The sequence below is a fragment of the Ylistrum balloti genome, unplaced genomic scaffold (assembly GCF_031769215.1).
Source record: "Ylistrum balloti isolate Yb309-2 unplaced genomic scaffold, AGI_CSIRO_Ybal_v1 Utg370962, whole genome shotgun sequence".
Lineage (NCBI taxonomy): Eukaryota > Metazoa > Mollusca > Bivalvia > Pectinida > Pectinidae > Ylistrum > Ylistrum balloti.
Window position 1 is genome coordinate 1 of NW_026782541.1, and position 61,478 is coordinate 61,478.

The 61,478-nt window shown below is 38.2% G+C and overlaps 2 protein-coding genes across 2 annotated transcripts; both read right to left on the reverse strand.

Moving 5' to 3' along the window:
- Positions 1–9,294: 9,294 nt before the first annotated feature.
- LOC132559742 (ATP-dependent RNA helicase TDRD9-like) lies at positions 9,295–38,009 on the reverse strand (the record flags this gene model as incomplete). The annotated part of the gene is made up of 23 exons (XM_060224367.1): positions 37,825–38,009; positions 36,517–36,604; positions 34,475–34,654; positions 34,034–34,255; positions 31,851–31,973; positions 31,301–31,540; positions 30,253–30,356; positions 29,978–30,033; positions 29,531–29,588; positions 29,142–29,226; positions 28,543–28,600; positions 28,154–28,258; positions 24,827–24,924; positions 22,324–22,455; positions 20,285–20,447; positions 19,789–19,916; positions 16,574–16,675; positions 16,264–16,383; positions 15,985–16,092; positions 15,500–15,603; positions 14,190–14,267; positions 12,748–12,861; positions 9,295–9,382 (listed from the first exon to the last, which is right to left on the reverse strand). Coding segments are annotated over exons 1-23 (2,739 nt in total), but the record flags the coding sequence as incomplete, so codon positions are not given.
- A 12,745-nt stretch (positions 38,010–50,754) lies between these two features.
- Positions 50,755–58,250, reverse strand: LOC132559738 (putative OPA3-like protein CG13603). Its single transcript, XM_060224364.1, has 2 exons — positions 58,111–58,250; positions 50,755–51,396 (listed from the first exon to the last, which is right to left on the reverse strand). The coding sequence occupies exons 1-2, from the start codon at positions 58,244–58,246 to the stop codon at positions 50,987–50,989; spliced, it is 546 nt and encodes a 181-aa protein (XP_060080347.1). The 5' UTR covers positions 58,247–58,250; the 3' UTR covers positions 50,755–50,986.
- Between the last annotated feature and the right edge of the window lie 3,228 nt (positions 58,251–61,478).

Consider the following 61,478-nt stretch of genomic DNA (forward strand, 5'->3'; position numbering starts at 1 on the left):
TGTAACATTAACTGTGTAGGTGTGGAGAACAAGGTGTTCAGTGTAATAGATTCAGTGGTCTGTAACTGTGTATGTGTGGAGAACAAGGTGTTCAGTGTAATAGATTCAGTGGTCTGTAACTGTGTAGGTGTGGAGAACAAGGTGTTCAGTGTAATAGATTCAGTGGTCTGTAACATTAACTGTGTAGGTGTGGAGAACAAGGTGTTCAGTGTAATAGATTCAGTGGTCTGTAACATTAACTGTGTAGGTGTGGAGAACAAGGTGTTCAGTGTAATAGATTCAGTGGTCTGTAACAGGTGTAACTGTAGTAGTGGTCTGTAACATTAACTGTGTAGGTGGAGAACAAGGTGTTCAGTGTAATAGATTCAGTGGTCTGTAACATTAACTGTGTAGGTGTGGAGAACAAGGTGTTCAGTGTAATAGATTCAGTGGTCTGTAACATTAACTGTGTAGGTGTGGAGAACAAGGTGTTCAGTGTAATAGATTCAGTGGTCTGTAACATTAACTGTGTATGTGTGGAGAACAAGGTGTTCAGTGTAATAATTCATTAACTGTGTAGGTGTGGAGAACAAGGTGTTCAGTGTAATAGATTAACTGTGTATGTGTGGTCTGTAACATTAACTGTGTATGTGTGGAGAACAAGGTGTTCAGTGTAATAGATTCAGTGGTCTGTAACATTAACTGTGTAGGTGTGGAGAACAAGGTGTTCAGTGTAATAGATTCAGTGGTCTGTAACTGTGTAGGTGTGGAGAACAAGGTGTTCAGTGTAATAGATTCAGTGGTCTGTAACTGTGTAGGTGTGGAGAACAAGGTGTTCAGTGTAATAGATTCAGTGGTCTGTAACTGTGTAGGTGTGGAGAACAAGGTGTTCAGTGTAATAGATTCAGTGGTCTGTAACTGTGTAGGTGTGGAGAACAAGGTGTTCAGTGTAATAGATTCAGTTGGCACTAACACTGTATGTGAGGTGAACAAGGTGTTCAGTGTAATAGATACAGTGTTCAGTGTAATAGATTCAGTGGTCTGTAACATTAACTGTGTATGTGTGGAGAACAAGGTGTTCAGTGTAATAGATTCAGTGGTCTGTAACTGTGTAGGTGTGGAGAACAAGGTGTTCAGTGTAATAGATTCAGTGGTCTGTAACATTAACTGTGTATGTGTGGAGAACAAGGTGTTCAGTGTAATAGATTCAGTGGTCTGTAACATTAACTGTGTATGTGTGGAGAACAAGGTGTTCAGTGTAATAGATTCAGTGGTCTGTAACATTAACTGTGTAGGTGTGGAGAACAAGGTGTTCAGTGTAATAGATTCAGTGGTCTGTAACATTAACTGTGTATGTGTGGAGAACAAGGTGTTCAGTGTAATAGATTCAGTGGTCTGTAACATTAACTGTGTAGGTGTGGAGAACAAGGTGTTCAGTGTAATAGATTCAGTGGTCTGTAACATTAACACAAGGTGTTCAGTGTAATAGATTCAGTGGGTAACTGTAACTGTGTAGGTGTGGAGAACAAGGTGTTCAGTGTAATAGATTCAGTGGTCTGTAACTGTGTAGGTGTGGAGAACAAGGTGTTCAGTGTAATAGATTCAGTGGTCTGTAACATTAACTGTGTAGGTGTGGAGAACAAGGTGTTCAGTGTAATAGATTCAGTGGTCTGTAACTGTGTAGGTGTGGAGAACAAGGTGTTCAGTGTAATAGATTCAGTGGTCTGTAACTGTGTAGGTGTGGAGAACAAGGTGTTCAGTGTAATAGATTCAGTGGTCTGTAACTGTGTAGGTGTGGAGAACAAGGTGTTCAGTGTAATAGATTCAGTGGTCTGTAACATTAACTGTGTAGGTGTGGAGAACAAGGTGTTCAGTGTAATAGATTCAGTGGTCTGTAACTGTGTAGGTGTGGAGAACAAGGTGTTCAGTGTAATAGATTCAGTGGTCACTGTGTGGTGTGAACAACATTAACTGTGTACTGGTGTGGAGAACAAGGTGTTCAGTGTAATAGATTCAGTGGTCTGTAACTGTGTAGGTGTGGAGAACAATTAACTGTGTAGGTGTGGTGTGGAGAACAAGGTGTTCAGTGTAATAGATTCAGTGGTCTGTAACTGTGTAGGTGTGGAGAACAAGGTGTTCAGTGTAATAGATTCAGTGGTCTGTAACATTAACTGTGTAGGTGTGGAGAACAAGGTGTTCAGTGTAATAGATTCAGTGGTCTGTAACATTAACTGTGTAGGTGTGGAGAACAAGGTGTTCAGTGTAATAGATTCAGTGGTCTGTAACTGTGTATGTGTGGAGAACAAGGTGTTCAGTGTAATAGATTCAGTGGTCTGTAACATTAACTGTGTAGGTGTGGAGAACAAGGTGTTCAGTGTAATAGATTCAGTGGTCTGTAACATTAACTGTGTAGGTGTGGAGAACAAGGTGTTCAGTGTAATAGATTCAGTGGTCTGTAACTGTGTAGGTGTGGAGAACAAGGTGTTCAGTGTAATAGATTCAGTGGTCTGTAACTGTGTAGGTGTGGAGAACAAGGTGTTCAGTGTAATAGATTCAGTGGTCTGTAACTGTGTATTAACTGTGTATGTGTGGAGAACAAGGTGTTCAGTGTAATAGATTCAGGTGTGGAGAACAAGGTGTTCAGTGTAATAGATTCAGTGGTCTGTAACTGTGTAGGTGTGGAGAACAAGGTGTTCAGTGTAATAGATTCAGTGGTCTGTAACATTAACTGTGTAGGTGTGGAGAACAAGGTGTTCAGTGTAAGGTGTAGATTCAGTGTAATAGTCAGTGGTCTGTAACAGGTGTTAACTGTGTAACTGTGTAGGTGTGGAGAACAAGGTGTTCAGTGTAATAGATTCAGTGGTCTGTAACATTAACTGTGTAGGTGTGGAGAACAAGGTGTTCAGTGTAATAGATTCAGTGGTCTGTAACTGTGTAGGTGTGGAGAACAAGGTGTTCAGTGTAATAGATTCAGTGGTCTGTAACTGTGTAGGTGTGGAGAACAAGGTGTTCAGTGTAATAGATTCAGTGGTCTGTAACTGTGTAGGTGTGGAGAACAAGGTGTTCAGTGTAATAGATTCAGTGGTCTGTAACATTAACTGTGTAGGTGTGGAGAACAAGGTGTTCAGTGTAATAGATTCAGTGGTCTGTAACTGTGTAGGTGTGGAGAACAAGGTGTTCAGTGTAATAGATTCAGTGGTCTGTAACTGTGTAGGTGTGGAGAACAAGGTGTTCAGTGTAATAGATTAACATTAACTGTGTAGGTGTGGAGAACAAGGTGTTCAGTGTAATAGATTCAGTGGTCTGTAACTGTGTATGTGTGGAGAACAAGGTGTTCAGTGTAATAGATTCAGTGGTCTGTAACTGTGTAGGTGTGGAGAACAAGGTGTTCAGTGTAATAGATTCAGTGGTCTGTAACATTAACTGTGTAGGTGTGGAGAACAAGGTGTTCAGTGTAATAGATTCAGTGGTCTGTAACTGTGTAGGTGTGGAGAACAAGGTGTTCAGTGTAATAGATTCAGTGGTCTGTAACATTAACTGTGTAGGTGTGGAGAACAAGGTGTTCAGTGTAATAGATTCAGTGGTCTGTAACATTAACTGTGTAGGTGTGGAGAACAAGGTGTTCAGTGTAATAGATTCAGTGGTCTGTAACTGTGTAGGTGTGGAGAACAAGGTGTTCAGTGTAATAGATTCAGTGGTCTGTAACATTAACTGTGTAGGTGTGGAGAACAAGGTGTTCAGTGTAATAGATTCAGTGGTCTGTAACATTAACTGTGTAGGTGTGGAGAACAAGGTGTTCAGTGTAATAGATTCAGTGGTCTGTAACTGTGTAGGTGTGGAGAACAAGGTGTTCAGTGTAATAGATTCAGTGGTCTGTAACTGTGTAGGTGTGGAGAACAAGGTGTTCAGTGTAATAGATTCAGTGGTCTGTAACTGTGTAGGTGTGGAGAACAAGGTGTTCAGTGTAATAGATTCAGTGGTCTGTAACTGTGTAGGTGTGGAGAACAAGGTGTTCAGTGTAATAGATTCAGTGGTCTGTGTGTAGGTGTGGAGAACAACATAATCAGTGGTCTGTAACTGTGTAGGTGTGGAGAACAAGGTGTTCAGTGTAATAGATTCAGTGGTCTGTAACTGTGTAGGTGTGGAGAACAAGGTGTTCAGTGTAATAGATTCAGTGGTCTGTAACATTAACTGTGTATGTGTGGAGAACAAGGTGTTCAGTGTAATAGATTCAGTGGTCTGTAACTGTGTAGGTGTGGAGAACAAGGTGTTCAGTGTAATAGATTCAGTGGTCTGTAACATTGTCTGTGTTGGTTTCAACAAGCTGTTTTTCATTGTAATAGTTTCAGTGTTCTGTAACTGTGTAGGTGTGGAGAACAAGGTGTTCAGTGTAATAGATTCATTAACTGTGTAGGTGTGGAGAACAAGGTGTTCAGTAATAGATTCAGTGGTCTGTAACATTAACTGTGTAGGTGTGGAGAACAAGGTGTTCAGTGTAATAGATTCAGTGGTCTGTAACTGTGTAGGTGTGGAGAACAAGGTGTTCAGTGTAATAGATTCAGTGGTCTGTAACATTAACTGTGTAGTTGTGGAGAACAAGGTGTTCAGTGTAATAGATTCAGTGGTCTGTAACTGTGTAGGTGTGGAGAACAAGGTGTTCAGTGTAATAGATTCAGTGGTCTGTAACTGTGTAGGTGTGGAGAACAAGGTGTTCAGTGTAATAGATTCAGTGGTCTGTAACTGTGTAGGTGTGGAGAACAAGGTGTTCAGTGTAATAGATTCAGTGGTCTGTAACTGTGTAGGTGTGGAGAACAAGGTGTTCAGTGTAATAGATTCAGTGGTCTGTAACTGTGTAGGTGTGGAGAACAAGGTGTTCAGTGTAATAGATTCAGTGGTCTGTAACTGTGTATGTGTGGAGAACAAGGTGTTCAGTGTAATAGATTCAGTGGTCTGTAACATTAACTGTGTAGTGTGTGGAGTGAACAAGGTGTTCAGTGTAATAGATTCAGTGGTCTGTAACTGTGTAGGTGTGGAGAACAAGGTGTTCAGTGTAATAGATTCAGTGGTCTGTAACATTAACTGTGTAGGTGTGGAGAACAAGGTGTTCAGTGTAATAGATTCAGTGGTCTGTAACTGTGTAGGTGTGGAGAACAAGGTGTTCAGTGTAATAGATTCAGTGGTCTGTAACATTAACTGTGTAGGTGTGGAGAACAAGGTGTTCAGTGTAATAGATTCAGTGGTCTGTAACATTAACTGTGTAGGTGTGGAGAACAAGGTGTTCAGTGTAATAGATTCAGTGGTCTGTAACTGTGTAGGTGTGGAGAACAAGGTGTTCAGTGTAATAGATTCAGTGGTCTGTAACTGTGTAGGTGTGGAGAACAAGGTGTTCAGTGTAATAGATTCAGTGGTCTGTAACATTAACTGTGTAGGTGTGGAGAACAAGGTGTTCAGTGTAATAGATTCAGTGGTCTGTAACTGTGTAGGTGTGGAGAACAAGGTGTTCAGTGTGTAGTGGTGTGGAGAACAAGGTGTTCAGTGTAATAGATTCAGTGGTCTGTAACATTAACTGTGTATGTGTGGAGAACAAGGTGTTCAGTGTAATAGATTCAGTGGTCTGTAACTGTGTAGGTGTGGAGAACAAGGTGTTCAGTGTAATAGATTCAGTGGTCTGTAACATTAACTGTGTAGGTGTGGAGAACAAGGTGTTCAGTGTAATAGATTCAGTGGTCTGTAACTGTGTAGGTGTGGAGAACAAGGTGTTCAGTGTAATAGATTCAGTGGTCTGTAACTGTGTAGGTGTGGAGAACAAGGTGTTCAGTGTAATAGATTCAGTGGTCTGTAACTGTGTATGTGTGGAGAACAAGGTGTTCAGTGTAATAGATTCAGTGGTCTGTAACATTAACTGTGTAGGTGTGGAGAACAAGGTGTTCAGTGTAATAGATTCAGTGGTCTGTAACTGTGTACTGTGTAGGTGTGGAGAACAACTGTGTGTTCAAGGTGTTCAGTGTAATAGATTCAGTGGAGAACAAGGTGTTCAGTGTAATAGATTCAGTGGTCTGTAACTGTGTAGGTGTGGAGAACAAGGTGTTCAGTGTAATAGATTCAGTGGTCTGTAACATTAACTGTGTAGGTGTGGAGAACAAGGTGTTCAGTGTAATAGATTCAGTGGTCTGTAACTGTGTAGGTGTGGAGAACAAGGTGTTCAGTGTAGTTCATAGAACAAGGTGTTCAGTGTAATAGATTGGTCTGTAACTGTGTAGGTGTGGAGAACAAGGTGTTCAGTGTAATAGATTCAGTGGTCTGTAACATTAACTGTGTAGGTGTGGAGAACAAGGTGTTCAGTGTAATAGATTCAGTGGTCTGTAACTGTGTAGGTGTGGAGAACAAGGTGTTCAGTGTAATAGATTCAGTGGTCTGTAACATTAACTGTGTAGGTGTGGAGAACAAGGTGTTCAGTGTAATAGATTCAGTGGTCTGTAACATTAACTGTGTAGGTGTGGAGAACAAGGTGTTCAGTGTAATAGATTCAGTGGTCTGTAACTGTGTAGGTGTGGAGAACAAGGTGTTCAGTGTAATAGATTCAGTGGTCTGTAACTGTGTAGGTGTGGAGAACAAGGTGTTCAGTGTAATAGATTCAGTGGTCTGTAACATTAACTGTGTAGGTGTGGAGAACAAGGTGTTCAGTGTAATAGATTCAGTGGTAACTGTGTAGGTGTAACTGTGTAGGTGTGGAGAACAAGGTGTTCAGTGTAATAGATTCAGTGGTCTGTAACTGTGTAGGTGTGGAGAACAAGGTGTTCAGTGTAATAGATTCAGTGGTCTGTAACTGTGTAGGTGTGGAGAACAAGGTGTTCAGTGTAATAGATTCAGTGGTCTGTAACTGTGTAGGTGTGGAGAACAAGGTGTTCAGTGTAATAGATTCAGTGGTCTGTAACATTAACTGTGTATGTGTGGAGAACAAGGTGTTCAGTGTAATAGATTCAGTGGTCTGATTAACTGTGTAGGTGTGGAGAACAAGGTGTTCAGTGTAATAGATTCAGTGGTCTGTAACTGTGTAGGTGTGGAGAACAAGGTGTTCAGTGTAATAGATTCAGTGGTCTGTAACATTAACTGTGTAGGTGTGGAGAACAAGGTGTTCAGTGTAATAGATTCAGTGGTCTGTAACTGTGTAGGTGTGGAGAACAAGGTGTTCAGTGTAATAGATTCAGTGGTCTGTAACTGTGTAGGTGTGGAGAACAAGGTGTTCAGTGTAATAGATTCAGTGGTCTGTAACATTAACTGTGTAGGTGTGGAGAACAAGGTGTTCAGTGTAATAGATTCAGTGGTCTGTAACATTAACTGTGTAGGTGTGGAGAACAAGGTGTTCAGTGTAATAGATTCAGTGGTCTGTAACTGTGTAGGTGTGGAGAACAAGGTGTTCAGTGTAATAGATTCAGTGGTCTGTAACATTAACTGTGTAGGTGTGGAGAACAAGGTGTTCAGTGTAATAGATTCAGTGGTCTGTAACATTAACTGTGTAGGTGTGGAGAACAAGGTGTTCAGTGTAATAGATTCAGTGGTCTGTAACTGTGTAGGTGTGGAGAACAAGGTGTTCAGTGTAATAGATTCAGTGGTCTGTAACTGTGTAGGTGTGGAGAACAAGGTGTTCAGTGTAATAGATTCAGTGGTCTGTAACTGTGTAGGTGTGGAGAACAAGGTGTTCAGTGTAATAGATTCAGTGGTCTGTAACTGTGTAGGTGTGGAGAACAAGGTGTTCAGTGTAATAGATTCAGTGGTCTGTAACTGTGTATGTGTGGAGAACAAGGTGTTCAGTGTAATAGATTCAGTGGTCTGTAACTGTGTAGGTGTGGAGAACAAGGTGTTCAGTGTAATAGATTCAGTGGTCTGTAACATTAACTGTGTAGGTGTGGAGAACAAGGTGTTCAGTGTAATAGATTCAGTGGTCTGTAACTGTGTAGGTGTGGAGAACAAGGTGTTCAGTGTAATAGATTCAGTGGTCTGTAACATTAACTGTGTATGTGTGGAGAACAAGGTGTTCAGTGTAATAGATTCAGTGGTCTGTAACATTAACTGTGTAGGTGTGGAGAACAAGGTGTTCAGTGTAATAGATTCAGTGGTCTGTAACTGTGTAGGTGTGGAGAACAAGGTGTTCAGTGTAATAGATTCAGTGGTCTGTAACATTAACTGTGTATGTGTGGAGAACAAGGTGTTCAGTGTAATAGATTCAGTGGTCTGTAACATTAACTGTGTAGGTGTGGAGAACAAGGTGTTCAGTGTAATAGATTCAGTGGTCTGTAACATTAACTGTGTAGGTGTGGAGAACAAGGTGTTCAGTGTAATAGATTCAGTGGTCTGTAACTGTGTAGGTGTGGAGAACAAGGTGTTCAGTGTAATAGATTCAGTGGTCTGTAACTGTGTAGGTGTGGAGAACAAGGTGTTCAGTGTAATAGATTCAGTGGTCTGTAACTGTGTAGGTGTGGAGAACAAGGTGTTCAGTGTAATAGATTCAGTGGTCTGTAACTGTATTAACTGTGTATGTGTGGAGTAATAGACAGTGGTCTGTAACATTAACTGTGTATGTGTGGAGAACAAGGTGTTCAGTGTAATAGATTCAGTGGTCTGTAACTGTGTAGGTGTGGAGAACAAGGTGTTCAGTGTAATAGATTCAGTGGTCTGTAACTGTGTAGGTGTGGAGAACAAGGTATTCAGTGTAATAGATTCAGTGGTCTGTAGCATCAACTGTGTAGGTGTTGAGAAGAAGGTGTTCAGTGTAAAAGATTCAGAGTATAAAGACATGATGCAGACATGTTTGTACACTCAACTAGATTCTGAGAGCTAAATATGAACGAATATGAAGATGAAATATTTGACCCGTGACCTTAATCTGTATTTACAGACTTTCTTAATGTGAATGTAAGAAACTACAATATTCAATGCGACAGCTGAAATTAGAAGTTCAAACTTTGACCTTTTGTAATGATATTCCTTTGGGAGATGAGATGCAGAAAATAAAACTTTGACCTCTGTCTACTGACATTCCTTCAGCTACTAAAATTGAAATGTTGACCTTCACCCTATGTTCACAGATGTTCTTAGTGTAACTGAGATACAGGAGTTTAAAGTTTAAAACATTTACTGCAAAATGCATGAAACAATATTTTCGGATATGATAACCTATGTTTGTTGAAGAAATTTTACAGCTTGGTTTGTATGAATAGCATTCGTGGTGAAAATTGCTTGGCTTAAAGCTTGCAGACATTGATTTCAATGTGAATATAATTAACTTGAAAGGCACATTGGTTTGAGAAATGTTACCTCAGTAACACACAGCTGGACAGATGAGGAAGAGGGTGGAGGCAACATGTACTTTTGGATGTCCTGGGGCTGATTGGACACAGTGATCCTGAAAAAGATAAACAAAAATGTTTGTGAGTTCAGATCCACTAGTGTCACACTAAGAGGAAAGAGAGTTTGTGAGTTCAGATCCACTAGTGTCATATTAAGAGGAAAGAGAGTTTGTGAGTTCAGATCCACTAGTGTCACATTAAGAGGAAAGAGAGTTTGTGAGTTCAGATCCACTAGCATCACATTAAGAGGAAAGAGAGTTTGTGAGTTCAGATCCACTAGTGTCACATTAAGAGGAAAGAGAGTTTGTGAGTTCAGATCCACTAGTGTCACATTAAGAGGAAAGAGAGTTTGTGAGTTCAGATCCACTAGTGTCACATTAAGAGGAAAGAAAGTATCATTTTAAAATAATAAAATTTTTAGTGGCCATCTACAGCTAATCAAAATGTTGCAGGCCAAACTGACAAATTCTGAACTTACTACTGTAGTGTTAAGATCTCTAGAGTAGGTTTTTTTGGAGGTAAATGGATAGCCATTCAAAAACTCCAAAATGACAGCTTGTTGGCTCTTTGCAATATTGACAGTAAGGTTTAAAGAAAATCAGTTCATTAGTTATTGGGAAATCTGGTCAAATTCTATGATACCACTTGTTGCTACTTTGATACCCTTTGGGCCAGGTGAGCTAATAAATATGTATCCATACAGCCTACAAATTTGGTACAATTCTTCTACAGACACTAGATACTTTGTTGTACAAGGTTTTAATAATTCATCCTATGAAGTCTTAGTTATAACAATAAAAAAAAGATGAAATAAGATGGAACATAGGTTTTAGTTTTACAGCTGGTAAAAAAAGCATCAAAAACAAAAATGCACCTACATTCTATAACAGTTTGCATATTATTATATCAGTACTGGTTGGGTGGTCCTTTATTTCTCGTTTGCAATGCATGTTGACTTTCTGTATCTTGGTTTATTTGTCTTCATTTGAAATCCTGTTTGATGAAGTTTAATTCATTATCGACTCTAGCATATTTCATTCTTAGTTTAATTTTATGTACTGTTATACAACCATGAAATGACTGACATTGAGTTTAGGTTGTAAGATAAAACCATCAAGATCTATAAGAACATCACTGAGAGTAAGGACGTATAGATATTTGATTGTGGTATGAAATAGTACATGTATTACATATAATAGAAACGTATACATTAAAATACTGTGTATCAGTGTTTATTGACAAACATAAAAGCATTATTTCATTTTAGTGCCATAATGTCCAGATATAAAACACTGCAACGTGTCGTGATTATTTCTATGAAATTATTTATCTATATACACTGTCGTGATATCTATCCTCGCGAGAAGACTTTGAACACAATTGTCACAAAATGTATTTCGATGGATTATTATCTTTTGTATCTAAAAGTTATATCTCAGGTGTTTAACATATGGTAAGTTATCTGATTAGTTATGACTTATGAGTGATGTTGAATGAAGAATGTTTTATAGGCAAATGACCAAGGATTCATAGAAATCCTTGAACTTACAATTTCTCAGAAAGTTGACATATTTCATCAACGTAAGGTGACATACAATTACACATTTATGTACACAATTATGAATCTAATTAAAATTTTGATTTTTCTGATGTTTTTGATGATAAAAACAAGGATTAAGTGACGTGATGGGTGGGGAAGAAGCAAACAGAGAATATGTTGTGCACGATGTTGTGTGACAAAAAATGACATCAGGTAGATATTATACTTGTCCGCTGGAAGGCTGTAACAGCCTACGTAAATAGTTTTATTCGGCCATGTATTACAGTCAGATATTGATTTCCAGTGTACAAGTACATGGCTATTTATGGAGATTTACGAGAAATTATAGTCATGTCTAGATTATTCAGTAGAGTTTTAGACAACAGTACGTTTGTTTCACAGACTTTTCAATTTACTTATTGTTATCATATAATTTTCAAAAGTGAATAGTATTTCAAACATCTATTTGATAAATCATGTTGTGAAACTCAATCTCAGAACTCTGTTGTGGTAAAATTACTGAAAAGAAACAGAATTACAAACTTCCAGTTTCAGAGTTATGCTGGATATCAGTTACCCTTTTAAATATGTATGAACATCTATGCAACACTAATATCTTCCATAGAATAATCGAAAATATTTAAACAACTTCAATTTTGTTGTGGAATTAAGACCTTATCGCAAAATATAAGTGTATCAGAAACTTTAAGGGAGATAAATCAAACAGTGTTGATGATTTTTCTTCCCAACAGAAATAAGCGTAGTGATATCTGCATGAAATAGTTCCAAGTTGATGTTTCAGACCAAATTTTGTCAAAATCCACCAAGTTGTTAAGCAACAGTGTATTGTTTAAAAGGAAAAGTTTATGGATGGCGAACCGTGCATGGGGCACAACGATGGATGATGCATGATAGCAAAAGGTCATTTTGACCCTTTGGGTCAAATGGCCTCACAACATCAACTATAAATGATTTAATTTCAAAACTCATTTCATATTCTTTCTGTGGTGGTATATGAGTGCTGTTGGGTCTTTTTGCAGTGTACACTTCTGTTTAAGCTATAAAAATATCCTAGCTAGGAGCTAGCAGCTGATCAAGGTGATGGCTATAAACACCAAGCATCCTACAGATGCAAAGCATTTGAAAAACAGTGATACTTGTATTCTATATGTGAATTTAGTCGAAAAGAAATCTGCATATTGCCCTGCGATCTCAGAAGTAACATATCAGTACATATTATGGCCTAATGTAGCCCCAGGCACCGAACGGTCGGCTTGTCTGAAAAAACCGATATATTGGATAAATTTGTATTTTTGATGATCAGTATAAAAACTTATCTTATGAAATAAAACTTGATTAATATTTCCAATCTGTATGTGTTAAAATAACATTATTCAGTTACCAATGATTTAGATGCCAAACTGCAGCTCTCTAACTCGGTGAAACAATAGACGTGTACGATATGGTTTCAATTTGTCATCAGATAACTTTACATTATATTTATTATAATCCCCCCTTTAAGGGTAGGTAATGGGTTAAAAGCCTACCCTTGACAGGCCAAGGCACTGGGGCAAAGCTTGCCACTGTCACAACAGGTGTTGATTTCACAGTCTGCTGGTCAGAACCTGGGCCTTGATCCTTCAGGTAAGGTCGGTTTTCATTACTGATTTTCAGCGTATTTCAATCATTTCAGTCACAAAATTGGTTAGGTATTTGTAATTGAGATGGATCGATATTGGAAGGTTTTTATTACTACAATAAAGAGGATATCATTCTGTACATGGTCGTTTTGTTTTGGTTTGGGGTAGTTGCAATGTATCTCAACGAAATCATATCTCCAATGAATTTGAATAGATGTAAACTTGAGGTAAAATGACATACCTGTTTGTACGTAAACAGCCCGCTTGTGGCTCCTTTGCTAATTCCTGCTGCTCAACAAGGCTATACGCTTCCTCTCTTGACAACAGTTGGATCTCCAGTGGTAGACGCAGCTGTCTGTTGCATATAGTAACACAGTGTAACATACAGACTGGGCAACACAGTTTAACACCCACGTAATGTCACATTTGTTAATGTCACTTTCTGGTTAATATCAAAATTCTTGAAACACCAATTTTTTCCCAGTATATTTTATATAATCCAATATCTGATAATGTCACTTATTTTTATGTTTGCAACACTCAATATCACTTCATTTTGATGACTATCACAAACAAACACAGCTTAATCACAGATAAGTGAGGTCAGAATCTATGGATTCATGTCTGAAGGGTCATATGTCACACTTGGACACATTATGTAAACATGGTCACTGCCCTACTTGCCAACTTTTCACACCTTGTGACTCCTCAATACGACGATTGACCCTCTTACCTGAAAGGTCCAGCCAGGTGAAAGGAAGTCTTGTGTGTGTGTTTTTTTTTTATTTGGTTAGCTCATTTCAAGTGTTAAAATGGGTTTAAAACCCTTTGTCTCTTTGAACTTGTCACCATGCAACCAATGACATGGTCGTTCAAGATAATTTGTGATAGTAGTTTAGGTATATTGTAAAGAATAAACAAACAAAAGTTTAGGAAAATCACTGTTCTTATGGGAAAAACAAATCAAATTACAAATTTCTTGTCTTCAAACAATTTCTGTTAAAAACAAGGACACAGTCATCAAGATCCCCGCCAATGTTCATTTCTAAAATATATACATTTAAAGTAAGCAACATGGAAAAGATATCTGGCCACAGCAACCTCATTAAATATGCACAGAATTTGCAGACAATTAAACTTGAACAAAGGATTAAGGTAAAAAGTCTACCAAGCAAGTCTCCTCGTAATTCATTTGTCCCTTCAAAGATAACATGCAGAAAGCATTCAGTTAGAATACCAAATGACCTCAGCCAATCAGGTCACAGCAGTCTCATAAAATATGCATAGAATTTGACGATAATCAAACCTGAACCTGCAGAAAGATTTTCCATACAGTGATGAAAGAAATTGGTCAATCAGGTCACAGCAGCCTCATTAAATATGAGCGGAATTTACTGAAGTTTGTCAAATGTAGGCAAGGGATTAAGGTAACAAGTGTACCAACCAAGTTTCATCAAAATCCTACCAGTCCTTCAAGAGATATCATGCAGAAAGCAGTATTTGGATAGATGGAAGAAACCCATTTGAATATCCCCTGCTGACTTTACTAGGCAGGGGATAACAAGTCAGTTTGACAGATCAGAAAATTCTCCCAGACAAATGGAAAATATTAAGCAGGTTTTACTGTACAAGTACAAGAGATAAAAGTAATAGAAGTATAACACAAATAACAAAAAAACACACCTGAGTTTGACAGATGAATAAACTCCAGGATGAATTTTCCCTTTGTATTCTGGTTTCCACTGGAAGCTGATGAAGGCCCTGAAATAAATCTTCCATTGTTAAAAATTAACATTAGAGAGACTAATAGCACACTCCTACAATATCACTCTCACAGCACGCCCCTCCAATACCACTCTCACAGCACACCTCTACAATATCACTCTCACAGCACACCCCTACAATATCACTCTCACAGCACACCCCTACAATATCACTCTCACAGCACACCTCTACAATATCATTCTCACAGCACACCCCTACAATATCATTCTTACAGCACACCTCTACAATATCACTCTCACAGCACACCCCTACAATATCACTCTTACAGCACACCTCTACAATATCACTCTCACAGCACACCTTTACAATATCACTCTCACAGCACGCCCCTCCAATACAACTCTCACAGCACACCTCTACAATATCACTCTCACAGCACACCCCTACAATATCACTCTCACAGCACACCTCTACAATATCATTCTTACAGCACACAATATCACTCTCACAGCACACCCCTACAATATCACTCTCACAGCACACCTTTACAATATCACTCTCACAGCACACCTCTACAATATCACTCTCACAGCACATCTCTACAATTTCACTCTCACTGCACAACTTTACAATATCACTCTCACTGCACACCTTTACAATATCACTCTCACAGCACACCTCTACAATATCACTCTCACAGCACACCTCTACAATATCACTCTCACAACACACCTTTACAATATCACTCTCACAGCACACCCCTACAATATCACTCTCACAGCACACCTCTACAATATCACTCTCACAGCACACCTCTACAATATCACTCTCACAGCACACCTCTACAATATCACTCTCACAGCACACCTTTACAATATCACTCTCACAGCACACCCCTACAATATCACTCTCACAGCACACCTCTACAATATCTTCCTCATAACACACCTTTACAATATCACTCTCACAGCACACCCCTACAATATCACTCTCACAGCACACCTCTACAATATCTTCCTCATAACACACCTTTACAATATCACTCTCACAGCACACCTCTACAATATCACTCTCACAGCACACCTCTACAATATCTTCCTCATAACACACCTTTACAATATCACTCTCACAGCACACCTCTACAATATCACTCTCACAACACATCTCTACATCAGCGTCAAAATATGCTTATATTTACACTTTTACAAACATTTGTTTTTAACATCCATTTTTGTTTGATCAAGAAAATGAACAATGCTGCTACATACTTTGTCTCCTCAAAAAAGGCAGTAGGTCTGTAGCCAATATCTCTAAAATGGTCTTCTACAACACTCTTGTAAAGACTTCCCTGATTGGCCGGTAAACCTTTCACCTACAACCAATAATAAACAAGTATGATGATGTACACAGTATCGGGAGGGGTTGTGACCTGACAGTAGTGTACCAATGTACCATAACAGTGATAAATTGGTCATGACATCACACAATTACCTACAATAAATGTGTTGAAGGGGTCAAGACCTGACACAATTACATACCATAACAGTGTTGAAGGGGTCATGACCTGACACAATAACATACCATAACAGTGTTGAAGGGGTCATGACCTGACACAATAACATACCATAACAGTGTTGAAGGGGTCATGACCTGACACAATAACATACCATAACAGTGTTGAAGGGGTCATGACCTGACACAATAACATACCATAACAGTGTTGAAGGGGTCATGACCTGACACAATAACATACCATAACAGTGTTGAAGGGGTCATGACCTGACATGATCCGGTTGGACTCCTGCTCATCTATTGGTTCCTTGATGAAGTAGTTGGGGTAGAAAGCACCTGCCATTATCACCTAAAAAACCAGATTGAAGTGACAGTCTGTTAAAACCTACAAACAATGATTCTGTTTCATTCCCAGCCCTTCTAGGCTTTGTTAAAAGGTAATTAATCAATTCTAAAAACTAACAAATGATGAAGACCATATCTTTAACTGTTTTATATATATCAAGATGCCTCGTCATACCTTTAATAGCAGTCGTTCTTGGTCCTCCGAAAACTTTCGTTTGTAGTTTGGAATCTGTTTTGGTTTCTGGATGTTCAAGTTGCCCAACCTTGACTCCAGCTCCTTTACTAACTCCTGGACCTGAACACAATTAAAAACTTTTGGTTTACAAAAAATCAAAATAAATAGGCCTTTATCCTTTTGTGCAATCATCCTTAAAACAGAAGTAGTGGGGACATTTTTCACTTGTCTTGATATTTCTAATGACCTTGTACAGGCATTGAATGAAATTTTCAGGTACCTATGTTGGATTGATTTGTATGACACCTACCTCATACAAGCGTTTGATCTGAAGGAAGTGCATTCTACCCCATGAAACCTCCTTTTGACTGCGACGCTTGAAATCACCTAACAGCTTCCTCTTCTCCCATTCCTGTGAAATATTAGGATAATAACACAATTTGTTGAACAATGAAAGATCACTGAAGGATCTTGGCAGCTACCATTATTTGATCTTTAAATGTAGGATCTTTTCCCATTCTATTTTTCTTTTCCCTGTTTTCATTCTTCATTATATAAAATGTGCGAATTCCTGTGAAGAAATAGTTATAATTATCTTGACTTGTCCAATAAAAGATGGTTCCCTCCAAGTATTATGTTTTTCTGATTGTTCCCACATCAAAAGGGCTCAACAACAGAATAAAGTTAACCTATGTCTGAAAGATCCATCTCAGGAAATAGCAACATCAAACTATCACTGAAGATGTAACAAGTCAGCTTTTCTAATCAGAGGCAAAATCAACAGGACACAACTAGGGACCAAGTGGAACCTCCATATGTAGACACACTTATCCTGTAGATACAACTAGGGACCAAGTGGAACCTCCATATGTAGACACACTTACCCTGTAGACACACTTACTCAGTAGACACAACTAGGGACCAAGTGGAACCTCCATATGTAGACACACTTACCCTGTAGACACAACTAGGGACCAAGTGGAACTTCCATATGTAGACACACTTACCCTGTAGATACACTTACCCTGTAGACATTGAGGATTGTGATAGTCACTGCTAGACCTATAAGCCTACTATAGTTTATGTCTGTAGACACACTTACCCTGTAGGCACACTTACCCTGTAGGCATTAAGGATTGTGATAGTCACTGCTAGACCTATATACCTACTATAGTTTATGTCTGTAGACACACTTACCCTGTAGGCATTGAGGGTTGTGATAATCACTGCTAGACCTATACGTCTACTATAGTTTATGTCTGTAGACACACTTACCCTGTAGACACACTTTCCCTGTAGACACACTTACCCTGAAGGCATTGAGGATTGTGATAGTCACTGCTAGACCTATATACCCACTATAGTTTATGTCTGTAGACACACTTACCCTGTAGACACACTTACTCAGTAGACACAACTAGGGACCAAGTGGAACCTCCATATGTAGACACACTTACCCTGTAGACACAACTAGGGACCAAGTGGAACTTCCATATGTAGACACACCTACCCTGTAGATACACTTACCCTGTAGACATTGAGGATTGTGATAGTCACTGCTAGACCTATAAGCCTACTATAGTTTATGTCTGTAGACACACTTACCCTGTAGGCACACTTACCCTGTAGGCATTAAGGATTGTGATAGTCACTGCTAGACCTATATACCTACTATAGTTTATGTCTGTAGACACACTTACCCTGTAGGCATTAAGGATTGTGATAGTCACTGCTAGACCTATATACCTACTATAGTTTATGTCTGTAGACACACTTACCCTGTAGGCATTGAGGGTTGTGATAATCACTGCTAGACCTATACGTCTACTATAGTTTATGTCTGTAGACACACTTACCCTGTAGACACACTTTCCCTGTAGACACACTTACCCTGAAGGCATTGAGGATTGTGATAGTCACTGCTAGACCTATATACCCACTATAGTTTATGTCTGTAGACACACTTACCCTGTAGACACACTTACTCAGTAGACACAACTAGGGACCAAGTGGAACCTCCATATGTAGACACACTTACCCTGTAGACACAACTAGGGACCAAGTGGAACTTCCATATGTAGACACACCTACCCTGTAGATACACTTACCCTGTAGACATTGAGGATTGTGATAGTCACTGCTAGACCTATAAGCCTACTATAGTTTATGTCTGTAGACACACTTACCCTGTAGGCACACTTACCCTGTAGGCATTAAGGATTGTGATAGTCACTGCTAGACCTATATACCTACTATAGTTTATGTCTGTAGACACACTTACCCTGTAGGCATTGAGGGTTGTGATAATCACTGCTAGACCTATACGTCTACTATAGTTTATGTCTGTAGACACACTTACCCTGTAGACACACTTTCCCTGTAGACACACTTACCCTGAAGGCATTGAGGATTGTGATAGTCACTGCTAGACCTATATACCCACTAGACCTATATACCCACTATAGTTTATGTCTGTAGACACACTTACCCTGCAGACACACTTACCCTGTAGGCATTGAGGGTTGTGATAATCACTGCTAGACCTATATACCTACTATAGTTTATGTCTGTAGACACACTTACCCTGTAGGCATTAAGGATTGTGATAGTCACTGCTAGACCTATATACCTACTATAGTTTATGTAGACACACTTACCCTGTAGGCATTGAGGGTTGTGATAATCACTGCTAGACCTATACGTCTACTATAGTTTATGTCTGTAGACACACTTACCCTGTAGACACACTTTCCCTGTAGACACACTTACCCTGAAGGCATTGAGGATTGTGATAGTCACTGCTAGACCTATATACCCACTATAGTTTATGTCTGTAGACACACTTACCCTGTAGACACACTTACTCAGTAGACACAACTAGGGACCAAGTGGAACCTCCATATGTAGACACACTTACCCTGTAGACACAACTAGGGACCAAGTGGAACTTCCATATGTAGACACACCTACCCTGTAGATACACTTACCCTGTAGACATTGAGGATTGTGATAGTCACTGCTAGACCTATAAGCCTACTATAGTTTATGTCTGTAGACACACTTACCCTGTAGGCACACTTACCCTGTAGGCATTAAGGATTGTGATAGTCACTGCTAGACCTATATACCTACTATAGTTTATGTCTGTAGACACACTTACCCTGTAGGCATTGAGGGTTGTGATAATCACTGCTAGACCTATACGTCTACTATAGTTTATGTCTGTAGACACACTTACCCTGTAGACACACTTTCCCTGTAGACACACTTACCCTGAAGGCATTGAGGATTGTGATAGTCACTGCTAGACCTATATACCCACTATAGTTTATGTCTGTAGACACACTTACCCTGCAGACACACTTACCCTGTAGGCATTGAGGGTTGTGATAATCACTGCTAGACCTATATACCTACTATAGTTTATGTCTGTAGACACACTTACCCTGTAGGCATTGAGGATGGCGATACAGTCACTGCTAGACCTATATACTTACTATAGTTTATGTCTGTAGACACACTTACCCTGTAGGCATTGAGGATGGCGATACAGTCACTGCTAGATCCAGCAGACCACTCCAATTTGTGTCTATATGCCTCCAGATGTTTTTTGTATGGACTGGCAAATACAGATTTCAGTGACAGTGCTGCAGCTATTGATTAAAAGCATTTGTCAGTAAAGAATTATAAGATATCTAGAATTGATCTATTTCATTTCGAAAAGAAGTTGACAATATGAAAGATTTTTTTTTTTAATAATCAGTTACATATGAAGCAAAGTAGCTTGTTTTATTGACAAAAAGAACTGAAGGTAACTTTCACACCCATCAGAAAATTACAACAACCATCATAAAACTATCACATCCATCATCACAGAACTACCACATCCATCACAGAACTACCACATCCATCACAGAACTACCACATCCATCACAGAACTATCACATCATCTGAGGCAATGCTTCAGCTATCTACGGTATCAGGCAGTAAATCATCTTGACTATAGTACTGAAAACTTTACCTATGATGAGACAATCTTCCAGTAGTCCAAACACATGGCCCAGGATAAGCAACTTTCCGAGGCGAACATCGAGAGGAACATCAGCTAACACTCGCCCGACAAAGGTCAGCTCACCATCATGGCGACTATCTGTTTCATTAGTTGGGGTGCTCAGTGCTCCTACCTGTGTTCGCATATCAAGTTGTCATTCCTATCAGTAAACAGTATGTTGAACAATACCCTACCTTTACAACAGGAATTTAAAACAAAGGTAATCTGTATACTAAACAACTATGGTTAAAGAATTAGATTTAATTACATTTAATATGTGTCTCAGTACAAAGTCAATAACAGATCTAGTTACAGTTAATATGTGTCTCGGTACAAAGTCAATAACAGAAATCTAGTTACAGTTAATATGTGTCTCGGTACAAAGTCAATAACAGAAATCTAGTTACAGTTAATATGTGTCTCGGTACAAAGTCAATAACAGAAATCTAGTTACAGTTAATATGTGTCTCGGTACAAAGTCAATAACAGATCTAGTTACAGTTAATATGTGTCTCGGTACAAAGTCAATAACAGAAATCTAGTTACAGTTAATATGTGTCTCAGTACAAAGTCAATAACAGAAATCTAGTTACAGTTAATATGTGTCTCAGTACAAAGTCAATAACAGAAATCTAGTTACAGTTAATATGTGTCTCAGTACAAAGTCAATAACAGAAATCTAGTTACAGTTAATATGTGTCTCAGTACAAAGTCAATAACAGAAATCTAGTTACAGTTAATATGTGTCTGTACAAAGTCAATAACAGAAATCTAGTTACAGTTAATATGTGTCTCAGTACAAAGTCAATAACAGAAATCTAGTTACAGTTAATATGTGTCTCAGTACAAAGTCAATAACAGAAATCTAGTTACAGTTAATATGTGTCTCAGTACAAAGTCAATAACAGAAATCTAGTTACAGTTAATATGTGTCTCGGTACAAAGTCAATAACAGAAATCTGGTTACAGTTAATATGTGTCTCAGTACAAAGTCAATAACAGATCTAGTTACAGTTAATATGTGTCTCGGTACAAAGTCAATAACAGAAATCTAGTTACAGTTAATATGTGTCTCGGTACAAAGTCAATAACAGAAATCTAGTTACAGTTAATATGTGTCTCAGTACAAAGTCAATAACAGAAATCTAGTTACAGTTAATATGTGTCTCAGTACAAAGTCAATAACAGTTAAATCTACAAAGTCAATAACAAATCTAGTTACAGTTAATATGTGTCTCTACAAAGTCAATAACAGAAACAAAGTCAATACAAAGTCAATAACAGAAATCTGGTTACAGTTAATATGTGTCTCAGTACAAAGTCAATAACAGAAATCTAGTTACAGTTAATATGTGTCTCAGTACAAAGTCAATAACAGAAATCTGGTTACAGTTAATATGTGTCTCAGTACAAAGTCAATAACAGAAATCTGGTTACAGTTAATATGTGTCTCAGTACAAAGTCAATAACAGAAATCTGGTTACAGTTAATATGTGTCTCAGTACAAAGTCAATAACAAATCTAATTACAGTTAATATGTGTCTCAGTCAAAGTCAATAACAGAAATCTGGTTACAGTTAATATGTGTCTCAGTACAAAGTCAATAACAGAAATCTAGTACAGTTAATAGTACAAACAGAAATCTGGTTACAGTTAATATGTGTCTCAGTACAAAGTCAATCAGAAATCTGGTTACAGTTAATATGTGTCTCAGTACAAAGTCAATAACAGAAATCTGGTTACAGTTAATATGTGTCTCAGTACAAAGTCAATAACAGAAATCTGGTTACAGTTAATATGTGTCTCAGTACAAAGTCAATAACAGATCTAGTTACAGTTAATATGTGTCTCAGTACAAAGTCAATAACAGAAATCTAGTTACAGTTAACAAGTATTTCAACACTCTAGCATGAAGCTGTGTCTCCAATACAGTTGACAACAAAACTCCACAACTCATTATCTGTTGCTGATTGTATACGTGACTATAATATCAGCAATGATATACTGACCTCCTTTAGCAACAGAATGGTTTTCTCTATGTCATCCAAGTTAGGCGGAGACAGGGCCAGTGCTAGGATGGCTTTTGGCTCTCCAAGATCAAACACCTTAACATTAAGTATGATACGCTCCAGTGGGCAGCGCTGAAAAGTTAGATAAGGTAGCATTAGGTGTCACATAATTCATAGTGAGATGGAAATATAGAAGGCTCCAAAGTGGTCAATGCTTACCTTATAAAATATTGGCCAACGTTCCATGTAAACAAGCATTGCTCTCAGATGTCTTCTCCTGTTAACAGTTTTGGATGATCAAGTGCCCACTTTGAGCAGAATACTTTCCTCAAAGTGATGTGATCACGAGCTTATTTATGTCTATTGTATCAAACACACGGCTACATCAACAAAAAATAGAGTGTGCCAAAATGTGGGAGAGTACAGAGAGTTTTACCAAGGAATGGATGGTACGTTTCCTTATACAACAAGATTATATGCTGAACCAAATATTTAGAGACAGTGAAATGCAGTGACATCAGTAATTACCATGAAAATCCAACAGGATGCGGGCATGTTCATGTTGTTGTTGTCAATACAACTGTTGTGTTTAAAGCCTTATGGAATGCAAAGGCTAAATAGAGCTGCCTAACTTGCATGTCATTTAATCAGTCTGACAAGTTTAATCAGAAAAGGATTTCCTTCATTAGTTATGTCATTAGGAATTTTTCAGAACTCAGTGGGTTATAATATCTAAATAGGAATATAGACAAATTCTTAGGTCATCCGAAAGGTCAGGATGACCTATAGCCTTTGTGTTTTGTTCTTTGTCCTGAATCATCCTACTTTCCATCCAAATGATTTTTTCTCAATTACCAAAAGGCCCCAGGGTGATAATATTGTGTCTGGAGCATGCTGTGAAGAAGAGCTATCAAGTTTGTTAATATGAATGACCTTGACCCACTTTCAAGGTATGGAGGTCAAATATATCTTTAGGGTGCACATATTGGACCCATTGGTTATTGAGAAGTTGTTCAAAGATTTTGACACATGTAACCTTGAAAATGGGTCAATGTCATTTATTTCAACAAACTTAACTGCAACATCCCAACATGCTACAGGCCTAATATCACTTACATGGACCTTTTTTTTATTGAGAAGAAATTATTTTAAGATTTTGAAATATTTGACCTCTGTGATCTTGAAAAGCGGGTCAAGATCAATATGATCATGCCATCATGCTAAATGCAGAGAAGATGGAATGCCAGCAGACGAAACACGATGGCTAAGATCTTAACACGAGATTCCAGAGGGATCTTGTGCCCATCATTGTTTGATCCTTATTTGCTCTTTGGAAGTTGGATTTTTCCCTTCTTTTCTCTTCTCTGTTTTTGCTCGTAATGATAAGACATTTGAACATTCCTTGCTGATATAGCGATGATAATCTTTACCTGCCTAATCCCAAATGGCCACTTGGAACCCGTTTTGTTTCTTCTGATCAGACCCAACGAGTACAAGGAGAGACCAAAGGGAACATATGCATGAAATTTGAGAGCTATCCATTCAGTATTTCTTAAGAAATAGGGATAACAATTTACATTAGGCAAAATCCAAGATGGCTGCCTGTTGGCCATTTTGTTTTCCTGATCAGTCCTAAAATCAAACAGGCACAACTGGGGACCAAGAGGAACCTATACATGAAAGTTAAGAAAGAACTAAACAGTACTCAAGAAACAGTGATAACAAACTTTTAAAGTCAAAATCCAAAACTGGCCGCATGTGGGCCATTTTGTTTTTTCTGATCAGTACCAAAATTAAACAGGCACAATGAGGGATCAAGGGAAACATACACATGAAATGTGAAGAAAGATCTACCAAGTACTTCTCAAGAAAGCGATAACAAACTTTCAAAGTCAAAATCCTAGATAGCCACCTTTCACCCATTTAATTTTTCTGATCAGACCCAAAAACAAATGGGCACAACTAAGGACCAAGAAATTTAAGAAAGACCCATCAAGTACTTCTGAGGAAACAGCGAAAACAAACTTGGAAAAACGAAATCCATGACCACACAAAATTACATGGGCACATCTAGAGACCAATGGGAACCTACACATGAAATTTGATCTAAACAGCAGTTCTCAATAAATAGTGATAACTAACTTTCAAAGTCAAAATCCAATATGGCCACCTTTCGGCCATTTTTTTTCTTTCTGATCACTCCCAAAATTAAATGGGCACAATCAGAGACCAAGGGGAACCTACATATGATATTTGAGAGAGATCCATCCAGTACTGCTCCAGAAATAGTGACAAAAAAAATTGTTTATGGACCATTGGATAGACAATGGACGTATGGACAATGGACTACATCAGATGGTAGGCTAAAAACTGAATTCAAATAAATTTTTCAAGACAGTGTGAGTTTCTGGATTGGAATCTCATCAGTGTGTTTTTTGTCCTAGTATACATTTATAATGATAATTATATCAGTTTAAATAATAATAAATAAATGGATACATACCTGCATTTCAGGGATGCCAAAGTCTGGTATGAAGTGCTCCCAGAAATATCTTGTAATCATTCTGTACACTCTGCCATTGGACACTCTACCAGCTCGACCTGTAACAACAAAGAATGTAATCTGTAACTAGTTTCATATAGTAATGATGTCAGTTCGTTTACCTTTCCTCTGGTAACCAGTATTAGTGTCAGTGTTTACCTTTCCTCTGGTAACCAGTATTAGTGTCAGTGTTTACCTTCCCTCTGGTAACAGTATTGATATCAGTGTTTACCTTTCCCATGGTAACCAGTATTGATGTCAGTTCGTTTACCTTTCCTCTGGTAACCAGTATTAGTGTCAGTGTTTACCTTTCCTCTGGTAACCAGTATTAGTGTCAGTGTTTACCTTTCCTCTGGTAACCAGTATTAGTGTCAGTGTTTACCTTTCCCCTGGTAACCAGTATTAGTGTCAGTGTTTACCTTTCCTCTGGTAACAGTATTAGTGTCAGTGTTTACCTTTCCCCTGGTAACCAGTATTAGTGTCAGTGTTTACCTTTCCTCTGGTAACAGTATTAGTGTCAGTGTTTACCTTTCCCCTGGTAACCAGTATTAGTGTCAGTGTTTACCTTTCCTCTGGTAACAGTATTAGTGTCAGTGTTTACCTTTCCTCTGGTAACCAGTATTAGTGTCAGTGTTTACCTTTCCTCTGGTAACAGTATTAGTGTCAGTGTTTACCTTTCCTCTGGTAACAGTATTAGTGTCAGTGTTTACCTTTCCTCTGGTAACAGTATTAGTGTCAGTGTTTACCTTTCCTCTGGTAACAGTATTAGTGTCAGTGTTTACCTTTCCTCTGGTAACAGTATTAGTGTCAGTGTTTACCTTTCCTCTGGTAACAGTATTAGTGTCAGTGTTTACCTTTCCTCTGGTAACCAGTATTAGTGTCAGTGTTTACCTTTCCTCTGGTAACAGTATTATTAGTGTTTACCTTTCCTCTGGTCAGTGTTTACCTTTCCTCTGGTAACAGTATTAGTGTCAGTGTTTACCTTTCCCCTGGTAACAGTATTAGTGTCAGTGTTTACCTTTCCTCTGGTAACAGTATTAGTGTCAGTGTTTACCTTTCCTCTGGTAACAGTATTAGTGTCAGTGTTTACCTTTCCTCTGGTAACAGTATTAGTGTCAGTGTTTACCTTTCCTCTGGTAACAGTATTAGTGTCAGTGTTTACCTTTCCTCTGGTAACAGTATTAGTGTCAGTGTTTACCTTTCCTCTGGTAACAGTATTAGTGTCAGTGTTTACCTTTCCTCTGGTAACAGTATTAGTGTCAGTGTACCTTTTGGTAACAGTGTCAGTGTCAGTGTTTACCTTTCCTCTGGTAAGTGTCAGTATTATTAGTGTCAGTGTTTACCTTTCCTCTGGTAACAGTACCTTTCCTCTGGTAACAGTATTAGTGTCAGTGTTTACCTTTCCTCTGGTAACCAGTGTTAGTGTCAGTGTTCACCTTTCCTCTGGTAACAGTATTAGTGTCAGTGTTTACCTTTCCTCTGGTAACAGTATTAGTGTCAGTGTTTACCTTTCCTCTGGTAACAGTATTAGTGTCAGTGTTTACCTTTCCTCTGGTAACAGTATTGTTGTCAGTGTTTACCTTTCCTCTGGTAACAGTATTAGTGTCAGTGTTTACCTTTCCTCTGGTAACAGTATTAGTGTCAGTGTTTACCTTTAACAGTATTAGTGTCAGTGTTTACCCTCTGGTAACAGTATTAGTGTCAGTGTTTACCTTTCCCTCTGGTAACAGTATTAGTGTCAGTGTTTACCTTTCCCCTTACCTTTCCTCTGGTAACAGTATTAGTGTCAGTGTTTACTGGTTACAGTATTAGTGTCAGTGTTTACCTTTCCTCTGGTAACAGTATTAGTGTCAGTGTTTACCTTCCCTCTAGTTACAGTATTAGTGTCAGTGTTTACCTTCCCTCTGATAACAGTATTAGTGTCAGTGTTTACAGTATTAGTTCAGTGTTTACCTCTGGTAACCAGTATTAGTGTCAGTGTCTGGTAACCAGTATTAGTGTCAGTGTTTACCTTTCCTCTGGTAACAGTATTAGTGTCAGTGTTTACCTTTCCTCTGGTAACAGTATTAGTGTCAGTGTTTACCTTTCCTCTGGTAACCAGTATTGTTGTCAGTGTGTACCTTTCCCCTGGTAACCAGTATTAGTGTCAGTGTTTACCTTTCCCCTGGTAACAGTATTAGTGTCAGTGTTTACCTTTCCTCTGGTAACAGTATTAGTGTCAGTGTTTACCTTTCCTCTAGTTACAGTATTGGTGTCAGTGTTTACCTTTCCCCTGGTAACAGTATTAGTGTCAGTGTTTACCTTTCCTCTGGTTACAGTATTAGTGTCAGTGTTTACCTTTCCTCTGGTAACAGTATTAGTGTCAGTGTTTACCTTTCCTCTGGTTACAGTATTAGTGTCAGTGTTTACCTTTCCCCTGGTAACAGTATTAGTGTCAGTGTTTACCTTTCCTCTGGTAACAGTATTAGTGTCAGTGTTTACCTTCCCTCTGGTAACAGTATTAGTGTCAGTGTTTACCTTTCCTCTGGTAACCAGTATTAGTGTCAGTGTTTACCTTTCCTCTGGTAACAGTATTAGTGTCAGTGTTTACCTTTCCCCTGGTAACAGTATTAGTGTCAGTGTTTACCTTTCCTCTGGTAACAGTATTAGTGTCAGTGTTTACCTTTCCCCTGGTAACAGTATTAGTGTCAGTGTTTACCTTTCCCCTGGTAACCAGTATTAGTGTCAGTGTTTACCTTTCCCCTGGTAACCAGTATTAGTGTCAGTGTTTACCTTCCCTCTGGTAACAGTATTGGTGTCAGTGTTTACCTTCCCTCTGGTAACCAGTATTAGTGTCAGTGTTTACCTTTCCCCTGGTAACCAGTATTAGTGTCAGTGTTTACCTTTCCCCTGGTAACAGTATTAGTGTCAGTGTTTACCTTTCCCCTGGTAACAGTATTAGTGTCAGTGTTTACCTTTCCCCTGGTAACAGTATTAGTGTCAGTGTTTACCTTTCCTCTGGTAACAGTATTAGTGTCAGTGTTTACCTTTCAGTGTTTACCTCTGGTAACAGTATTAGTGTCAGTGTTTACCTTTCCTCTGGTAACAGTATTAGTGTCAGTGTTTACCTTTCCTCTGGTAACAGTATTAGTGTCAGTGTTTACCTTTCCCCTGGTAACAGTATTAGTGTCAGTGTTTACCTTCCCTCTGGTAACAGTATTAGTGTCAGTGTTTACCTTTCCTCTGGTAACAGTATTAGTGTCAGTGTTTACCTTTCCCCTGGTAACCAGTATAGGTGTCAGTGTTTACCTTTCCTCTGGTTACAGTTGGCACAGGAAGCCCACTCCACCTGAAGACTGGTATAGTTGGTGTCTGCATCTGCCACCAGGTTCTTTGTCAGACAAAAGTCAATAACTACAACAAGAAAATTATTCCATACAAAATGGTTCCATTTTCAATACTTTACATAACAACATTATCAACATCTTGATTCTATGTTGATTCCACATCTATTGTCTTGGTCAGATATCAGAATCTGTGCTGAAAATTATCTCCATCACAATTTAAATGGAGAAAAACTGTCTGTATGATACCGATTATTTCATTTTTTGACATAATTGTAACTAATTAAAAATTTGCATTGTAAGGTGCTATTGAAACTTGGGTCTTTGTACAGTCTCAGGTAAGTAGACACTCACCATATTTGATGTCTGGTACTGTTATGGAACTTTCAGCAATATTTGTAGACAAAATGACCTGAAATACCAAACAGAGAGTTAAAATGTCTAGGATCCAAAATACATACTCCTGATAGCATTAATAGCACTATGAATGCCATACCTTTGATAGATATGTTGACACTGCCCTGGATATTTTGATTCATCTACAACTTAAATTTGGTGAATGTTTCCATTGGCTACCAATAGGTACACATGTACTCTATCCTTTCATGTCATCATATTGTGTATAATAATTTCCCTAATCACTCTATTGTGTGGTAATAGCTGACATTAATTTGTCTCCCCAGTATCAGGCATCTCAAACACCTTGGACTATTCCTCCAGTGTCAGGTTAGCTGACTTACCTTCCTCTCCCCAGTATCAGGCATCTCAAACACCTTGGACTGTTCCTCCAGTGTCAGGTTAGCTGACTTACCTTCCTCTCCCCAGTATCAGGCATCTCAAACACCTTGGACTGTTCCTCCAGTGTCAGGATAGCTGACTTACCTTCCTCTCCCCAGGACCAGGCATCTCAAACACCTTAGACTGTTCCTCCAGTGTCAGGATAGCTGACTTACCTTCCTCTCCCCAGGACCAGGCATCTCAAACACCTTGGACTGTTCCTCCAGTGTGATGGACGAATGCAGGGGAAGAATTTTCAACCTGAAATACAAACCACACCAGTTCTCTTACAGGTTTTGTCATTCTACTCTTGAAATAGTTTACAGAGATTTTTCTATAAAACAATGTTTTTACTACAAAGACAGACATAAGCCTTCGTTACGGACATAAGCCTTCGTTACGGACATAACCTCTTGTTCCTTTTCTTGATTTGTGAAGTAATTTCACAGGACACTTACATAAGACTACTGTAAGGCTGTAGAATAGCTCAAACTTGGTACCGTTCCATTTTCAAATAGTTTTGATTCAAAATTCAATCAAAATTCAGATTAACAGCAGTACATACTTGTGTTTTTGGCACCTGTCCTGTAGACTTGTATCCATATATTCTATCTCAGCTTGACCTGAAATTTAAGATTTTTTTAGAGTAATTCACCACTCAAACAAACAAGACAATTAATGCCTTGGGGCCCCAGTATGACCTTTAAGTAATCAGTATATTGGTTATCCTACATTCCGCTAGGATTGTTCAGATGATACCTAGTAGAATACTCAGCTGGTCTAGTGGCACAGTGGAAACACGCTCACCTCTCACCTTAACGTTCCGAAATTTGATTCTCTGAACAGATCTGAAAAGTAAGAGGGTCACCTGCCCAACATTTTGTGTTTTCCCCGAGTACTTGGGTTTCTTTTGACAGACAGACCTCTCGTGCAATTTTGGGCCAATATCAGTGATTACTAGAAGCTTACAGACAGTTTTGAAATAAAGAGATAAATAAAGGTTGTATTATACCTGGTAGGAAAACAAGCACTGTTCCTCTGAAGTTAGCAAAACCTGTCACAGATATTCTGAAAAATAAAAACAAATTTACTAATAATCAATACTTTGAAGCTTCTTTGCAGAGAATTGACATCTAAATTGAAAATGTATTGTATGTAATAGACTTTAATGCACCTTTATTAACCTTGCATCAATTTACAAGTCAGAAATAAAAGTCAGATTTGTATCTAGACTGCACTACACTTCAATATGACAAAGTTACTTAATATGAAGAATGTTTTTGTTACCCTTGGTCTTTGGCTTCCAGACTATCAAATTCTTGTATGAGCCGGACTGCCATACTGTAAGCCTCTTGGGAGATGGCTGGTGATCCTTCATCAAGTGGAGGCACCTATCCCAGTTACAGAAGCCAAGGTTTATAAAAATCTCAAGGTTTCACATACCATGAAAGATGTTTGTTATATCCTCCCTGTATACCAATTATATAAATCTCCTCAACGAAGGCAAACATAAGCAAGAGTAGGCTTGTTACAGAATGATAATTGGGCTGTCTTATTACTGGATGATGAAGGGTGGGCTTATATAAAATGAAGGGTGGGCTTATTACATAAAATGAAGGAGGGCTTATTACATAAAATGAAGGATGGGCTTATTACATAAAATGAAGGGTGGGCTTATTACATAAAATGAAGGGTGGGCTTATTACATACAATGAAGGGTGGGCTTACTACATAAAATGAAGGGTGGGCTTACTACATAAAATGAAGGGTGGGCTTATTACATACAATGAGGGGTGGGCTTACTACATAAAATGAAGGATGGGCTTATTACATAAAATGAAGGAGGGCTTATTACATAAAATGAAGGGTGGGCTTACTACATAAAATGAAGGATGGGCTTATTACATAAAATGAAGGATGGGCTTATTACATAAAATGAAGGAGGGCTTATTACATAAAATGAAGGATGGGCTTATTACATAAAATGAAGGGTGGGCTTATTACATAAAATGAAGGAGGGCTTATTACATAAAATGAAATGTGGGCTTATATTACAAGATGATAAAGAGAGGGCTTTTTAGGCTTTTTACAGGACAAAGTTGGGTGGGCAAAGTCATTCATATTGACAAACTTGGTAGCTCTTCATCCCATCATACTACAGACCCATTATCAGTACTCTTAGCCTTCTGGTTATTGGGAAGAAGCCATTTGAATGGAAAGTTTACATATGGTGGATAATGCATGACGATTGATGAAACATGAATGTTAAAAATTGACTCTGTGGCCTACATACTAGTATGGTTTATAACCTGGAAAATATGGTAACTTGTTTTACCTCCCCTAAGACAGATAGGTCCTCTGTGTAGTACTCTGACACAGCAAATATCTTGCCTTCCACACTGATGACTGGAGCAGGTTCAAGCTTCCTTCCCAGGGGTAGCGCAAAGTAATTTGCAAACATTTCTGAGTCAATGGTGGCTGACATCAACACAACCTTAACATGCGGAGAGTTTGTTCTGAGAAGCTTACGTACCACCAACAGACTGAAATCGGTATCCTGGTTTCGTTCATGGACCTGTACAGGGAAACAGCTTCAAAATCACCAAGTTCAATATTTCAGAGTTTATTTTGCATATACTTGACTTATTAAAATAAGAATACCTTAGCAAATGACATATTCCTTTGTATCACTGACAACTATTGAATCTTGTATGACACATTTGTAATAACACTTGGATAAAACTTAAAGGGAATTTTTCCTATGAATCTTACACTCTTTGTTTTGTTTAGTGCACCGTTCAATAATCTGATACCATACTCTATTTAACTCATCAAACTGACATGGATCCACAATTCTCAGGTGTATAAAAACATCAGGCAGCTACCTCATCCAGGATCACATGGGTAAACTGTAGCATGTTCTTGGTGTTGATCAGTTTCTGCAGTAGCACACCTGTTGTGACATAGGTAAGTCTTGTGTCCTCAGATGTCATTTTGTCCATACCAACCTAACAAAAAAATGTGGAATCTGAAGTTTTTATGGTACCTTACTTTACCACATATTCACATTTACATTCCAAATAATTTTCATACAAACGTAAAAATGCACAGTTATTGTTTCCCTTTCTCGTAGTCTTTTGACTACAAAGACCTGTATATGAAAGAGGCCAAATAGGCCTAAAATACATTGCTCATCTACTCTACAGCTTACAAAGAAGACATTGTTGGTTCATAAAAACATTTTCTGCAAACCTGAAATCATATTCTTCTATACAAATACAATAATAAATAATGGGTGATCCAACACTCCTAATGTAGAACTTTGCGGTAGTATCTTCGGTCGGATCCTAGGGATTCAATAGAGTTCCTTACCAATAAAACATAATCAAAATCGGCAATTTCACTAAAGTCTTCGTGTTGTTGAGTTTCCTTTTTTATTTTGATTATACAAATAAAATTACTCAAAACCTATTGCTTGTCGAAAAAGAAATTTTCAGATCTCAACTCACGTCAAGGTTAATAATATCAACAAACTTGGCAACCCTTCATCCCATCATGCTACAGACCCAATATCAGCACCCTGGTCCTTTTGTTTATTGAGAAGAAGTCATTTGACAGTTTACGCATGGCGGACAGAACATGATGACGGACGAAACCCTTCGAGTCAGATGACCTAATAATGCACTTTATCAATTATTTGTTAACTCTTCCATATTGCATACAAAATTTTCTACCAAAATAGGTGAGTGTTGTCGAACTCCCAAGACCCAGCCTGTAAACAGCACCTGAGTATAAGCCCCTGGGTCAGTTTTCAGCGATTTTCATGATTTCATCCACAAACAAGCTGCACCCTTTCTTATGATATGATGACCACTGTTGTTGATGTTTGATATACCAGTAACAGATAACAGGAGGCAGTTTACCAAGATCACCTGTGTAACATTTAATAAAGTTTACTGATAAATTTTGAACAAATAATCCTTTATTTTGTGCATGTATTTTTAAATAATGTTGGTCATTTAATACACATATAATATTTAACTTGTCTGGAGCCTTCAATGATTGCCAATGCACAGGTAGGGCCTGACCTACATAAATGTTACAACCTCTCCACCAGTGTCTGTACTGTTGAATATTAAGAAAGGCTATTGCATGATGACAAAGTTACTATAATCCTGTAATACATTTTAGTAAGCTGCATCAAAGACACAGAAATCGTAAAAAAAAAAAAAAAAAAAATGGATGTTCTAGAATTCGACCTCTTCATCCCATGATGCAAAGCATATTGGTGTGTAATCGAGCATGGTGGGGCCCACAGAGGGTTCTTCTAAATTTTTTCATTAATCGGTAAATATTTACGTAAATATGTACATCTTTGCAAAATAATCCACAACTATTTTCAGAGCCATTCACAGCTTCCTCTCAGTTCTCAAAAAAATATACTGTAGGGAAGAAACCATGTAAGTCAAGAATAAATTTCTGTTTCATATCAACAGGTATGATTTATGAAATCCACAGGAATGTAATTTGATTGCAATCTTCAAATCATTTAGTATACGATTGCAATTGGTTCTACACAATTTATTTCAGTCACAAACATGTGGTACTCATAAAAACCGATTAAGATGTCTTGTACTGGTACTACATTTTTTCCCCATCCTGCCTTTTGTTTTTGGTTTTGTCCACGTATCAGCTGCAAACCTGACTCACTAGGAAAAAAGCTGCGGCTTATAGGCTGGAAAATACTGTAGTTACCGGTACCATATGACAACCACTTCTTGTGCAACATCTATATTTCAAATTTATTGCAACCATTTATTTTTGTTTTAAATGCTCAAATCTTATTGATCAAATGTGTTCAAATTTTCTATTGCTTTGCAAAATTCATACCACCATAAAAAAGCCATGTTTGAAACTACCAATCGTCAGCATCATCAAAAGATCGACCTAAAGCGGACTGATTTTCACGGAAACGGATTTATATGTACTGGTATTTAACAACAGCTTTTATTATAGCAGTATTACCTCAATAAATTTCAAACCAACTGGTTTATAACCAGACTATTACCTGGTATCCACACACAGTGCCTAGCTGCCAGTTGCGTTCACTACACACTCGACGAGCGATACTGATGGCAGCGATTCTCCTGGGTTGGGTAACAATGATGTTACAGTACTTGTTCATGGAAGCGTGATGGTCCAGTATGTACTGTGGCACCTGTGTTGTCTTCCCAGACCCTGTTGATCCCTGCACCACTGTCACTTGGTTACATTCAATAGTGGAGATCACCTTAAAACATACAAAATTATATGCTATCTCAAGAAATTATACCGATATGACAAATATAGCTCAAATTCATAAACTTTGTCACACTTCTGTACAATGTAACAATATCTCCTATTTCAATGACAAACTTATGCAGTAAATAAGCACTTCAAATAAAACCAGTACTCCAACATTTCAATGTTTTCATGTACATACAAACAATAGATTTATGGATGGTACTACCTGTTGCTGATGTCTGGTGATAGGCAACTTTTTGTCATAACTATGCTGAAACTGGTAGTTCTGGTACACGTCCATAGCATTAGATGGAACAAGGTCATCCGGCATAGCAACGGCACTTGTACAGATGCTGTCAAGGTCAATCTCTGACATCCGCTCAGTCACATCTTGGACTCCATGTTGCTGATTTAAGGAATTCATATTTAAAACAATTACATTTTGTAAAAGGGGCAAAACTCTGAAGAAAATTAGGACAACATGCCATTAATTTCAGGTTGAGAAGATATTTCTTTTTTTCCTCCAATTTTGGAAAACAAACTTTTTAAGGATGTGAAACTGTCGGTTTCGCTGTAAAAAATTTCTTCTACAGCTGGATAAATGACCAAAGTAAAGTAAACCAAATATTTGATCAGAAGTGGGAATGCTTTTTTAAAATGACAACTGTGTGACAGTAAGTCACAAACTTTCAGTATACATCTTTATCTAAATGAAAATATTACAACTTTATGCAGTTTGGCCTAGAGATAAATAACATTGAAATCTAGATAACAAGACATAGCCATTTACAGGTCAAAGACAAAACAAGTTGCTCTCCAAACTGGATATGGAACCTACGATCCAAGTCAATCACACAGTTCCAGCTCTATCAGTACAACACAGTTAAAACATCACATTGATCTCCCAGCCAACTTAAACCTTCGATGATTTAATGTATCAGTACAACACAGTTAAAACCTCACATTGATCTCCCAGCTGACTGAAACCTTCGATGATTTAATGTATCAGTACAACACAGTTAATACCTCACATTGATCTCCCAGCTGACTGAAACCTTCGATGATTTAATGTATCAGTACAACACAGTTAAAACATCACATTGATCTCCCAGCCAACTTAAACCTTCGATGATTTAATGTATCAGTACAACACAGTTAAAACCTCACATTGATCTCCCAGCTGACTGAAACATTCGATGATTTAATGTATCAGTACAACACAGTTAAAACATCACATTGATCTCCCAGCTGACTGAAACCTTCGATGATTTAATGTATCAGTACAACACAGTTAATACCTCACATTGATCTCCCAGCTGACTGAAACATTCGATGATTTAATGTATCAGTACAACACAGTTAAAACATCACATTGATCTCCCAGCTGACTGAAACCTTCGATGATTTAATGTATCAGTACAACACAGTTAAAACCTCACATTGATCTCCCAGCCAACTTAAACCTTCAATGATTTAATGTATCAGTACAACACAGTTAAAACATCACATTGATCTCCCAGCCAACTTAAACATTCGATGATTTAATGTATCAGTACAACACAGTTAAAACCTCACATTGATCTCCCAGCCAACTTAAACCTTCAATGATTTAATGTATCAGTACAACACAGTTAAAACCTCACATTGATCTCCCAGCTGACTGAAACCTTCGATGATTTAATGTATCAGTACAACACAGTTAAAACCTCACATTGATCTCCCAGCCAACTTAAACCTTCAATGATTTAATGTATCAGTACAACACAGTTAAAACCTCACATTGATCTCCCAGCTGACTGAAACCTTCGATGATTTAATGTATCAGTACAACTCAGTTAAAACATCACATTGATCTCCCAGCTAACTGAAACCTTCGATGATTTAATGTATCAGTACAACACAATTAAAACCTCACATTGATCTCCCAGCTGACTGAAACACTTGATGGTTTAAAACCTATGATCTATGGTAACCACATGTTCTAGCTGTATCACAGTGTTAAAAAATTGCATCAATCTCCTCACTGACAGGAACATTTGATGGTTTGGAACCTCTGGTCTATGTCAATCATATTGTTTTAGCTGTATCAGTAAAACACATTTAAAACATTATGTTGATGGTTTAGAAAGCAAAGGATTTTTATCAGATTGATTTTGACAATATAAATGCACATGTCTAGGGTAAAACCAACTCAGTGATTATCAAATATTGCTGACATTGACAAGATTTCATAAATCTAACAGAAAACAAGACCAAATAAAAACAAACCTGGGACTGATTGGTCTCAAAAAGGTCTTGCTCTTCCTCTTCTAAATATGAAGCAGCATAATCTCTCTGGGTTTCATCTCGCGGACCTCTGGAAAAAACCATGTGTTTTGTTAATATAAACCACATGGACATTCAGGCATCCCAGTTCTACAAAAAAAATCTGCTTTCTACAGATTTCTCAGTACCAGGACATATCTACAGAAGGATTTTTTTTTTATCTACGATCTGATTGTACAAATATAGGATTTCTATTTATGGATTTTTTTTCTCTCTACAACCTAAATCTACAAATGTGACACTGTTTATTAGCATCGCATGGATAATGGCAATACCTTGACTCCATGTTAAACACAGCACTCTGTACAAAGGCCAAGGCAGATGTTTACAAATGGACTGGTAGCCATGTTGTACCGACATGTGTGTGTAGCATGAGCACAACACACCGGTGACAAAAAAAGGGGGAAAATATCAAAATAGAGCAAAGGTCTGCCAAATTCTGACACCAAATGTAGGGAATTCCTGTGTGTGTGTTCACATGTGATCCTCTAAGGTTGCTTCCAGCTCCTAACTAATTAAAGGGTACAGCAAAGTTTACTAAGGTTTTGGAGACATGTCTGTTCAATTGGATAGTCAAAAGTTTAGAGTGCGCTGTTGTGTCATGTCAGAGAATTTCATTATCTTACAAATCATATTATGGCAGTCTTTCTTAAGAGCAACAAGTGACAGTAATTGAAAAGTTTTGTAAAACATCTTCATCTTTGAGATGATAGAGTATGTTTACTATAAAACACCTGTGCCTCCAATAAACCAAAGAAAATGTTCTTCTCCATAACTCAATGTTACATATATTAACATGAAACTTTATAGATAGGTGTATTACATCTTTTTATGTCACTAACTTCATTAAGATATCTAATTTGCAGAATTCACTCTGGCTGCACAACATAAATATGTACTGCCGGCAGTAAGGGAAATAACTCTCCATTCTAAATTTTTGATTTTATAAATATCAACATGAAACTTTGGTATATTGGTGTATATGACCATATTTGTAACATATCGTTTGATTTTTCTAAATTGACCGAAGACATTTTCTGAAAACGCTTTACGACGCTTGTCATTATTTACGCCGTTCAGATAAGCCTCGTTATGGGGTCGGGATGTAAACACAAAACAAACCACAAACTGACAGGATGTCCTGTAGTATAGCTATATGCATAATCATTAAATCTTGTCATGTATTATCATCGTATAGAATTTGATCAGTCTTAATTAAATTACTCAGTGTTAAATTAAATATACAGGCACCTGTTGTAAGAAGGGATGTAGGGTTCTTCGTTCACCACACGTGGTTTTTGTGTGACAATATCGAAGTCAGATGTTCCTCCCGTTTTACTTTTGGAAAACGTGTGTACATCCTTGTAAGCTTTTTTACCGATTTTAAACCACTCGTCTGCTGTGTCGAGCGATATTTCGGTGAGAAGGCGATTCATGGCAGATTTCACTGTCTCATACAAATTCCGTCCAAATGAAAACATTAAAACGTCGCCATTTTTTTTCTCTCTTCCTTTCGGAAGTCAGCGGGTCTTTCTTGTCGTCCCTTTACGTTTTGAATGTCTCTGACGGTAACCTCATCTGCTATAAAACGAAAACGAAAGTATTTCAAAGGGGAATTTTAGCATACGTAATCCGATTTTTTGGGTCATCTTTTATCTGTTCTCCTTTTCAACCAAAAATATGCTTTTGATGCTCAACTTCGATAGTAATGATTTGTACATTAATACTGACTTAAAAAGGGCGCGAAATTCAGTAGCGAGAACTCCCGGTGTGAGATGGTTGATGTTTATGTTGGGCTAGACAGTATGTAACTAATCTAGACTGTTTCGTGTTACGCAGAGACAAAAAACTGTGTATATGAATTATTCTATGGTAACACTCTTTCTTTATCAAGTTAAGTTAAGTTTACAGTATCTTATAAGATCCTCTTCATTGGGCTCAAAAACATGACATAAAAATTAAAATGAAAATGGATGCGACGTTACATGTTAATGTATCTGAGATCTATAATTATAGAGGAGTTCCTGATTTTGCCAATATTTATCCAGTCTGTTTTAAATATATTTACAGTCGGCAATAATACCACATTTTCCGGAAGGCTTATTCCCTGCCTTTGCGAATGGTCTTTCCACATCTTAATAAAATCCGTTGCACATTCATCGTAAACATTATTTAGGCTTTTAAACACCTCTATCATATCCCTTCGTTGTCTCTGATAGCTGGTAATTTGCGTCTCCTCAGGCGATAAGGGTATGGTAAGTACGGAAAACTAGCTATCTGTTTCGTAGCTCTCCTCTTTGCGTCGCGACGATTTACCCAAATATACCAAAATATACCTAAATACACCCAATATACCCAAATCTTTCCCAAATATACCCAGATATACCTAAATACACCCAATATACCCAAATCTTTCCCAAATATACCCAGATATACCTAAATACACCCAATATACCCAAATCTTTCCGAAATATACCCAAATATACCTAAATACACCCAATATACCCAAATCTTTCCCAAATATACCCAAATATACCTAAATACACCCAATATACCAAAATCTTTCCTAAATACACCCAAATATACCTAAAACACCTAAATACAGAAGACGGTTAAAGATACCATATAGTGGGACATGACAGAACACGGTGAGGATACCATGTAGTGGGACATGACAGAACACGGTGGAGGATACAATGTAGTGGGACATGACAGAACACGATGAGGATACAATGTAGTGGGACATGACAGAACACGATGGAGGATATAATTTAGTGGGACATGACAGAACACGGTGGAGGATACCATGTAGTGGGACTTGACAGAACACGGTGGAGGATATAATTTAGTGGGACATGACAGAACACGAAGGAAGATATAATGTAGTGGGACATGACAGAACACGGTGAAGGATACAATGCAGTGGGACATGACAGAACACGGTGGAGGATACAATGTAGTGGGACATGACAGAACACGATGAGGATACAATGTAGTGGGACATGACAGAACACGATGGAGGATATAATTTAGTGGGACATGACAGAACACGGTGGAGGATATAATGTAGTGGGACATGACAGAACACGGTGGAGGATATAATGTAGTGGGACATGACAGAACACGGTGGAGGATATAATATTGTGGGAAATGGCAGAACACGAAGGAAGATATAATGTTGTGGGACATGACAGAACACGGTGGAAGATATAATGTAGTGGGACATGACAGAACACGGTGGAGGATACAATGCAGTGGGACATGACAGAACACGATGGGACATGACAGAACACGGCGAGGATATAATGTTGTGGGACATGACAGAACACGGTGGAGGATATAATCTAGTGGGACATGACAGAACACGGTGGAGGATATAATGTTGTGGGAAATGGCAGAACACGAAGGAGGATATAATTTAGTGGGACATGACAGAACACGGTGTGTTATATAATGTAGTGGGACATGACAGAACACGGTGGGGGATACAATGCAGTGGGACATGACAGAACGCGGTGGAGGATATAATGTAGTGGGACATGACAGAACACGGTGAGGATATAATGTTGTGGGACATGACAGAACACGAAGGAAGATATAATTTAGTGGGACATGACAGAACACGAAAGAAGATATAATTTAGTGGGACATGACAGATCAATGGAGGATATAATGTAGTGGGACATGACAGAACACGGCGAGGATATAATGTAGTGGGACATGACAGAACACGGTGGAGGATATAATGTTGTGGGACATGACAGAACACGGTGGAGGATATAATGTAGTGGGACATGACAGAACACGGTGGAGGATATAATGTTGTTGGACATGACAGAACACGAAGGAAGATATAATTTAGTGGGACATGACAGAACACGGCGAGGATATAATGTTGTGGGACATGACAGAACACGGTGGAGGATATAATCTAGTGGGACATGACAGAACACGGTGGAGGATATAATGTTGTGGGAAATGGCAGAACACGAAGGAGGATATAATTTAGTGGGACATAACAGAACACGGTGTGTTATATAATGTAGTGGGACATGACAGAACACGGTGGGGGATACAATGCAGTGGGACATGACAGAACACGGTGGAGGATATAATGTAGTGGGACATGACAGAACACGGTGAGGATATAATGTTGTGGGACATGACAGAACACGAAGGAAGATATAATTTAGTGGGACATGACAGAACACGAAAGAAGATATAATTTAGTGGGACATGACAGATCAAGGTGGAGGATATAATGTTGTGGGACATGACAGAACACGGCGAGGATATAATGTAGTGGGACATGACAGAACACGGTGGAGGATATAATGTAGTGGGACATGACAGAACACGGTGGAGGATATAATGTTGTTGGACATGACAGAACACGAAGGAAGATATAATTTAGTGGGACATGACAGAACACGGTGGAAGATATAATGTAGTGGGACATGACAGAACACGGTGGAGGATACAATGCAGTGGGACATGACAGAACACGGTGGAGGATACAATGCAGTGGGACATGACAGAACACGGTGGAGGATACAATGCAGTGGGACATGACAGAACACGATGGAGGATATAATGTAGTGGGACATGACAGAACACGAAAAGAAGATATAATTTAGTGGGACATGACAGAACACGGTGGAGGATATAATGTAGTGGGACATGACAGAACACGGTGGAGGATACAATGTAGTGGGACATGACAGAACACGATGGAGGATATAATTTAGTGGGACATGACAGAACACGAAGGAGGATATAATGTAGTGGGACATGACAGAACACGATGGAGGATATAATTTAGTGGGACATGACAGAACACGGTGGAGGATATAATGTTGTGGGACATGACAGAACACGATGGAGGATACCATATAGTGGGACATGACAGAACACGAAGGACTATATAATTTAGTTGGACATAACAGAATACGAAGGAAGATATAATTTAGTGGGACATGGCAGAACACGAATGAAGATATAATGTAGTGGGATATGACAGAACACGATGGAGGATATAATTTAGTGGGACATGACAGAACACGAAGGAAGATATAATGTAGTGGGAAATGACAGAACACGATGGAGGATACCATATAGTGGGACATGACAGAACACGAAGGAATATATAATTTAGTGGGACATAACAGAACACGAAGGAGGATATAATGTAGTGGGACATGACAGAACACGGTGGATGATATAATGTTGTGGGACATGACAGAACACGATGGAGGATACCATATAGTGGGACATGACAGAACACGATGAGGATATAATGTGGGACATGACAGAACACGGTGTAGAATTTAATGTAGTGGGACATGACAGAACACCACGTAGGACACATTTTAGTGGGACATGACAGAATACGGAACACTGTGAACCCTAGTAAAGTTCTGGCCATCTATACACGTGATATGATACGTGGTCAGACAAACGCCGTGTTGGAAGAACCACGATGTAATTCTAGGAAATTAGTCTGAAGCTCACTGGCCTAGTTTACAGTATAGAATTCTTCTGTAAATGAATAAATTGACTATGTTTTTTTAAGTTGTTGTTGAGAAATATTCTCATAGCTCCCGAATCTTCAGTCCCGTATTTTCTTTGTCAACCGAAACTTGCACTTCAGTTTAAATCGTGTGCCAATAGCAGTCTACATGGAATTAAACAGGTCCATTGTAAAATGTGTCGTGTTCATGGGCATGTCAGGTCGGAAGATAATGTATTATCTACATTGGGCCTGGAAGTTTACAGAAACTGGTTAGCATTCCCTACTTATCCGTTCTATCTATAGGACCTAGAATGTCCCCGATAGTGTACTACAGTAGTCATGTGTAGCCATCCGGAATCTTTAACGTAATACACAAACTTACACGAATAATGTTTATACTGAAACTGACAACAGCTGGTCACTGTCGGAGATTTTCTACTGGATAGGATTACTTGAAGTGTTTGTGCAACAGGATAATAGCTTTTACCGGAACAGAATATCTACCTGTGAGAGAGTCGCGTGGATAACATGCATGTCGAACTAGGTAAGTGGCTAGACACCGAGGGGGGGAGCTTTCCCTTAAAAACGCAGGATGAAGATATTACTTTAAAAAACCGAGGGGCGAGGGAGCTGAACCTAACTATTAAGTGGCTAAGAAGCTATCCCTAATAACCGAAGGGTAAGGAAACTTTCTCTTAATATCGAGGGGCGAGGATATCATCCCCAACATCAATATCATATCGAGGGGTGAACGAGAACACAATAGGCCGCATTACACAGGTCGTTCGGAAAAAAACCCATGTTGCATTGATCGTTACAGACAGCTAATCGTGCAAGCAAAGGACAGTTATAGTACATTAAACTAGATACTAGTAGTTACACAATATTGATGTGATGGTGGTCGTTATTACGATCTTATACATAATAGACAGATAACTTTTAACTAGGGCCATAACGTATCCAGGGAAACTAGATAGTCACTCAGGTCACCTGACTTAATGATATCTTATAGAAGATGGATTCTGTCTTAATGACATCAAGGGGCATCTCTGATAGGAACAACAGCCAGATTTATTAAAGATAATGCAGTCAAGACAGCTGGCATTCCAGGGAAGCCATACATTATGTCTTGGTAACGCAAACAGAAAGGTTTAAAATGCCTGAATATATTTTCGTGATTTAAGTAGCACGCACGTGTTTAAATATAGTTCAACAGAAGACGTCACGCTTTCCTACCTAAAATAATCTTTACATAATTACTTAATTTGTTGTTACTTGTAATCACCTTAAGGCGATTATTGTACAGCTCCAACAGGTCATGTATTCACAGATTATTCTGTTACACGGAGGAAGCTTGCATTGTGAAGGACAGTTGTGAGTAAACCTTTATTGTGTGACAATAAAAGCTAGAATCCCCTTTTAAAACACACAGTGTCGTAGTACAATAAACGTCTCATAGAAACTTACACTTCAGGCCTCTGTTGTACTGATATCATACAGCATAAAAAACCGTGATATCCTCACTTTAAGTGTACACGTCACCCAGTGTCCCGTAACAATGACCTTAAATATTAAAGAAAAATTAGTTTCTTTTTGTTTAAAGTTTTTGAGAAAACCGCAAACATTTGAACCGGACGGTGTGTGTGTGGCGGTGGTGATGTGTGTAGGTGTGTGCGTGTAGGGGTTGGGGGTTGGGTGGGGGTGGGGATGGGGTGGGGATGGGGTGGGGGGCTCTAGTCTAAAGCCTGTTCTATTTAGGGACTAATGTGAAAATATGAACGGTTCTATCATACTGTGTGTTGATCGTCTTCGGCTCTTGTTATGACGACAATGGTGTCTCATAATCACACGTCATGACATCACTGGCTCTTGTTATGACGACAATGGTGTCTCATACACACACGTCATGATGTCACTGGCTCTTGTTGGGACGACAATGGTGTCTCATACACACACGTCATGACGTCACTGGCTCTTGTTGGGACGACAATGGTGTCTCACACACACGTCATGACGTCACTGGCTCTTGTTGGGACGACAATGGTGTCTCATACACACACGTCATGACGTCACTGGCTCTCATTTGGACGACAATGGTGTCTCATACACACACGTCATGACGTCACTGGCTCTTGTGGGGATGACAATGGTGTCTCATACACAAATGTCATGACGATATGGCTCTTGTTGGGACGACAATGGTGTCTCGTACACACAGGTCATGATGTCACTGGCTCTTGTCTCATACACACGTCATAACGTCACTGGCTCTTGTGGGGACGACAATGGTGTCTCATACACACCTCATGACATCACTGGCTCTTGTTGGGACGACAGTGGTGTCTCATACACACACGTCATGACGTCACGGGCTCTTGTGGGGATGACAATGGTGTCTCATACACACAGGTCATGACATCACTGGCTCTTGTCGGGACAATAATGGTGTCTCACACACACGTCATGACGTCACTGGCTCTTGTGGGGATGACAATGGTGTCTCATACACACACATCATGACGTCACTGGCTCTTGTGGGGATGACAATGGTGTCTCAAACACACGTCATGAGGTCACTGGCTCTTGTGGGGACGACAATGGTGTCTCGTAAACACAAGTCATGACGTCACTGGCTCTTGTTATGACGACAATAGTGACTCATACACATGTCATGACCTCACTGGCTCTTTGTGGGGACGTTAACAATTGCTGATGAAGGCTTACAATCATACTCTATAAAACCGTTAACAATTTCCGCACATCTGTCTTCTCAAGTTCCACCGTTGGGATTGAGCTCAAACTTGCCTGAAATGATCCTGTGATGGTCCTGACCAAGTGTTGTTATTTTTTGGATATGTTTGAAATCGCTTTAACTCGGTCTCGCAAAATGCTTGGTCTTTGGCCCGTGTGCTAAATATGTGTACTTTTACCAGATTGACTCGTTTCAATATCACTTGATATCAATGATGTTAACATGACAATAAATCAAGCATGGGCGAGGTAGGGTTGGGGGTTCATGTTGAAATCCATGTGCCTCGAAAGGTCCAAGGAAGAGAACTTAGTTTTCTAGGAGTAGTAAAATTTCACAATTCCCTATCAGGAACTCATTCACTAGGGTTTAATTTCACGGATCACAAAGTCTCCAATCCAAGACCAATTTCCAATTTTAAACACTAAAAGTCGAAAAAATGATCAGCACTGCCCCGCACCTGAATGGCAACACGATGTTCCCTTTCAGCATACTATACATTGTTTCTCTCTGTAGCTCTAACATTAAAGTGTGCATGTACATTTTACTACAATGTCCTCATCATTAACATCCTGAAACATACTGGTTTTCGAAAGGAACATCAAGCATTTTGCAGGGCTGTTGAATTGTTTCAAGAAAAAAACTGAAATATTTTGAAACAAAACAACTGCTGGCGTTAAAAGTGCATTATTTGCCCCCTATCTCACTGATGGTGCTATAATTCACAAAACTTCCATAGTAAAGGTAACAATATCTCCACCAGGACCTCCCTATCTCACAAACTGTATCTACCCAAAAGTAGCAATATCTCCACCAGGGTCTCCTATCTCACAAACTGTATGTACCCAAAAGTAACAATATCTCCACTAGGACCTCCCTATCTCACAATAGAATTTCCCAAAAGTAAAAATATCTTTATCAGGGCCTCCCTAGCCCACAAACAGTATTTACCTAAAACTAACCCCATCTCTCTCATCAACAGCAGCTCATAAATCTTAAAAAAAAAAGTCCTTAGCTCACTAACAATACTCCACAAGTCTTTTCCATTTAGATATCTGGCGTAGGATTTGATATGACATTGTCCCATGCGAGAGACAGAAACCTAGGTCCATGGAGATTTGTTTAAACTGTCATCTGAGGACTGATGTGGTCTCATAACTCACAGAAATATTGAATTTTATGGCTGGATACCTCTCCCCATTTCAGCCATGGCTTCACTTGATTGTAACAATGGGGTTTTGTGTGTGTAACAGTGCCTACCTGTCCTCATCCTACCAAGGGTGACCATGCAGGCCCTCGACAATGATACGCTTCAGTGATTGCCGACATAACTACACGGTTGTGATAAGATCTCAGATTAGGAGAAAATTAGTGTTACCTCATCTCAAAGAAATTCAATCAGCAAGGCATATTCAAACAAAGTGCTTTGAAATATATAATGCATAGCTGACTCTTCAAAATACGTTTAATAATCATTTATTTGACTGACAATATAATCAGAAAAACATCTGTCTAGTAACATCGCCAAGAGACGTTAAATGTCAGGACTCCTCGAAATTGTAAACATGAAACCAGGTTGTCATAGTGCAGTACATATACCATATACTGATATAACAAGCTGTATCAAAACATCAGTAGATAGACAAGGCTGTATCAGAACATCAGTAGATATAGACAAGGCTGTATCAGAACATCAGTAGATATAGACAAGGCTGTGTCAGAACATCAGTAGATATAGACAAGGCTGTGTCAGAACATCAGTAGATATAGACAAGGCTGTGTCAGAACATCAGTAGATATAGACAAGGCTGTATCAGAACATCAGTAGATATAGACAAGGCTGTATCAGAAATTCAGTAGATATAGACAAGGCTGTATCAGAACATCAGCAGATATAGACAAGGCTGTATCAAAACATCAGTAGATATAGACAAGGCTGTATCAAAACATCAGTAGATATAGACAAGGCTGTATCAGAACATCAGTAGATATAGACAAGGCTGTATCAGAACATCAGTAGATATAGACAAGGCTGTATCAAAACATCAGTAGATATAGACAAAGCCGTGTCAGAACATCAGTAGATAGACAAGGCTGTATCAGAAAGTAGATAGACAAGGCTGTATCAGAACATCAGTAGATATAGACAAGGCTGTATCAAAACATCAGTAGATATAGACAAAGCCGTGTCAGAACATCAGTAGATAGACAAGGCTGTATCAGAAAGTAGATAGACAAGGCTGTATCAGAACATCAGTAGATATAGACAAAGCTGTATCAGAACATCAGTAGATATAGACAAGGCTGTATCAGAACATCAGTAGATATAGACAAGGCTGTATCAGAACATCAGTAGATAGACAAAGCTGTATCAGAACATCAGTAGATATAGACAAGGCTGTATCAGAACATCAGTAGATAGACAAAGCTGTATCAGAACATCAGTAGATATAGACAAGGCTGTATCAGAACATCAGTAGATAGACAAAGCTGTATCAGAACATCAGTAGATATAGACAACGCTGTATCAGAACATCAGTAGATATAGACAAGGCTGTATCAGAACATCAGTAGATATAGACAAGGCTGTATCAGAACATCAGTAGATATAGACAAGGCTGTATCAGAACATCAGTAGATATAGACAAGGCTGTATCAGAACATCAGTAGATATAGACAAGGCTGTATCAGAACATCAGTAGATATAGACAAGGCTGTATCAGAACATCAGTAGATATAGACAAGGCTGTATCAGAACATCAGTAGATATAGACAAGGCTGTATCAGAACATCAGTAGATATAGACAAGGCTGTATCAGAACATCAGTAGATATAGACAAGGCTGTATCAGAACATCAGTAGATAGACAAAGCTGTATCAGAACATCAGTAGATATGGACAAGGCTGTATCAGAACATCAGTAGATATAGACAAGGCTGTATCAGAACATCAGTAGATATAGACAAGGCTGTATCAGAACATCAGTAGATAGACAAGGCTGTATCAGAACATCAGTAGATACAGACAAGGCTGTATCAGAACATCAGTAGATATAGACAAGGCTGTATCAGAACATCAGTAGATATAGACAAGGCTGTATCAGAACATCAGTAGATATACACAAGGCTGTATCAGAACATAAATAGATATATCAAATGACAGGTGTGTTAAAACATTGATATTAGATGACAGGTGTGTTAAAACTTTGATATTAGATGACAGGTATATTAAACCTTTAATATTAGATGACAGGTGTGTTAAAACTTTGAAAACAGATTACAGGTGTGTTAAATCTTTGATATTAGATGACAGGTATGTTAAAATTTTGATATTAGATGACAGAAGTATTAAAATTTTGATATTAGATGACAGAAGTGATAAAACTTTGATATGAGATGACAGGTGTGTTAAAACTTTGATATTAGATGACAGAAGTATTAAATTTTTTATATTAGATGACAGAAGTGTTAAAACTTTTGATATTAGATGACAGGTGTGTTAAAACTTTGATATTAGATGACAGGTGTGTTAAAACTTTGATATGAGATTACAGGTGTGTTAAAACTTTGATATCAGATGACAGGTGTGTTAAAACTTTGATATCAGATGACAGGTGTGTTAAAACTTTGATATGAGATTACAGGTGTGTTAAAACTTTGATATTAGATGACAGGTGTGTTAAAACTTTTGATATTAGATGACAGAAGTATTAAATTTTTTATATTAGATGACAGAAGTGTTAAAACTTTTGATATTAGATGACAGGTGTGTTAAAACTTTGATATTAGATGACAGGTGTGTTAAAACTTTGATATGAGATTACAGGTGTGTTAAAACTTTGATATCAGATGACAGGTGTGTTAAAACTTTGATATGAGATTACAGGTGTGTTAAAACTTTGATATTAGATGACAGGTGTGTTAAAACTTTGATATTAGATGACAGGTGTGTTAAAACTTTGATATGAGATGACAATGTGTTAAAACTTTGATATTAGACCACAACAATACAGGTGATTCTATAATATTTCTGACAGGAATGTTTCAATAATGGAATGGACTAGGCAATGAGAGTCTGTGTTTTTGGATTGTTTCATTCATCTTTTATTCAAGATCATTAACATCAAAGGCCACAGCTGACATTCTTTTATTTCTGATCATTGACTCCAAATTATATAATAATAAACAACATTAAAATGTAAAGAGATAAAATCGAGTAACCTTCATAAGGAAATTTTAAATGAACACCAGGTATTTGCCTTAAAATTATGATAGTTCTTAAATACAGACAATTTTTCAAAATTGTATTATGTTTGTGCCTTTTTTTTTAAATGCTGGAGTTTCCTATTCATGACACAACCACATGACAAGGACAACAAATGACTCTACTTCAAAAATATCACCAGGAATATCAAAACGTTTTACCCTTACATACCCACATATACAGACATTCATGAATGACTCTCTACTCTACAAAAAGTAACTGGCATATAAAAACTCTCAACTCTTTGTTTGAAACTACAGTACATTGTTACCAGCTTGTGTACTTTTCTCATTTCCATAACCTGTTTTTCATATCATCACACTATTTTTGACCTTATAGTATGTAGGATTATAGTCCAGCCAAAAAAGTTGGTAGATTCTTACCGTTTCATACACTTAGTATGTCAGCGCTAGTACACTCCATACTAGTCATTTATCTGATGAAGATGGACGTGTAGTCATGGAAACGTCACACTCTAATCTTCTAATGGTTGTGTTATAAGAGCTTCTATTCTATTCTCGTAACAAATATATGAGTATCAGAGTACCATATCAGTATGATCCTAAAGCCCACCAACAGTCACAGACCATGTCAGTATGGTCCTAAAGCCCACCGACAGTCACAGACCATGTCAGTATGGTCCTAAAGCCCACCGACAGTCACAGACCATGTCAGTATGGTCCTAAAGCCCACCGACAGTCACAGACCATGTCAGTATGGTCCTAAAGCCCACCGACAGTCACAGACCGTGTCAGTTTGGTCCTAAAGCCCACCGACAGTCACAGACCGTGTCAGTTTGGTCCTAAAGCCCACCGACAGTCACAGACCGTGTCAGTATGGTCCTAAAGCCCACCGACAGTCACAGACCGTGTCAGTATGGTCCTAAAGCCCACCGACAGTCACAGACCGTGTCAGTATGGTCCTAAAGCCCACCGACAGTCACAGACCGTGTCAGTATGGTCCTAAAGCCCACCGACAGTCACAGACCGTGTCAGTATGGTCCTAAAGCCCACCGACAGTCACAGACCGTGTCAGTATGGTCCTAAAGCCCACCGACAGTCACAGACCGTGTCAGTATGGTCCTAAAGCCCACCGACAGTCACAGACCGTGTCAGTATGGTCCTAAAGCCCACCGACAGTCACAGACCGTGTCAGTATGGTCCTAAAGCCCACCGACAGTCACAGACCGTGTCAGTATGGTCCTAAAGCCCACCGACAGTCACAGACCGTGTCAGTATGGTCCTAAAGCCCACCGACAGTCACAGACCGTGTCAGTATGGTCCTAAAGCCCACCGACAGTCACAGACCATGTCAGTATGGTCCTAAAGCCCACCGACAGTCACAGACCGTGTCAGTTTGGTCCTAAAGCCCACCGACAGTCACAGACCATGTCAGTATGGTCCTAAAGCCCACCGACAGTCACAGACCATGTCAGTATGGTCCTTAAGCCTACCAACAGTCACAGACCATGTCAGTATGGTCCTAAAGCCCACCAACAGTCACAGACAACAGAAAAGGAACCTCTCAGTTGTTTAAACTGATATTGATGTAAAATAAAGTGCAAGTCCATAATAATACAGTCATATCAGTCAAAAGGAGGAACGAGAATATCCTATCGTTCCTCATTGATTCAAACAGAGGCTTTCCAATCAGTGTATAGCAACATAACTTTTAATAATCTGTTGACTACTGAGAGAGATCACCTGACAAGATTATAATGCCCAGAATAAACCAGTAAACAAAACAGAATGAGTGAGTCTCCTCTTAGCCAAGCAACTTCAAATCCAATTTTAGATGACAGAAATTCACTCACTTTCATCAGAATTATCACAGAAATTGTACCAGCACATTTTAGCCTTTCATACTCGTTTAATTTAAATTCTTTTTGATCATGACTTCGATTTCACATTTTCTTCAGTATTCTGTTCTTTTTTAACTGATAAAACTTTACTTGTAATTCCGTGTTTAGAATAAAACAATGTTGTATTTAAATTTTTCATTTCTGCTTCCATTTTTTCAGTTTTAAGATCAAGCTTTTTCACACATAGTTCCAACTCCTCTACTTTGTCCTTCAGAGACTCGATGATTTCTCTCGTCGCATCATTAGCTGTCTCCACTTTCTTGTTCTGTCTATTTATTTCAAAGAAAATAAGGCCAGCAGCAATAAGAATAATTGTTATTTCTCCAGCGAAGTCTCCAGCCAGTTCCACCGCTCGATCCTCACTGACTGGTTGTACAGACTTTACTTCCCCGATACCAAGCAGACGACTCCTTATCTTGACTGTTGATCTGGTGTAAACTACAACAAAAAAAAAAAAAAGATAAAAGAAAAGAGAAAAAAACTTAAGCATGAACAGAGCCAGGGGGAGTTTTGTTTATTTAAAGAAGAACAGGTTAGTTTTGAAACAAAGTGAAGTATTTACACCAAAAGGCATAATTAGCCAAACTCTACTGGTAGGTTTAAAATAAAGATGAGTTGATTGAGAGATGAGAATTGCTGTATGTGTGTTGGGGTAGAGGTGTATTGATGTAAGTGTGTTGGGGTAGAGATGTTTTGATGTAAGTGTGTTGGGGTAGAGGTGTATTGATGTAAGTGTGTTGGGGTAGAGGTGTATTGATGTAAGTGTGTTGGGGTAGAGGTGTATTGATGTAAGTGTGTTGGGGTAGAGATGTATTGATGTAAGTGTGTTGGGGTAGAGGTGTATTGATGTAAGTGTGTTGGGGTAGAGATGTATTGATGTAAGTGTGTTGGGGTAGAGATGTTTTGATGTAAGTGTGTTGGGGTAGAGGTGTATTGATGTAAGTGTGTTGGGGTAGAGATGTTTTGATGTAAGTGTGTTGGGGTAGAGGTGTATTGATGTAAGTGTGTTGGGGTAGAGGTGTATTGATGTAAGTGTGTTGGGGTAGAGGTGTATTGATGTAAGTGTGTTGGGGTAGAGATGTATTGATGTAAGTGTGTTGGGGTAGAGGTGTATTGATGTAAGTGTGTTGGGGTAGAGATGTATTGATGTAAGTGTGTTGGGGTAGAGATGTTTTGATGTAAGTGTGTTGGGGTAGAGGTGTATTGATGTAAGTGTGTTGGGGTAGAGATGTTTTGATGTAAGTGTGTTGGGGTAGAGGTGTATTGATGTAAGTGTGTTGGGGCAGAGGGCTACTGCTGTAAGTGAGTTGGTGCAGAGGGCTACTGCTGTAAGTGAGTTGGGGCAGAGGGCTACTGCTGTAAGTGAGTTGGGGCAGAGGGGTACTGTTGTAAGTGAGTTGGGGCAGAGGGGTGCTGTTGTAAGTGAGTTGGGGCAGAGTGGTATTGCTGTTGGTATGTGTTTTGTAAAGGTGAATTGTTGCCAGTGAGTTATTAGCCATAGGTTTTAATATTTGGTTAATTATCAGTTCAGTTCATTATTTACAAACACATTGATAAGAAGAGAACCTGAAGATAATGAAGAGATAGAATACATTTATAAAATCAGAAAAAACAGCTGTTTATGGTGACAAAGATGCAAAAACCTTAAAAATCAATAAAACCAATACCTGATTGAGTTCTACTGGGGTCAGCGTCATAGGATATCGGGTTACATAATATTGCAATAATTGATAGGAGATGTCTCAGAAGATTTATTCTCACAGGCTTGCACAGCCAGGTCCTGAATCAGTTGAGTCAGTTGTAAATACATATGTTTATACCTATCGACCACACACAGACAACATATATACTTGTACTGTAAATCCTCAGTTATAGATTTGTACTTTACCCCATTCTTCTGAATGTTTTAAAGAGCATGCCTTTCGATTACTGCTTTTCTCTGTAACCAGATGCAGAATCAACCAATGGCATGGTTGAATGGTTTTTATTGGTCTGACTGGGATACAGTATGGGTGAAAATGTTCCAACTGATTGTGAGAACACAGTATCAATGAATGAGATGGATCACTCACTATTGTTTGTCTACCTCTTGTTGCATGATGCTGATCTGATCCAATTAACACAGCAACAAAAAATTAACATACATACATTAATTTGAAATCAGCCCCCTGTACATTGTATACATACAAAAAGGTAAATTAATCAATAGTCGACACAGGAAGATACAGTATAGGTAGGAATCATCCCAGCCATAAACGTCCTCCACACACTGATAGTGTGTTGTGCTGAGAATTTGAGACAAACCGAACAAATCTAAACTTTTCAAGGGACAGTTAACAACACTGATCATGTCAAGTGTGACCACCTTGAGCAACGTATCAAATTTGACTGGATTTACAAATATACTGTCTAACGGGACTGGTGTTATTAGTGAATTGTCAAATGTAACTGGCATTACCAGTGACTTTACTAACCAGACTGGAGATATTAGTGATTTGTCAAATGTAACTGGATTAACAAGTGAATTTTCTAACCTCACCGGAGTAACCAGTGACATGATAGTGGCCTACCACCACAAGAGGTTAATAGGTAAGTTGTGATGTCCAGTGAGGCCAACTGTTACCTGCCTATATTCTGCACATGGATCATTTAAGTCTGTGATCAAATTACTCACAGCCTTGCTTTTATCAAAATGAAATTCCAGAAAAAGTAGGTGATGGGGACTGTGAGACTTGTTATACAATGTAAGTGATGAGGTCTGTGAGACTTGTTATACAATGTTGGTGATGGGGACTGTGAGACTTGTTATACAATGTTGGTGATGGGGTCTGTGAGACTTGTTATACAATATAAGTGATGAGGTCTGTGAGACTTGTTATACAATGTTGGTGATGGGGACTGTGAGACTTGTTATACAATGTTGGTGATGGGGTCTGTGAGACTTGTTATACAATGTAAGTGATGGCGATTGTGAGACTTGTTATACAATGTTGGTGATGGGGTCTGTGAGACTTGTTATACAATGTAAGTGATGGCGATTGTGAGACTTGTTATACAATGTTGGTGATGGGGTCTGTGAGACTTGTTATACAATGTTGGTGATGGGGACTGTGAGACTTGTTATACAATGTTGGTGATGGGGACTGTGAGACTTGTTATACAATGTTGGTGATGGGGTCTGTGAGACTTGTTATACAATGTTGGTGATGGGGTCTGTGAGACTTGTTATACAATGTTGGTGATGAGGTCTGTGAGACTTGTTATACAATGTTGGTGATGGGGTCTGTGAGACTTTTTATACAATGTTGGTGATGAGGTCTGTGAGACTTGTTATACAATGTTGGTGATGGGGACTGTGAGACTTGTTATACAATGTTGGTGATGGGGTCTGTGAGACTTGTTATACAATGTTGGTGATGAGGTCTGTGAGACTTGTTATACAATGTTGGTGATGGGGTCTGTGAGACTTGTTATACAATGTTGGTGATGAGGTCTGTGAGACTTGTTATACAATGTTGGTGATGGGGACTGTGAGACTTGTTATACAATGTTGGTGATGGGGTCTGTGAGACTTGTTATACAATATAAGTGATGAGGTCTGTGAGACTTGTTATACAATGTTGGTGATGGGGACTGTGAGACTTGTTATACAATGTTGGTGATGGGGTCTGTGAGACTTGTTATACAATGTAAGTGATGGCGATTGTGAGACTTGTTATACAATGTTGGTGATGGGGTCTGTGAGACTTGTTATACAATGTAAGTGATGGCGATTGTGAGACTTGTTATACAATGTTGGTGATGAGGTCTGTGAGACTTGTTATACAATGTTGGTGATGGGGACTGTGAGACTTGTTATACAATGTTGGTGATGGGGACTGTGAGACTTGTTATACAATGTTGGTGATGGGGTCTGTGAGACTTGTTATACAATGTTGGTGATGGGGTCTGTGAGACTTGTTATACAATGTTGGTGATGGGGACTGTGAGACTTGATATACAATGTTGGTGATGAGGTCTGTGAGACTTGTTATACAATGTTGGTGATGAGGTCTGTGAGACTTGTTATACAATGTTGGTGATGAGGTCTGTGAGACTTGTTATACAATGTAAGTGATGGGGTCTGTGAGACTTGTTATACAATGTTGGTGATGAGGTCTGTGAGACTTGTTATACAATGTAAGTGATGGGGTCTGTGAGACTTGTTATACAATGTTGGTGATGAGGTGTACAAGAAAAATTTATAAATTTATAGATAAAAATTTCTCTTTTTTTTTTCATTTACTTTGAAGTGTTTTCATATTTCACGTCACTTTGATGGTTGTTTAGAGTTAATAGTATTCCATAAGATATCATTGGCATATTACTGCAAAACGTTAAAAATAATCACACACCTATTACTTTTAGCTGAAAATCGAACATGACTGATGCTTTACAGACCTTTTCTCTTATTGTAATGTCCAATGTAATACAGGACCTCTCGAAATTTTACAAAGTGAAACCAAATACTAAACATTCATACATCTTCAACTTTAATGTCCAATTAGGTGTGTTGTTCCAAAATTTCCAATGCTGTATTTAGGGAATTAGTTCAAGTGAGTTAGAACATGTCATTCTAAAGACTTATTCTTATATTGTACAGTAAAACAAGACCCTCTATAAATTTCATGATTATTATACAGATGACAACGTTACTTTAAAGTAAGAATTTAAAAGTCATCATCAAATTTGACAGTTTTTGAGAAAATTCACATATCTTTATGAGTTATGGAGCAATTTCATAAACCATATAGGAAGAATTGCAACAATAAATCTTCAATGATATGAACAAATAATTGGGAACCCACCAACATTTACATGGGCTTCTTCTTGGGAGGATTTAAGTAAAATAGGTCTAGGTCTTTTGGATAGTAAAAAATATAAGTATGATTATGAAAATATGCAGAAATATGCTGAACACTGAGGCACTGTATTGCAATTTTTTCACACAACTTGTGGAGGAAATTGACATGCATATTACCAGACAATTTCAAAAGTGCAAGTTGAAGGGAAAATTTTCACAGCATATTGTTATGAGAAAATTTCTAGTGCAATTTATGGGAAAAAGTCTTACCATATTCCATTTATTGAAATGCTTGACCAATGAAAACATAAACTCTAATAATCGAATACTTTATAACTTAGATAGTAAATGTTTATTTCAGTAGATCATCATACTCCCTTTAGCATTTCAATGAAAATATAACGTGACAGCTTTTGAAGTCACCTAATCCTTTGAGATGCTGTGCCTCAAAAAGATGTACACAACAGTGACAAAGTTTTAACAGAGGATCGTATATTGGATGTAAATGTGGTAAAAGTGAAAATTATATTAATTTATAATTTGAATTGAACTTCAACATATCATATATCAAAATTAAATATTCAATTTAATAACCCTAAATCATAATCACGGAGTGTTCTATTTTGAATACTTTCAGGTGATAGTAAGGTATTGGAGAACATCAGGGTTATTATGGCCTATATTGAACTATAAATCAAATCTTACTGTTATAAAATACATTTGTTTACTGAATGTAAATAAGGTAGACACATCTAGAGATTCTAATGATGTATATAGAAAAAAAATTGCATGACAACGATAAAAATTCATGAAAATGAAATGCATTTTCTAATCAAATGACTAAACTCCTGCTTCAACTTTGCATAGTTGAATCTCATTACAGTCTTTAATTCTTTTAGTTCAATTGTTAGATGGGAATGTCATCGATGTTATAATTAAATCATTACATATTTTACTTGAAACATAAATCACTTTCACTTCATGTGAACTTTCTTGTACAGAGTCTTTTCCTAATCGTTAACACATATGGAGTGTAAATGCACATTAAATTACCATATTTGGAAATGTAAAATTTATGTTGCTGTTCATGGAGATACAAAGGCACAGTACAAGTATTTAGGTTGTAGTATTTCACTGTCTTACTTATTCACCAGAATGGTCATTCATCTTTCAGTTTATCAGTATAAGAAATCGGGTATTAATAAGTGTAACAGGAGGGAGAGGGGGGGGGGGGGGGGGGTCAACAGTTACCCGGTCCCGATTCACCCTGTATCACCGTCAACCCAGGTTCGATGGGTTCAGCTTGCGTTTTCGAAGGACAAACACTGCTAATCTAAATTTAACAATTTATTTAACAACAAATGTAAATCAAGGACAACAGCATAGGCCTACACAGACACAACAACATCCCAATCTATACTGAAAACATAAACTTACCTACTACCTAACACCTCACTATTCCACCCCGCTATATAGCTTCCTACCCGAATGATGTCTAATTAACCTAACATATCCCCAGACCTACCTCAGAGAAGGTTTTCACCTCTGGAAGTCAACCCAACGCTCTCCAAATTACTAAACACACTACAACTTATACCCTAAAATGACAATACGAGACAGCTAGAACAACACATCACAAGAGACAGAACACCCCAGACACGGACGAAAAATGCAAGGAAAACAAGACAGGAGAACTTGCACGTGATATACATAGACCTCCGACAAAACGGGTAACAGGTGACAGGACAAAACAATGAAGGGGTCACGGGTACACAGGGTACATACACTACAGTAGACATGACACACGGACACCTGTATAAAGCTGACTAAAAAAGCAAGCATTGACAGCTTTACATCACATAAAATTAAACATGACATAGTGTCCCCCGCTACAATAAGCATACCCTACCTCCTTTGATCTGACCTTACAATATATAGAATTGCCTGTTGGTAGTGGTTCATTGGCATGGAATAACATTCCATGAAATTAGATTGTTGTGACCAGACACAAGTTAGTTGACATTCATTTATTATATTTAGCACATGCTGTTATATTCTGGTGCTCCAATAGACTTAGATAGTATTCATCACACAGATAAGTGTCAATTTGTGTTTAGGTTTATCTTATCTTGATGTATTTTAAATCAACAAAACAGTTTGTATAGTGTCATGAGTCAATGTATGAAATGCCCGAGACGGTATGGTGTGATTTATCGGATAAAAAAACAGGTCTGATAATGCCGGTGATGCAGTCCTGGTAAAGTGAAAGTAGAACTCTTTACCAGGGGTCATTCCCAATCAGTACTTACATTGAGCTAAAGGCACAACCACGTTGTGTCTTATCCATGGTGAACTCTTAGCTGTTTCCTTCACTTGTTTGGCGATTCGTTTTCCAATCAGCTCTTTCACAGCAAGGGAAAATAGTTTTATTGCGGGTAAAGGCATGACCGGTTCTTCTCCACGACCTCTCTCATGCAACGTACCGGAAGTGTTGCACTTAATATGTTTTGCGCCTGCGTGCACTGTATACCCGAAAAAACAAAAACTAAAACTTGAAGAAAACAGTACCCTTTTACAGCTTCTTCGAAATTTCAGCCTCAAATTGATTTTTATGATCGTAAAAAATGACAAAGGTAATATTTCGACACGATGTCATTTTCGAACTCATTTGTTATGGTTGTGTATGCAATGTCAGCTAATGAATATTTATGAGCAGGAAAAGTTAATGTTTATCAATGGCTGCCGACTAAGCAGTGCAAGTAAGTGTAGATGTTATGTGGAATACATAGGTGCATACAGCGAAAGGCAAGATGGGTTTAATACGTAAGTAGTTATTCCAATTCAAAAGTATTGAAAATAGTGTATTATATTACTTGCTCACGACTGTTATTATTAAATATATTAGAATATTCTGGTCCGATCATTAAGCGACCGGGTGTACATGTCAAGAAATGTAAACATTGCGTTAGGTCTAAATAAGAATTTCATTTTATGACTAAACATCATAGCATAATGTTCTCATCAGGTTAAGGTAATGGACATTCTTTAAAATTCCTTGATAATGTGTAGAGTTCAACCAAAAACAGGCACTAAGGTACTGTACTGACTGCCATGTTATGGACAAGATATCCAATGCAAAGCACTTAGTTCCATTTCTACTTCACCTGTTAATTCAAGAGAGAAGTGACCCAAAAAGGCAGATGAGTCCAATAGAAAGGCGAATTCCACAGAGAGTTGACCGTTATTATGTCTCACATTATGAAGTGACTTCCAAAGACGGTTGACTTAGTGACTTTTATATACAGGTTAGTCAAACAGATATTGACCCAACTGAGTGGCAACTACAAAAAAGGTGCCTCCGACAAAAGTTTGACTCCAACAGGATTTAGACTCCAACAGATAGGTGACTCAAAGATGTATGACTCCAACAGACAGGTAATTTCAAAAGACAGATGATTCTAATATGAAGATGATTTGATCACATAAACTTGTGACTCGGACAGACAGGTGACTCAACAACACAAAGGTGACTCCAATGCACAGTTGACAGGCATCTGAGGTGACTCAATAACTGACTGATAACCTCCACAGATAGATGACTCCAACAGAGAGCTTGACTCCATCAGAGAACTAGGTGACTGCCACTGATAGTTACTTTCGCAAGTACATTAGGTGACTCCAACAGACAGGCAACTCCATCACACAGGCAACTCCAACAGACTTTTTTGTTTAACAGACAGGTGACTCTAATAGATGGGAAACTCCAACAGACAGTGACACGAACAGACAAGCAATTCCAACAGACAGTCGACTTGAACAGGAAAGTGACTGACTCAAAAAAAATGTAATGAAAAGGAAGAATTAAATCAGTACTGTTTCACATTAACTGCTAAGATCTGTTTTGATGTTGATCTTCTGAGAAAGATAAAATTTTTACACTTACGCTTAATGTAAGTAACACTTAAGTTGTTCAGTCTGTACAATTAAATTTGAAGTACAGTTGAAACTCGTTCTCTCAAAATTGCTTGAGTTGAAATTCTGTTTGAGTCAAAATAATTTTCAAGTCTCAATTTTTTCCTTCTATATTTTTGTAACCTTAGTTTCGACGACTCAAATTTTGTTGAGTTGAAATTTCCCTTGAGTCAAAGCAATTTTTCAGTCCCTTCAATTGTAAAGCAAGGGAAAAGTCACTTGTTGTCTCAAAATGATTTTTTGCCAAAACATCGACAAGTCTGCAGACGAAATCAGTCCATACATACACAAAGTAATGGCTTATGACGGCGATTAATTACCTGTTTAATGATCCAATTAAAGTTTGGTTTCTTAATTAGTGTCACCATTCTGTAGCAGTGACTTACCTGTTAAAAATGGTTGTGTGCATCTTCAAGAATGATAAAATTGAAACCGTCAAACCAGTATGAACATTTTAACGAAATCTGATCCCCACAACTCTGAGAAAAACTAATTGTAAGCTTGTGATTGGGAGCTTTGTTAGATTTAGTGTTTGGACAATAAAGCGCTGAAAGTATTTTTCATGGATAGAGTCTATATCTGTGCCTGATTTGTTAAGTCTAGCACTTGTACAATGTTTTCTTTAACATGTAGCAACTTTCCAGCCCTGCATTTTTTCTGATGTTTATTTATTCGGAATAAAGTCATATTGATATGATCTATAGCTTCATACATCATTTTGTTAGCATATCAAAAGCAAATTTTAATTTTGTTTTATTGTCATTCTGTAGAATATATGACGTGTATGTGCTTGGTCAGTAAGGGTATTGTACACGTGTGCAGGGCGGAACGTCGTGAGCACAAATGCATTTGATTGGAGTTGTTATTCCATGTTTTGTTGTTTGGATGAATAAACAATAAAAGAAGGAAGTCTAATTAAATTCATTTGTTTATTTACTGACATTTGAAAAAACAGATTAAACTACACTGCTTGTGTGCTGTCATAGCCCTACTTTGTACAACCATAATCAACATCAGGAAACTGATATCGTCAACCTTATTTATAAACTTCGTTTGAGTTGAAATTTGGCTTAGTGGAAATATTTTCCAAATTCCCATGAATTTCGAGATAATGAGTTTCAACTGTTTTTAAATTTTCCCTTCATGTCCATTAGTTATTTAGCAGTTACTACATTTCAACTGGTTATTACACTTCAATCTGGGTCCTTGTTACTCAAAATTCTATCCTACATGTATGAATATATATATAAAAACAAAAAACAAAAAAAGCTGTAATTTCTTCTAGGTACATAATTGCTTTGGATCTCTGTACCTGTATTTGTGGAAGTCCAGAATTTGACTATGGTTATAAATAGAGAAGACAAAAAATTGATGTTGTCATTGGACAAGTTTCTGGTGATTCTTTAGAATCAATAGCATCACTCTCCTTCTACAGGCTAGCATGGACACAGAACAGTTAATTAACCTACTTTAGGCGTAGGAGTTGAATTGAGTTAGTATTCTGGCAAGGTTTATTAAGGTTTTCTTGAGAAATTTCTCTAGTGTTTGAAAAGCAACCAATTTAATCATCCATAGTATCCTTACCTAATGGTTATCATGGGTTTAGTACTTCAGACAGCTTACTATGTTGTTGACCAGTGTATCCTATCATCAGCAGGCAATATCAAGGAAACAGTCTTAATACTGAACAATGCTTTCCTCCTGT

Excerpts from the sequence above, each read along its gene's own strand:
- LOC132559738 (XM_060224364.1), bottom strand. The coding sequence starts at position 58,246 with ATGCCTTTACCCGCAATAAAACTATTTTCCCTTGCTGTGAAAGAGCTG. Across the intron at positions 51,397-58,110 it reads GGTTGTGCCTTTAGCTCAAT|TTTACACCAGATCAACAGTC; the intron begins GTAAGTACTGAT and ends TTTTTGTTGTAG.